The 58,234-nt window shown below is 36.7% G+C and overlaps 1 long non-coding RNA gene across 1 annotated transcript; it reads right to left on the bottom strand.

Annotated features, from left to right (window-relative positions):
* Positions 1–30,497: 30,497 nt before the first annotated feature.
* LOC136719244 (uncharacterized) lies at positions 30,498–55,079 on the bottom strand. Its single transcript, XR_010805390.1, has 4 exons — positions 54,837–55,079; positions 52,016–52,194; positions 35,255–35,327; positions 30,498–34,115 (listed from the first exon to the last, which is right to left on the bottom strand). It is a non-coding gene; the product is annotated as an uncharacterized LOC136719244 (long non-coding RNA).
* Positions 55,080–58,234: the final 3,155 nt, after the last annotated feature.

The raw sequence follows: 58,234 nt of genomic DNA, 5'->3' as shown, positions 1-58,234 counted from the left end.
TGAATTAATAATAATCATAATTCTATCCCAATTCACTGTGGTAGTTAGTTCCATTAATTCACAGGAAAGCACAATTATCTTTTCAAATTTAGGGATATGATATATACATATTGGAATGCAGGGTTAAAGTCTTGTCCTGCACTATTGTTTAGAATCTAAATTTATCTAATTTATTATCAGTTGAAAATCTTACAACGAACCTTGAGTGATCTTAATTGACTTATCTCCCATCCATGGACCACTAAAAATAGAACTTACATATCTTACATCTCTGTGTTGTGGATCATTTTGTTTTCTGTTTCATGTACTGGCAGGTAATAAAACCATTTTACAAGGTGTTTAAAAACTGGCAACTACAACTTGCATAATGTTGCCTCAGCTTTTTTTGTGTGTGTTTGCTGCATTTAGCTATTTTTTTGTTTGTTTTTCATCCATGTGTGTTCTGGTTTAATTCTACCTTTGGTAGTGTATGTTACTTTGTGTTATTTCTGTCATATCTCTGTGTGGCAAACAGCAATTTAATTAGTACTATGAGCTTTCCATATGATGCATGTGTGAAATGAGACTTTAAAATATATATGGTTCTATTTTAGTAATCTGGCTTTATTGGGGGGTAGTTAGGATTTTAATCCACTTTCACAAACATCTGTTTTAACTCCAAAATGATTTTGCTTGGAGTGGCGGTATAGTAATAAAGAAGTTATTGACCAAATTATATTGATTGCCTAGTCCTCGGGCAAAGAACAGTGACCTTGCTCTCCCTTACTGCTTTTCTTTCCTCGGCCTTCCTCATCTATAGCCAGTCAATAACATATTATTTATATATTTAAGCAAGACAACAAATAGCTGCACACTACAAGGTGAGGAATTGCTAGTAAATTTTTCATGGCTATTTGCCTTTAGGTATTTGGCAGCTCCGTGTGAAGAGTGATTAAAATCGGTCTTCAGTCAAGACTTGATTACGGGTTGCCATTCAACTAAAGAAACCTTTGTTTTTTTCAAATCAGATAATGACCTTGAAGGATAAACTAGAGTATAGTTCTATTAACCACTTCAAGCTCAAGTATAATTTATTTACAAGGATAAAAAAAAAAATGGCCATTGATTTTGCACAGTAATCACAATGCATGGATGCTGGATGGAGGACAAATCCCAGGGTAAGAAAGGAAAATAACAATGCAATGCTCGTTGTTACGGTTTAGGGATAGAAATTGTTTAAATAAATGCAAAGCATATTTAAATACTATTGTTAATTTGCTCTGCTGGAAGATCTCAGAAGAGATGCAAAGATATACGAGAACCCTTTTTTCAAAACAACAAAAACAAAGATAGAGGCTCTGCTTCTCAGTTGCTGGAAATTAAACAGAACATCCTCAGTAGTGACTACTGAACTAGTTTGCATGTCAACGATGTTTAAGAAATCATGGTTAAGCTTTGTGAAATATTCATCCAGCTTTGAGTCCAGTCAACTGTAGCCTTTACTTGACAGACATTTAAACAGAAGGAATTTCATTTATTATTAAAACAAGAGCATGTTATCAATTTATACAGGCCAATAAGGAAGATTCAATTATTTCTCTATAAAAGCTTTCTAACAAACTGGATCGCAATAGTGGCTTTCTGTGTTGATGTCCGTAGTAGTAGTTAGTAGTTAGTAGTGTGCTATTGTCATTGTTGTTTAAGTTGTAGTTTTGTACTTTTTATTGACTAATACATGTATGGGGTTTCAACATTTTTCTTTTTACTATTTGTGTTGGCATACTGTTTCTATTGTACTTTTGGTGTAAATTAACAAGCACAATAATCTTATTCATTCTTTAAATCTTAATTATTGAAAATAGCTGCTTTGATTAAATCACTTACAGAAACATTATATTAGTAGATGGGACAAGGTAAAAGAGAAGACTGAAGAGTCAGCACTGGCATAGAGACTGATATCCTCACTGCTCTATATTTTGCTCCTACTGTAGCAGGGAAGTAGTGAAGCGTACAAATTCTGTAAAAACCCTCATTTAAATCAATTATACATGTCCTGTTCCTAGATTCTGGCTGCATTTTTCATACAGAAGATATTTTATGAGTTAATGTGTACAGTTGACACCATCTTTTATAGCATCAGACTTGTCCTTTTGATTGCCTTCAAAGTACAGCTAAAGTGAATAGCTTCCATTAAAAGCAGAACCACGAAAATGTTCTGCTTCAGCCTCCAGAGAACCTCTAAGAACCCTGCCCAATTTAGACAGTAATATACAAATTAGGCCAGAATGAGATTTCAGAGGTCCAATGTTCTCTTCCTGGGACGTTGGAAAAACAACATTTACCGACAATATCTGATGCTTATCTGCCTTTACTAGCAGGATTACTGTCAAACTATACCTACTAATACCTATAATGCCATAAAACCTGATGGCATTTAAGTCAAATTTCCTTCCTTGCACTTGCCACACTGCCGGCTCTGTGTTCCTAGTAGGTGATTTTTTGGCAACTGCAGCATTTATTCAAACCTGTTTAGAATTATTTGAATGGCAAAGAAGCAGATTTCAGAGCATGGGCTCTTGCTGAAAGGTGTGGTTTTATATCTTTGGTTCCTCCTCATTCATACATTAAACATACGCGTGACTCACAGATTGTTAATGATAATGATGCTAATGATATTACTATCATTGTTATTACTAGGTTGAATATTCTGTGTTAATAGAAGTAGTAGGTTAATATATTTTGTACAGAAGTGTTAAGAATGTTACTGAAGAATCCCACTGGTTATAGTTTTATATACAAACACCACTGTAAAAAGACATCAGAAAGACACAGGAGCTACCAGGATGTTGTGGGTTATATCATAATTGATTCCTTTAAACAGAGAGAGGAAAATGTATTCACACTTGAAGGGACTTTTTCTCTTTACTTTTTCTCTCTGTGCAGTGCCAGCATATCCAAGATGTGTTGTAAGTACCTGGGGATATATCATAACAAATTACCGGCACCTATTTCTTTTTTTATAGGTCCTATTTTGCGGGTGTCCAACTGGCTTCGTGAAAATTAATTGAAGACAGTGTAAAGTATAAGATGATGAATTTACACAAACAATTTGAATATGCATACAGTTATACAGTTAGGTCCATAAATATTTGGACAGTGACACAACTGTCATCTTTTTGGCTCTGTACGCCACCACAATGGATGTGAAAGGAAACAATGAATATGTGCTTTAAGTGTAGACTTTCATCTTTAATTTGAAGGTAGTTACATCCAAACTGGGTGAACGGTGTAGGAATTACACCCATTTGTATAGGTGGTCCCCCCAATTTTAGGGGCTCAAAAGTATTTGGACGAACTAGCATAATCATGAATTAAATTGTGAATTTCAATACTTGGTTGCACATCCTTTGCAGTCAATGGCTGCCTGAAGTCTGGAACCCATAGACATCACCAGATGCTGGGTTTCTTCCCTGGTCATGCTCTGCCAGGCCTGCACTGCAGCTGTCTTTAGTTCCTGTTTGTTCTTGGGGCGTTTTGCCTTCAGCAAGTGAAATGCTGCTCAGTTGGATTCAGGTCAGGTGATTGACTTGGCCATTGCAGAACAGTCCACTTCTTCGCATCAAAAAGTCTTGGGTTGCTTTCGCAGTATGCTTCGGGTCATTGTCCATCTGCACTGTGAAGCGCCGTCCAATGAGTTTTTAAGCATTTGGCTGAATCTGAGCAGATAATGTAGCCCTAAACACTTCAAAATTCATTCTGCTGCTTTTGTCAGCAATCGCATCATCAATAAATACAAGGGAACCAGTTCCCTTGGCAGCCATCCATGCCCATGCCATAACATGCTTCATGATGAGGTGGTATGCTTCAGATCATGAGCAGTTCCTTCCCTTCTCCATACTCTTCTCTTACCATCATTCTGATACAAGTTGACCTTTGTCTCATCTGTCCATAGGATGTTGTTCCAGTACTGGGTTCTTTAGATGTTTTTTTGCAAACTTGAATCTGGTCTTCCAGGTCTTTTGGTGTTCCTGAGCTCACCAGTGCATTGATTTGGCCACACCTAATGTTTCTGCTATCTCTCTGATTGGTTTGTTTTGATTTCTAAGGCAAAACTGAAGGCAAAATGCTCAAGGAACAAGCAGGAACTAAAGACAGCTGCAGTACAGGCATCCTATCCTGCCTTTGTCCTTGGTGTGCTGTTACTCCTAACTTGGTTATCAGCAGTTCACATTCCTTTCTTGCAATGTATTATCTGCAAATTACCTTCCAATGCAACTGGAAATTTAGAGGTTAATGATAATTATTCATGAGTAATGATTATAATATTGATGAGATGGGAAGGCTTAGTTTAGAATGCCAATGAAATCACTGCTATAGATATTAAAAATGACCATTCAGACAGATTATAATATGTTAAAGCCCCTTGAGGGTATGTCCCAGAGGGGGTATAAAAGCTTTGTTCTGTCTTAAAACTTTGGGGGAACAGCGTCATTTTAGCCTAAAATCCTTTGAGTTCTGTGTTGCGCTGTTCCTCTTGTGCACGTAATAAATTCTGATTAAAACTCCCGACTCCAAAACTTTTTCCACCACAGGTTCCAGTCTTCAGGCAGTCATTGACTGCAAAAGATTTGCAACCAAGTATTGAAATACAATTAAATTCATGAATATGTTAGTTTGTCCAAATACTTTTGAGCCCCTAAAATTTATGGGACCACATATAAAAATGGGTTTCATTCCTACACCTTTAACCCAATTTGGATGTAACTACCCTCAAATTAAAGATGGAAGTCTACACTTAAAGCACATCTTTTTTCCTTTCAAATCCATTGTGGTGGTGTACAGAGCCAAAAAGATGACGATTGTGTCACTGTCCAAATATTCATGGACCTAACTGTATATTGCAACAGTTGAATAGAGTAATATATAAAGCTGTCTCTTGCAATATTTATTTTCTGCCACCAAGTTTCTTACTGCTAAATACAAAGTTAATCACTGAGGTATTGAAAAATTAAGACTCAAGCCTAAAAATAAATGTGTTGTAGTCATTTAGGCAGAATACACTGTTAAGAACAAATTTCAATGTTGTATTCCTTACATGAAATCATGTATAATGAGTTGCTTAAATTGGGGAGGTGGAATGGGAGGGTTGACCAAACTGGTTTTGTTAATTAGAATGGCTTTCCTTTTCTTTTTTCATATCTACTTATGTTGAACACAAACTCTGCATTTTGCAAACATGTCAAATCAAAAGCATCAGGTCTTGAAGTGGCAGGTTTAGCACAGAAAACGTTTAAGATAGTCCTAAGAACAGCTGTCATTACAGAAAGTATAAAAAGAATGCAATTAGGTACGTCAGATGTGTGATTCATCACCTTCCATTAAGTGCGCTATGGTGTGAAAAAGACATTGGATTGTTTAACATCCACATCTGTCCACAGTACCACATACCAAAGTAGGGCAGATAATGAAATCATAGCTATTCTGTTTAGCTGGCAGAAAGTTGTTTGTTTCTCAAAAGTTCATACTCAGGGGTAGTCCCACAGCTCAGCTAAGGAACCATATAATTTGAGCAGCTTTTAAAGGCCACAGGATAAATAGAGCTTCAGTATATGTAACCACTATGAATGATCCAATTCATAACTAAGGCAAATTTAGACCCTAATACATAGGCATACACCTTATAGTCTATTAAAAACGCTGTGAAATGCACTTGCATCTTCAAAGCACTGAAGCTGATGAGGTCCCAAAAGATGTGTTGAGCTATACTTTAAATTTTCACAACTGTATGTAATTTTAATTGCTCTCTGGTAGCTTGCCCCAAGCCAGTCTCAGTCACTCCTTGTCTTTCCATATCTATCCTTCAAGTGGGTATTACTGGTGTAATCTCAAATACAGACAGGAAATGAACTCTTTCTATGGCAGGAGAGGTCCTTTATTTTATTAATAAAATGTTTGTTTCATTAATTTATTGTCCCCTCTTGCCTATTTTTTCAGGCACTTCTAAGGGAATGCCATAAACAGGCTTTTTCTCTCAGTATTTCCAAAGCCAGAGGATCTCTTACACGATCTTTAGGCAATTAAAAAAAAAAAAATGTGATACTAAAATTATAGTCAATTGTTGTTTCTCTGGCCCTGTATTTACGTTACTGTTACAAGGTGTGCAAGATACGACATTGTAGGTAATGTGTTAATATTGACCACAAGTGTTAACAAAGTATAAATAGCGGAAGGCTCTAGGAATCAACAAACTTTTGTTATATTTACATACATTACATACTGCCATTTTCAAGGTCTGACATATAAACATATTACATAGTACAACACATCCTATTTAGTTAGTGGGAAAAACACATATGTATAGTCCACCTTGCCCTTTGGCTATCATTGTTGGCACTGGCTCTGATATTTATTAACTGTCATCTCTATCACATCATGCATATTCTTGTTTGATTTTAGTACAATATCTTCATCTTTTTCTCCAGTTCAAAGTGCAAAGTGATATTAGAGCTAGTATGAGCTAGTCAGGATTTTTAAATTGGAAATTACAGTTTGAATACTGTTGCTTAAAGATCATAAAATAGTTTACATAGAAATTCAGTAAAAATAATTAAATAATAACTGAACAAAATATAATTCCTGCTATTATTAAACAGTTGTATTTAATTCCTTAAGTGTGAGTTGTGGTCTGCTGTACTTTTCATACAAGGCCCTGACAAGTGAAAATACAGCAGATTGTATTAATTGCTTCACCTCTGGAAGGTACAGATTCCCTCTAAAGTTCAGAAGAGATGGGAAAACAAGAACGTGACAATGCTGAGGATCCAAACTTAATAAACCAAAATAAATAATTATACATAAACAGAGGAGATTAAACTAGATTAATTATTACTCAAAATTCATGTTTACACATACACTATTGAGTTGTGTGTAATACACTTCATTTTGCATGTATTCTATTCAGTTCTCCACTATACACTTTCACGGAGGAGTAATTCCCAATATCTTACCTTGTTATAGGACCCAAAGTACAAAATTATAGAACTGCAACAAAACATAGAACACGATGTGCATATACAATAAATGTCAAAGATGTAGCTACTGAAGCTAATATATGCATTTCAAAGAAATATAAATACCTCTTTAATCTCTTAATACTATTAGTTGTGAAGAATTTTTGTTTTGGTTTTAAGCAGCTTGTGTTTCTACACTTCATATATTAATGATTCTGCTAAATTAAGCAAAATAAAAATAGTAAAACAGTTATGAACGCTCAACATATTTATTAATTTTATTTTCAAGAGCTATTTATTATAAACTAGTAATAAACCAGACAAATTAAAGTATGAATATTCTTGCAAGACCAGGAAGATCTGGTGTTTCATATCACGTAGGCAATAACACAGCGGGCATTTTAGGTCAAAACATTAGCTATAAAATTAATTAATGAATAAACTGTCAAAAACAGCATCTGATATATACCATAATGTACCTTTTTTCCTCAGTACCTGGAATGTAGGTGTTGTTAGTGTGGAGAAAATGTATTAAATAAATCAACAGTGATCTTTTCTGTTGCCATAATCCTATATGTATTCCATGTGTGAAACACTAATATATTCTTACACAGACCAGGTTAATCCCTTCAAGCTATAGGCCTAGTTGTTGTAGGGCTGGAGCTTGTCCATTGAAAGTTGTTAACTAGGACATTTTTGTTTGAGTGATATGTATGTAGCTGAAACGACTGAAACGATCATGGGGCCGTTTCCCAATAATGATAGTACTTAAGGTTTCAAGTTCATTCTCATGATGAACCGCAGCCAACTTCGATCGATCCTCCCATGCATTTCCCAAACCACCTTGAAGGTGCAGAAGGTGCTGTCCTAGTAACGGTGCTGAAAAGGATGGGGAGTCAATCACAAAATAATCGATATGTTCAAAATATTGCCAGTGATTTTAACACATACATTTTAAAATGAGTGGCAGTGGAAGTTCAAATTGTAACTGAGTAAAGCATTTGATTAAAATGTAATCATCCTATAAATCTCTGACAACCAAATGTCGGTATTATTTTATTCTCACCCCAATAATGTAATAATCGACCCTATATATTACACTGGGTGAAGAAAAGAATGAGGGAAAGCAATAGCAGTCATTTAATGATAGAGAAGGACGCCACAGAAAGACACATTCACCAAATCAGAGGTGGACATATGTGTCAACTAAGTAAAGGCCATTCTATCCCATACAGAGAGAGGGAGATTTTCCCACAATGCATTTATGTACTTTCACAACTTAACACATGCATTCAGAAAACATTGAGAAGTTAGGAGAGAAACAAATGGAAGAATGGACATTAAGTCATACATAGACAAATATTCTCATTCAAATACAAAAGGATACACACAGCACATCCAGTTTAAAAAATACAAATAAGGTTCATGGACATCTTGGCTTCATGTGTTTCTTTACCACTATGCAGTTTCAGAAAGGTTACACTGCCTGGGCTAATTGTTTAAATCCTTTTAGTAAGAATTAAACTTTCCACCTGCTGTGACAGTGATAAATTTAATGTACTCCTTTTCCAATACCATCGCCCTCCTTAAGTAAAGATCAAGAGGTGCAACTTGCCATCTTAACCAGCATCCAAGGAGTTTCCACTACACTCAAGTGTGAACTAGCATAATTTGTCACTTGTGCTAGCACCAATTAAATTGATTATGTTGGAAGCAGCTTTAGGACCTCTAATGCAAGAGCTGAGGGAAAATGGGCTTTTTTATTTTTTCTTCCCGCTGCCCATTTCCCCTAGTGGCACTTAGACATAGCAAGCACTGAAAGGCTTTCAAAGTTCAGCAGGGTTTTACTTTCAAAAGACAAGGCCATTGATCAGCAGTATATAGGGGCATAGATAATTCCAAAGCTGGAAGGCTGGATTTGCAGTTAAGGCCTAGATCTCTTTTTAACTCTGGGAAGCCAATAAAGTGCCAGACAACAATGGGATTAAAGATACCAAAGTTATGTAAGTGTTAATGATGCAGCAGGGGCCGCAGTCTCTCTCCTCAAAAATAAAACCACATGTTAGTTCGATAATATTGTTAGCGAGTTTCCCTCATCTTTGGCTGGGTTTAGGGTCATGTCAACCTCAGATTATTGGTGGATTTTACATTTATAAACCTGTCCTGCTTCTAATTTAACTATACCTTCAGGGACCTTAAAGTGTGTATGAATGTGGAAAACAGATGTGCCTACGCATAGGAAATAGTTTGAGCAAGATCACCCATAAACGGTGACATTACTGTTTCCTTCACTTCCAGAAAGAAAGAAAAAGAAAAAGAAAAAAATGACACGGAGCATAAGTTTATGGTTTTGGTTTTAAAAACATGTTAATCTTTATTAAATTACATTGGTACACAGTGACTGTGTGCTCATTAAAAATTATCACTAAGGGTTGTGTGTATTGTGTATCAACATGTACATTATTGTACTGCTTTTTATTTTGGCAAATGTTATTTTTGCATTTATTAGAAATCAGATTCAAAAGAGATTTATCAATACCAGGTCTTTTCTCTGTCATTGTCTTCCTACCATACTGTCAAATTGCAGGTCTTTCAAGATTAATTCATACATTGCTAACCTCATTCTTCTAGTTTTCATGTATATTTCCTGAATTCAGAAGGAAATACTTTAGTTAGTTTCCTTGCTTATCTGGATGCCTTACTTATTGATTAGAAGCAGTCATAGATAAAGGAGCCTAAAATCAGACCATTTAGAATACAATAGTTAATGTTCATATATTCCACCCTTAGGTTAGAAAAATCGACAAACAAAGCACATTTTGAGCAATTAAAACACATTTGTAATTTCACATCTTGAAAATCAGCCTCCTTTTTTAATTGATTTTTTTTGTAAATTATTATTTCATTGGCATTTTGGAATCAGAGATTTTTCAATGACCCACCTTGCCACTGCAATCCTGCACTGTCCCAGATTAACTAGATAGCAGTCCCTTATAAATCACCCCCAGTGACATAGCCTTCCAGTTTTAGGCACAGACAACAGAGTTAAGAGCCAAAAAGGACAGATTAAATGGCCCCTGATAGTGCCCAGTCCTGCAGGTGCTGGTTGCAGAGACAACCTCACCCTGGCAGCCCCTGTGGTTTGAAATGTCTAGGTTTAGACACACCCTATTTCTGGGTGGTATGTTGTTAGTGAAGGCCTGACTCATAGACCTGGCTGGGAAGTCATTTTTTTCATGATTTTGTTATGTTGTTTCATTGCTGGAATTGACGCAGAGATTACCATCACTTGTTTTCTATTAGGAGATGACATTTTGAGGAGTTTTTTTTTCCCTTTTTGGAAATAGGCTGTTGAACGTCATATGTTTAGGTTCATAAAATCGATTTAACTAGTTTTAACCAGTAGCATTATAACCTCCTGTGAAAGTCAGTATCAATTTCAGAATTCGATAACACAGGTAGCACATTTGTCATTATCAAATCTGTGATTTGTCAACATCTGTGTATCAATAAATAAACAAAATACAAACATGGACACAAGTGATGGGGTATTTTGACCACATTTTATCATAATGCTTAGTGATACAGTACTTACAAAATAGTTATTCTAAAAAATAACAAAAAAACCCTGAGAGATTAAAAGATAAATCGATCCAAATTCAGTCCACAATGCACACAGAAAGAGACTCAGCACCCAGTGAGACCAGGTTAGAACTTTAGAATCATCTTTCTTTGCTTATAAATATTGGAAATATTTGCGGTTTATGATTACTAGGAATAAAGAGGCTCTAGAGATATGATGAAGGAACACTTCTCAGTCATCAATCCTTCTCACACGTCTTGTCACAGTGTTTGGGTGGATATGAGCACTGCTGACAGGATTTAAAAAAAATGGACGCAGTGGCAGTATTCAACCACTTCTCCATTTATTCTCTCTCACCAGGTCATAGACCGTAACTTTTAAAAAACAAAATCAGTTAAAGGAGAGGGAAGTCTGACCGAAAATATTTTGTTTGTTTGTTTTCAGTTCGATTTGTTGTCTTCTTTTACACATCTGAAATAAACATACCTTTTTGCAACTAAAAGCTATCTGGTCACTGACCTGACTATAATTGAAATGTATATCTTATAAGATTAAATAACCTCTGTAGAACACACTATATGGGTTGAATGCATGCACCTGCAAGTGAACTTTGATTTTATCTGTCTGCGTAATATCAGGGACTTGTGATCTTTGAGTTATGCTGATGAATATCCACAGCTACAGAACCTGTCCAGTCAGGCCTTGTTGTGGCCTGTCTCAACCACAGCCACAGCCTAGTAACCACCTGTTTCCAAATAGTTATCAAAGCACATAAGGAAACAGGCATTTTTAAACCTCCAGTATCGTAACAGATAACTGCCTTTCTGAAATAGTAGATAGATTCAGAACACTGAGGGTGTTATATTGAGAGATATTGATTCACCTGACAAGGGAGTATCTTTATATTTTTATGTATGTATGTATTTATTTATTTATTTATTAAAACTACAGGAGGAATTAAATTCTACAGTTAAAATGACTAGCCACGACTTTTATCTTAGTACACCCTTTATAGAAATGTTGGTATGTAGAACAGAGAGCAGAGAACAAAATATGTAGCAATCACACACAATGTAGGTAAACTGTAGTTTGTTGTTGGTTTCTTTTGTTGTTTATGAATCTTGTGACATAATGTGAGCAGGCTAGAAAAGCTTGTGCAGGGAAAAAAAGGAAGTAAATAAGAACCTGTTTGAAGAAAAAAATCCAATCTTTTCTAAATATATCATGGAAAACCATAACAATTGAGGTTTAAACTTGACTGCAACTGGTAGTAGAGTTTTTTTTTTTTTTAATAACAAGAAATAATATATTTTTTAATAACATAAGTAAATATGAAATTTAGAAATGAACATGCAAATGGGACAAACATAAGCAACATAGCTGAACGTTATCCTATACAATAGAACCATTTAACCATATCTATATCATCCTGTTTCTTGTTTAGTTTTTTGTTTAAAAAAATTAAAAAGTCAAATTGGCACCTGTTAAACCCACAGTCAATATAGACCATATGCTGTTTCAAAATATTAATATCCAGAGTTGAATTCATTCCCATTAATAAATGATGAGCAACCGCTTAATGTGCAGCAGGCACTGATATGTGAATTAGTCACAATTTTGTGTCTTTAGTCATTCTGGGATGGTGTCGTGCCAGCCCAGTTATGCACCAGACTGCACCTTCACTGGTGGAGTGGGTACTGTGCCAGTCGCCCCTCTCATGATAAGTTCATTTTACCTAAGGCAGAATGACATTGTCTGCTAGGCTTGCCAAAGGATTGGCCAAATCATGCAGCTCGGGGACCTGGGCCTGGCAAGGCAGGATTGTTAACTACTTGGCAGCAGAGCCGCAGAGAAGAAAGTCTTTCCTACATGCACTAAAAACCAATTACCATTACTGTGATTTTCCTTCGATGGTCTAATTTGTCAGCTAAACATCCAAATAAACACATCCTAATGTCTTAAATGGTGTTTTATACTTAAGGTGATGCTTTCAGAATATTCACAACAATTAGGTTAAAGTAACCAGAATGGATTTGGGCTGAACGCACACCAAACCAAGATGTTCCCTGTCTGAGAAAAAACTACAACTACAATGTGTACCTTTGAGTCATCTTTTCAATGAGTACCTGTAGTTAAGTTTAGAGTTGATTATGTAACACATTAAGCATTGCTTTCTTAACTGCTGTTTATGCTTATTTGTTTAAACCACACACAAGCATGAGCCGGCCTAGAGTTCTCTTATTTTTTCAACAGGGTCCCCAGAAACAGAGGCAAATCAATTACAATTTTCTTCCATTAAATATAGGTCATAATTAATATCACCCCCATCCCACAAACACCCCATACAGTAGTTAATACACCAATAATAAACTGAAAATACGACTAATGCAGGATTTAGATACCCAGATACAATTACAATTAAGATAATGTAACAATGTCAACTGGAAACCCTTTGAGACTGAGATTGTGACCAAAAGATGCAGAAACACTAAGACAGGCCAGTAATCCAGTACAAACATCCATTTTGTGGTAACAGGAAAGTTACAAAGAAAAACATTGGGTGCTGTCTGAAACTATGATCCACTTTTTCAAATGGTGCTGCACTACAGGTAATATAAAGATTATGGGGCTGTTTTATTATATTTATGTCCAATGATTATGACCACTGCTCTGTAATTTCAGCATGCAAACAAGTTTTGCAAGTACAACACATAACTAAAACTTAATTATGTGACCCAGAATGAGGATTTATTTTGGCTCACCAATGTTACTCTACCATTTATAATTTTTTAAGGAACATTGCTGGCATTTTTTAATTGCGCCTTCCCATTCGCTAATCAGTTTAATAATCCAATTGATACTGGTATCCAACAAAAAAACATACATGGAAGATTTGTCCATTAGAAGCTCATTGCACATTTTAATGCTTAGTATAATTTGTTCTTATTTGTAAAGGTGGATAGATAGATCGATGCATAGATATACATTCTTGGGATTTTTTTTTTTTTTTTCGTTTTTTGTAAAATGTTTTCTGTAACCTCTTGTGGTTTTTGAAGCCTAATGGTATAAATACATAACCAGCCTGGTCTGAGGTTGTACAAGTATTGATCCTGTTTCTTCTGTGTGTTTCACCAGTGTACTGCATGAGCCCTGTGCTCCGAATGATGCGGCGTGTTAAAATGTTACATAAAAGACCTTGCCATTCCAGTCCTGGGATAAATGGAGCTTTCACCAAGTGAGATTTGATGTTTTTTTGTTTATTTATGTATTTTTAGCTGTGGGTGTTGAAATACATTTAGTGGCACGGAGCATTGTTATTGTTTCTGTTGTTTTGTTTTGTTGTTTTCTTTTCTTTTTTTTTCGTTCCTTGTTGATTGCTGCTAGCCTGAAGCTTCTGTGTGCCGTCTTCACCCAGGAGGACTCGGCTCAGCAGATCACAAACAATTTCATCTGTTTTCCTGGCTGTACCCATTACGAGAACAAAAGCGGCCCTGATCGTTTGTCCCTTTCCCTCAGAGCCCCCCAAGCTCCCCAAACCCCAGCTCGAGTCACGCGGCCCTGAAACTAAGCGAACTTGCCCTTAACTTTGAAAATTAGCCGCTTCCCTCCTTGCTGTGCCATGTCAAAATTAAAGAGTAAACAAAGGTCCCCAATTCCCCTGATTGCATTAATCATTCAAATGACGTATTGGCATTCTTCAGACTCTGCTGTTGTGCTTCCAAATTAACACCTCCAGGTTCAAGGGAATAGAAATTAACTGAATTATCTGGCAGGCCCAGATGTCCTGGCGTGTTCTTCCTTCTCACTGATTTAATATGCCTGAAGAACAGCTATGATGCAGAAAAACTGCTAATGGTCAAGAAATAATTTATGACATTTGTAACAGATAGGCTAAGCATTTCCTGACACAGTGAAAAAAAAATACCTATGGCTTTTTTTTCTGGGGGTTGGATTTTTTAGCACATTTAAAAATGTTCACGTGTGGTTTCTGCCTTTTTTTTTTTTTTTTTTTTTTTTTTTTTTTAAGAGAAATGTGGTTAGGGCAAGTGGGATGTTTCCCTCTGAATGCCTGTAATTGTACCTTGGTGGAGTGCTGTTTCTTACAGTACACTAGTACAGGTATTGCAGGAAATGTGTAGCTTGCTTCCCTTTTGTTTTCGGCTCACTTCCCATGTGCATATGCCTGCCTTACAGCATTTGCAATGCCACTTTTATCTGAACATGCCACTTGATTAAATGTTTAATTGTTCTAATGATAGGCTAGTACTTGATGGTGCTTTAGCAGAGGTCTGTGAAATAAACTACCCAGTAAATCCCTAGTCTGAACTTAAACTGCTGCAGACAGAGAGAGTTTTGTATAATCCGCTGCTATTAAAATGTGCGGCCTTTTAAAATTTCTGTGCCAAAAATGTATAGCATGTCTAATGAATTCAATTACCTCTTGATTGAACAGAAGAGGATATGTGTGTGACTAAAATATATCAATCTTACATTTACTGTATTATATGTTGTATTATTAGTATAGAGTGGCCTGGTGGGACTGTAGGTTACACATTTTAGGGTTCTCCATAGCCAAACCTAAGCTACTTGGCATCCTCAGACACTTGATGGCTCCTGGGAAGCATCAGGCACACGTTATAAATTAGGGGTTATATCACATATGTACAATGCGCTAGATTGACCATGTTTGTTCAAGAGGCCTAAATCCCCAGGCCTAATGTAAGTACAAATACTGAGACTTTCAAATCAACATTAAGAACAAGAGGTAGAGTAAAAAATATTTCATTAATACTAATTCTGGAATATCACTAATCCCCTTTATATAAACAGGGCAGTAGTGTGGAGTAGGATCTGGACTCTGGAGCACAGGGTTGTGGGCTCAATCCCAGGTGGGGCACTGCTGTTATACCCCTGAGCAAGGTAGTTTACCTAGATTGGTCCAGTAAATGCCCAGCTGTATAAATGGTTAAATGTAAAAAATTATGTGATATCTAGTAACAATTGTAAGTCACCCTGGATAAGGGTGTCTGCTAAGAAATTGAGTAATAATAGTAGAATGAAACAGGAACCAGATTCAATATACTGTATGGTACATGAATAGCAAAATGTATGGTTATTTTTTTAATCTCATAATGGGAGCAAAAATAAAAGGAAATACAGCTGAATCATTTAAATTATATTGTGATGCAAAACGCCTAAAAAAAAGAAAATCCATCCCATGGTATATCAAATAATATATCTTCTCTATGAAAGAAAAAGAGATTTTCACTTTATACTGCCAAGAGACCCAAGACTGACCGTAAAAAGACATTCTCTGCTTGACAGCTAATAATCTGATCAAAAGAAGGGGAAAAAATGGCACCGTACAATGCATTTTCAGACTGGAACACAAGTTGAAGTGGTTCCTTTGAGCTTTTAACCTGAACTGGGTCAATGTTAAAAGGGTTTCACTTTCCATTTGAAGATCTGCAGCACTGCTTGGTAATACTAAAGTTTAGCCATGGACTTGCCAGAGTTTTCAAAGTATGCCATTAGATTTGCCACAACTGCTATGGTTTGTAGACAGTGTCTCACCATGGGAATCTGAGCAACATAAACAGTTACTACAGAAACTTTTTTTTGCCATTTCAAACAAAATCTTATTAGCCTATGAAAAATAATGTTTTGATATTTTCCTCACAAAAACAGGAAAAGGAACAGGATTATTTATTCCTTTTTTCCAACTGCTTTTTTTACTGTACTCTCTCTGAGCCAAGAAAGCAGGCACTGTCACTTTAAAAAAAATCTTGAGGCGATGCCAAGCTAGTCACCGTAACACTCCCCTGGCAGGAGGAGATGCATGCCCAGGGTTCTATTTGCATATGATATTCAGGGCATGGTTTTTTATTGTTTTTAATCAGAGCAGAATGTCAACAAAATAAATGAAGTTGCGAGTAGAAGTGAAATTTTTATCACATCGGGGATGTGCTTTTTCTCCCATTTATCACAGCCCATATTGAGAGAGTGAAATTTTTGAAAATGTGGTAATCAATGGAAGAGCTCCATATGGCAGGGATCAAAGGTGTTACATAGTGTGTGGTTCTGCTTTATTGCCAGCCAGTACTGTTAATTGGACAACAAGATCAGAGGCAATATTAAAATCCAATTAAATTGATATGAACAGATTGCCAAGTGATGTACACTAATGTATAATTGAGTATCAAGCAAATGCAAGTCCCCGTCTTCTGCTCCTACCTTCTGAATAAATGATGGAGCCGTAGAGGACAGAAACAAGTTTGCACATTAGCTCCACTGCTCTGGGCTTTCATTTGTTACTTTCTTAGCTGTTGATTTTAGTTTTTCCACAGATGCTCTTAAAGGTGTATTTCCATTTTTTTTTCCTCAGATTTTTTTTTTTTCCTCTTTTCCCCCAAGGGCAGAGGGGACAGCTGCAAAGAACCTTTTATATGTATAATTATATTTTGCATATGTGGCTTTAATATTTGCTTCAATAATATATAGTATGATTTTTCTGGAAATAATATGCATTATGAAGGTCATCTTATTTAACACAACATTTTCATTTTTTGGATATTGTTAAAATTGGAGTATAGTATTATTATTTATTTGTTTGTGTGTTTAATTATTTATTAGCAGATGCCCTCATCCAGGGCGGCTTAGTTTAAAAAACATATGCAAACTACCGCTTATCGTAAATGTCTGGGTACTATGTCTTTTTGAAATAAAATTTAAATCATCTATCAGATTAGCCAGGACTGTATAAAGGTGACATGGTACAACTAGGATTTTATGGAATATTACATGGGGTGATTTTAGGATTAATACCTTTATTATATGCAGTTTTTATTATTTTGATATCTCTGCACTAATTGATAGGATCATTATAAAATGGCTACCTAATGGTGTTCTATAAAATTTTAAAAATACTGGCATTACAATATGAGAAAATGCTTTGCTGTTTTCAAAGTTTTGGTATTAAAGTTTTTTGATGTTATAGCGAAAACTTACAATAAATATAGAATACAAATCTAGACATTTGTTACTGTAATGTAATGTAATAATAACTACTGAACACTTTTATTTATGTACTTACTTATTGTTTTAATAGATTTTAAACTAAGGTGGTTTCTTAATTATACAAAAATAAAATATAATTACATGTTTTTCACTTGAATCTGAACAAGTCCTTACCACATGATGATGCACAAAAAGCAGACATATTAAAAGGTTATTATGCCTGTTAAACAAAGTCATTCGTGCATTTGGCAGTATGTTGCCAGAAACCCCACTTTTGTATTTGCTTTATTAATTTACATTAATCGGTTTAACGTTTCAGTATTCAGAAATATATTTTTTATAATTTAAAATGCACAGGGTTCATTTATTAGTAGTGGCCTTTACTATGTTAGATAAGTAGGGATAACATTGCTTAATTATTTGTTAAATAAACAGGAAAGAGTTAATAGGTGACAAATCAAGAACCCTATCAATATTGCAACAAGCAAGTCTCAATGGCATATATGAAATTATTTATGAACTGAACAGGCTCCTGTGTTAAGATATAATGTCAATTGTAGGTACCATTTTAATCATTGCTTCTACCAATTGAAATATTCAATTATACATTTTTAAATAAAAGCCTAATTGCGTTTCCATCAATAGATATTTTTTATTTTAATACTGGATTATACATCTGAATTTTGTTTTTTAAACACAAAAAAAGTTAGTTGTATTAATATGGCCCCATGTCACCAAGCTGAGAGTGTAACGTAGATTTTGGCCTACTCAAAATCCAGATCTCAATCCCATAATGCACCTCTGTGATGAAGTGGTATGATGAATCAAGAACAGATTGCAGAGCCCGTTTTCTCCAGCAGCCATAGAAACTTTGTTGTGGGTGGAATTGTACAGCATTGTGTACTGTATAGCACCCAACATACATTTGTATATATACAATATATAAATGTCTAGTCACCAGAACTGTTTACAAAGTGACAGCTATATAAATTAAAGAGCCCTGTATTCTGAGCAGCAAGAGCAGATATGTACATGTCTCACTCATGACATCTCTTTTTACCTATTAGCATTTCCATTAAGCTGTTTTAAAAAGAACAGTCATTCTGTTTCCTGTGAAGAGCTATCCAGGCTATTGTGACTTCAGTTTGCAAAGAGGAGGCATTCTGCATATGTGAAAGCTTCGTCCCTCACCCCCTTTTTAAAGCCTCACAACCTTTATACATTTCATAGCCGGTAAGGAAAAATAAATAGGTATTGCATTGTCATTAAGTGCCCATTACTTAAGCACTGGGTATAGAACTGCATTTTTGAATTCTGAAGTTTTATTTATTTCATTCTGCCTATTTATCTGTCATGCACAGGTGAATATGAAAAGTGTCTGTTTTTATTTATACATATACGAGTGCTCTACATATTCTAATTTATAATGTATGGATTATTATTGAATAGTCATGGGCTATTCAATAAAACTGGAATACAACATCCACTTAAACTTACAAGAAATAGTGGAAACCATGTAGTCTTTGTAGTAGGAATTTCTCGGATTAAGATTTCTACTCAGAATAAGTAAGTGATAATCAAAGAATTATATTCTATAGGAACGGTTTTATTTGTTGATGTTCGTTTGTTTTGGAACCAGAAAATATCCTAAAGTGGTCAAATTGTGTGTAACTACCAACCAGTCAAGATAGGGTGCTGTGTTTTATTTGAAAAAATGTAAAAAGCACTTGTCATGAGGTAATGATCAGAGTAAATTTGGTAATTGGAGGTTTAAAAATCTGGAGAAAGTTGCATGTGATGAACAAGGACAGCACTTGATCTTAAATTTAATAACCAGACGTCAAGTTTCATTGCCCTGCATTTTTTGGACCAATTGTAAAAACAACAGGTAGTTTATACATTTTGTGATTAAATTATATAATGCAACAAGTCTGACCCTGTCATTTGAAAATAACTTCATACTGAGGTTTGATTATAGCCAGCACTTGGCGTAGCTGAAATCCCTATATTTCTTTTTTTTTTTTTTTTTTTTTTCAGACATGCTGTGGTTTTCTTTGAAATCATGCTGCTATTATTATGTGGTCATCTGGTTTGGTTTTCATACATTTTCCTTCTGATTTTCCACATTTTTAAATTAAAATTAAGGTATATAAAAAGTGGTGTAATCAGTTATCCAAAACTATAGGCTATTAAGGTCTTTAACTTCTGCAGAATCGTAGTGCTGTGTTTTGAATCCAAAACCATTTCAAAGTGAAATGTTACATTGCAATCTTTGTTTATTTTAAAGATTTGGGAGTTCTGTTGTGTGGTTAACCGTGTGGTTAGAGGACAAACATGAAAGAAAATAATTTCATTCATAAAGAAATGTGAGCTACCTTATTATCAACAAGCCTTTATAGGGTAGTTCAAATCGTTCGAGTCTAGTACAGATGGAAACAAGAGAGACTATTGTTGTTGCCTCGATGTATAATCTGTGTTCAGTATACCTTTCACAGCCATGCCACAATAATAGGCAATGGCTTTTATTTCCTTATTTATTCTAAGACTTCTGCAGGTGGATCCTAATAGATGCTGAACATCTAAAATCAAACAGCATACTGTCACCTGATTCTTTGATGTCTGAGAACACTGAACCAAAGGAAATGTACAAAAGTGAATACTGTTTAAAGTGTGTTCTACTGTTAAAACTTTAATGACAGCACAGTGTTTGATTAATTTGCTTCTTTATTAATTTATTTAAATACTCTACCTATGTCCTACCTAAAAACTGTGGTGCCCAACTATATGGAAAATTATGTAAACTAGAAAATTATGTTTCAGGGAACAACAGACTGGGTGGGAAATACATCAGAACCAAAAAATCCCAACATTTTGGATCCTTTGCAATATTTATATAAATACATAAACAAACATGTAGATACATACTATATACATCACAATATGCAATCAACAAAGCACTTAAACACTTCAGTTTATGCACTGTGTCCCATGCATTTGTTTTCTGACCAGGGTCTCTGGAGCTACATATGCCATGTTTAGATAACTGTCTGATTTAAAGTATTGGTTTAAATCAGTAAGATCTGATTACCTCCTCATATACCAGTCACAATTTTCAAGTAAGAGGGTGGGGGCAGGAGTTGGGACACTATCGAGCTTTGGAGAATTATCTCTAAATTGATAGGCTGCAAGACAATTGGTATTGTTGAGGCTATTTATATTATATTTGCACTTCCCATAAATCTGTAACTTTTAGCCAAGTAAGCATGTAGCACTGTGCAGTGATATTAATTACCGGTACTGGTTTAGGGGCTTAGGAGAAAGTAATTTTCAGCGTGCTATTGAAAAAATGCCTTCACAAAAATAATCTTTTAAAAACTTCTCATTTCCGTTGTTTGCTGGCTTCAATCGTCTCCCACCTCTTTAGGTGATTGCTCTCGTTAACAAGATCAGGGTTATTTAAAGTACCTCTGGTGTATTTTTTAAAAACCTGTGAAGACAGCTTGCAGCTTCTTTCTTTTATTCACATTCATTTTTGTTAATCCTTTTGTCACTTGTTTTATAGACTTATATTTCTTACATTGATTCACATCTGTGATCTATATATATATATATATGTTTCTTACGTGGACTACTTTGTGGTTCGTCTTCTCCTTAAGTATTAATTGTGTTTTCCCCAGTTCACTGTAGTACAGAGGTGTATTTGTTTGCACCTGGAAAAACTGGAAGGGTTAAACAAGGCTTCACTTCCCCTCTTCTCCAGGGTTCATTGGTGAACTTGCCAGCTACCTTTTCCAGTGAGTTGACATTATTCCATATTTCCATTAAGTATTTATTTTGTAAATGGCAAACATTCATTAAAGCATATGTAATCATTTTCTACTAATGTTCTGTTTGTTGGAAATCTATATCTATCTATGTATTACACACCATTACCTTGTTTATCTCACAATTAGCACTTTTTAAATGGGACAGGACCAGAATCAACTGATAAGACCTTTCACCAACAGTTCACTGTCCCCTCCTCCTCAGTGTCCCAGATATAGTGGTTTTAGCAGTCCACATAAACAAAATGTACCATGAAGAGCTGACCTCAATATTATGGTAAATTAGCAGAAGGATAGTGAAATTGCTGAATACTGCAATCTGAAATGAGATTACTAAAACATGTTATTAATTTGTTTTAGGGTGTAAACATTATAGGGGAAAAAACAAGTATGTTGGTATTTGTATGTTACATTATATTAAAAGCAAATCTCACAAAATTGTAAGTTTTCAAACTATGTATAACAAGTTTGTAGCAGCACTAAACCTAGACCAGACACTCTGCTGTTTACAAACATTTTAGGACTGTAGTGCATCTAGACTTTAAAATATTGACAGCTTCTTAAATTATTGAACCACAGTTGTACAAACACAGTATAGACTGTCTAATTTGAAGACCTTTGTCTTTCCTGTATTGTGACTTCCACTGGTAAAGAATACACTTAAACTTGTTGTAATCTCCCTGGAGAGCCAAGCATTGTAGCAAACACTGCAATGGGGAGCAAAGGACATTGTGCCTGAAGTGAATCTTGCTTTTGGACACATACCAACAGCTGCAGCAGTGTCTAAAGGTTTTCTTGAGGACCCTAATTTAATCCCCAGACCCTAATCTAGTGTGTAACCCTAATCCAGTACACACACAAAGGCAGTGATCCTAATCCCTTGTGTAGTGAAGCCATTTATTTATTTGATACCGTCTTGAACTCCCGCGCTATACTATACCACATTCCTACATCATTTAAAAAGGATGCTCTGATCCCTTCTCCCCCCACCCTCCCTCTCTTCATCCCCCTTGCCATCTTCTTCTATTAAAAATGTACAGCTAAAAGTCACTCACCCTGTGAAAACTCAGTCAGGATTATTAATTTAAGTGGGGGGGGGGATTTTGTAGGGTAACTGTAAATATGTTTTCGTATTAGTGACCCAACTGCTGAAAAAAAAAAAGAAAGCCTTACTTGACTAGACTTGAATGACAATTAGCCTGAAAAGGTTAACTGAATGTCTTTCTCACAGGAATCCTCCCCGTATAAAATAACAGCATTAGCTAAAGAAAATCCCAGATTAAGCGAACAGGTAGGAGCGTGGTGGAGCCCTGGGAGACAGTGTTGGGAGTGGGGAGATTGGGAGATTCATCCCAGCGGGAGACTAATGCTCATCATCCAAAGCTACAGCTGAGGCCCACTTGACTGACAGGCAGGCAGGAGCTAAAAGAGCCGCCCGTATATCCCACAACTGCTGGCATGCAGACTTGAAAGAGATTTATTGCGGGATAATTATCTGGGAGTATTAAGGGCAGAAGGAAAGAGACAATTAATGTTTGGCAAACAGAAAGAAGGATAAAAAAATGGCCAAAAAAATACATATGCAAAAAAGGCCCAAGGAAGAAGAATAGCAGGAGCCATGGAAGTCAAGGAAGCTCGCACCGATTTCCCATATGTTTCTCGTTTTTCTGGTGTGTAGGGATACGTCGAAGGTTGGGTTTGTGCCCGTTGCACACCGACACTTTGCTTCTTTGTTTTATTTTAACAGTTACGGTGCGGCTGATTTTAAATATCACTAGATCCAGGAACCGAAGCAGGGTAACCTTATATCAAAGACAAAGTGCCTTACATGGAAGGTGAAGAGCATTAATAATTAAATTGCCTTTGGTTACAAGCTGTAAGGTCTGAATGCCTGTTGTAAAGATGTTTGGCATGGACCAAAGACTTCCACTCGTTATTCCCTCCCATACAGAGTGCCCTTTGCAACAAGAGCAACAAACATTTGAGGTAGCACCGTTTCTGCCAGGGAGGAGGGTGAAAACGCGTGCTGATGAAGGCACTCATATATCTTCATTTTAAAAGGACACTGAAGCTCACCAAATATGTTAAAATGTTAAGGTGCGAGTACATAACTTACATCTGGAACAGCAACTCATGCATGTTAACTGTATATCAAAGACAAAGTGTCTAACATGGATGGAAAGAGCATTAATAATTGAATGGCTTTTTGTAACAAGCTCCAAGGTCTGAATTACTCCTGTTTTCATTTAGTTACTTCTAACCTGTAATGTCTGCTTTTCTGAGACCTAAAAATAAGGCCTATACATTAAAAATATAATGTACAATTAAAATTATATAATGGAGGTTAGGGTGGGAAGGCAATCTTTACTGTAAAAGGTTCAATTTGCAAATTACAACCATTACAATCAAGTACAGATCAATTACATTTCCAAAAGAAAAGCAAAATCCTCCGAGGTCTATAGGCAGCCCTCTCTCATACTTGAAATCAGCATGGCTGCGTGATTATTATTTTCTTGCGTTCGTGGAATACTGTAACGGGAAATTCAAAACCGTTTACATTTCAAATTGTTTTAATTATTTCACCTTGGGGAATGAAATTCACTTTACAGCTCAGCCGATAACATAATCTGCTTTGAAAGGTCACATTTCAGAGCATTTCAGGTACTTTGGTTATTTACTGATTACAAAAGGAGTCAATGCTTCAGAAAACATTCTTTTTGCAGAATAAATCCTTGCTTTATCACTTTGTTCATTTAAAAATAATCTTGCGTTGGTGGGGTATGCTGCTCTGTCACCGCAGCCAAAACAGCAGATGATTTTGAAGAGAATCACAGTATGGCTTTATAGAAACCGTCAAATCCATGTATTTGTCTTTTTCATTTTTTCATTTAAAGCAAAGTAACCACATGGTCATCCTCATATGGTGAAGTTTCCTGAAACCTGTATAAGATTGTTTTCTCTGGAGGGTGCAGGGGGTCAGGATGGCCGTGGTAAATTCCGAGTCTCTAATCCCTGTGTCCTCATTTACCAGACATCAGGTAAAACAGAACATTTAAGCTTGCAGTTTATCATCTCTTTGTTTTTAAATTTGCATTTTCCGAGCTAAAGTGGGCCTTTGCCAGGTGGTGATGCCTCATTAGATAATGGATGCAGATTGATATACGATGAAGGTAGAGGTCATTAGCATCTCCAACCTTTTCACAGGCGCAGACTGCTAGAGCTCTTATAGCCGTACTGGACGGCCAGGCAGGTGCTCCTGAATGCTAAACAAAAATAAATAAGATGCTGAATGGGTCACATAAAGCAGGCTGCTGGCACTGTTGATTTATCGGGCCAGCTGATGGTACCATGGGCTCCCTTCTATTCATTTGCACAAGGTACATCTTTCTCCAAAGTGAATTGTCTTTGATTCAAAACAGTTTTCTCCATGAAATTGAATCCAGCTTTTGCACAGCTGTTAGCCTGCTCATGCTCTCCTACCCACTGAGACTGGCTTTAGTGTTGCATAAATGAAAAGACAAGAACACGGCTGCGTACAGGAGTTTTGATCATCCCTGGTTAAATATGCCACATGTCAATCACTGGCTTCTAAGAATATTGTAATTATCAAATGTACCCTGACTGTAAAATCAGCTCATAGTTTATCCCCACTAGAGTGAAATGCTTTAACCGTTTTGTTTGCTCAAGAACTCAAAACTGTTCGGAAACGAGACGAGGGAGAGATCCTTTTACACACGAGTAAATTATTTCATAAAAAATAAGATAAACTGCATTACCAAAAGACGCACAGGCACACACCAGTCCATATACCCATACTTCAATACTGATCACCGCAGATTCAATTCATAAGTTTTAGAAATTAAATTGAATGTTCTGTTTTTCTCTTCTGTCATTCTAGCCTTGCCACTATTTATGAAAGGTAGAGTGTTATTCTATGTACACAGCTCAAACACTGTAAGTCATCCAGATGGCTATATACAGCTCTGGAAAAAATTAAGAGACCACTCCAAGTTCAGAAATCAATGTTAAGTGGTCTCTTAATTTTTTCCAGAGATATATATATATATAATATACACACATATACATACATTTATACATCTATAGTTTAGTGTTAATTGTTAATTAATTATAATAAATCAATTAATTAAACCAGAGAAGCTGGTGTGACTGAAAATAAATCACTCCTAAATTCCTATAAAACTCCAATCAAATGAATTTAAAAAATGCAAAAATATGTATGTGGTATTTAATAAATATACATAAACAATACAAACATCTAAAATCTCTCACTAAACCTGCATGATCATATGTAGATAAATTGCATTTAAAAATTGCAGAACAATTTATTTTATACATATTTATTTGTAAAATGTTTTTATTTAAAGAAAGTGATTCCTAGGAGTGCCTAGTTACTTGAACTCAAATCAAACCTAATCTAATCTAATTTACATTAAATAATAGCATTCCACAAACTGCAGGCAACAGGGATAGTCATATATATGGATTAAAACTGTAACAAACAAACAAAAGAAAGTAAAAACTTTCCTCACGGATCCTCAGTGCAAACGCTTTTAACAGCATTTCATTAAGTGAAAAGATCCTGACCTTGAATGTGTTGGTGCTTGTTCTGCATTACCACTGCTTTGACAAAGCCTGACAACTGAGACTTGTAAAACACTCTGCAATGGACTTCCCTTGTTGATTGTAACTTCTGTTTGATTACCATGTGATTTGTTTGTCCCGGTGATGGCCTTTCCCCTGTGAGGTGCAGACTGTCACACACTCCTCACTAGTTTAAATGAGCCGTTTTATTTCTTCCTACAAGCAAGTCAACATGGCTCTGCCCCACCCTTCTTCTGTTATTTTTATTGTTACCAATAAAAGCAGTGTTCTTGTGGCCCACAGCTAATAGGCTATATTAACTCAGGTCAATGTTCCTGAACCCTGAGAGAGATGCACTGAAACACTTCTGAGGCTTGAGTGCAGCATTATTGTATATTTTTAAATAATTATTTATTTTTCATATATATGGCTGCAGAAGCATTTCATTTTGTGAAATTAACAGACAAGGTGCATTGATTAGTGCATGTCCTAAATGCATTTTTCATGTGATTGATTTTGTTTTACAAGTTTGATCAAAAAACATTATTTTAAATACTGTAGTGCTACAAAGCCCAACTTTCACAAAGCATAAAAATAAGTATTATTTTCAGATACAACGGAAAATTCAATTACTGGGCTCTATTTAAAAACTAAAAGTGTAGGCCTCAAATGTAAAGACAATCAAATAGTCTTTTGTGAACATTTGCTTTAAAATTATTCATGTTTAGCAGCAGCAGCAACAACAACAGCAGCAGCACAATCTGTGTGAAATGAGTGTGAACCATAAAGATTAAATGTTTTCAAATATGACCTCTTCAACCATCTTTAAGGAAGAGAACTTGAACCTTTGTTTTCTTTCATAACTCACATGGCTTGAACCTTCGCCTTTTCATATGCTGGTTGAGGATTACATGCTCTTTTGGTACTGTTTGATAGTAAGAGCACTTTTTTCTAATTTATTATTCATTTTTTCCCCTAATTTATTATTCATTTGATCTAAAATTTCATTAATTTTCTAAAATGTTTCAATTGTGTTTTTCTAGCTTAGGCAAGGATTTTTTTTAACTATTATTCTTTTATGTTTCAGTGTTGGAGAGGTTATCATATTCTCAGGGCAAACAGCATTTTTAAAAAGTTTTAATCAGATTTTAATGAAAAGGGTCAATGTCACCCTCTGTAATGTTCATAATATGCGCCTCTTTGTGGTCTGTGGAGCCAAGCATTATTCCTTGAGTCTCCTGGCTCGTTTTCCATCAAACACTTTGACTAATTACAGAGTCCACTACAAACTAAACAAGGGGTCCTGTTTCTGCAGGAGATAGAAGTATCAGCCACAGAACGATCAGGGTGTTTCTGTTTTTTTTTTTTTTTTTAATGTGCTTGATCTATTCCATAGAAAATGCATGAGGAGAAAGAATAGTTTCTTTATTAATTATTCTAAGTGATATGCTTTTTCTTGGTTTTTAAATGCACTTTGAATTGTGAGAATGGTACTACACACAGCAAAGCAAAGTGATTCATTTTCTGTTTTATGATTATGATTATGATTATGATTATTATTATTATTAATAATAATAATAATAATAACAACAACAACAACAACAACAACAACAACAACAACAACAACAACAGGAAGAGCAGTGGTAGCAGCATTGTTGTTGATGATGTTGTTGTGGTTGCTTGTTAACCCAGTAACTCTTGATCTTTGCTGCATAAATAACCTCTTTTAAATAGACGATTCAATAGCAGAAAACATATGTTTTTGGTATTTTGTTGTTCTCTGATAAAAATAAAAATAAAGATATTCCTACCTTAAGGTCTGAACTTAAACTCAAATTGCATTAAGTTGTATTAGTCCTGCTCACAGGGCCAAGTTTTTAAAAAGTAACCAGGATAACATCATCTATCTTTTTAGTATTTTAGAAACTTCAGCAAGATATCCCTACCTTACCTGTTCCCTTTTCTCTGAAGAGGTTTAATACCTTCAGTAACTTCACTTCTGAGCTTAATCTACTATAGCAGCAAAGTCTAATCCCAGATACAATTAGCATTTTAGAGAAAGACTGGCCTTTTATCACCTGCTACAAACAGTACAAGTGAGGTAGAAGAGATGCACAACCAACGTAGGCTAGGGAGCCAATTGAACAACATAAAAAAAAAACTTTGAATGGGCCATGAAATGTGTGGAGTGAGGTTTAGTGCATTTAGTGGTGGCAAGTAATTAAGTCTCTCGGGGCAAGGCTCCTGTGACTAGAATCTGGCAGGAGTATTTGTCGAGGAATCCATCTGACTACCATGCTAGCCAACAGTAACACCTGAGAGCCTCTGGGCCTGTAGGTTTTCATAACCATTGATTTATGCTTATTGGTCAATTTACCCAAAGGACTGGGCCATAATGATCAAAGCACAAAGCAGCAGGCTTTCCAGAAACAAAGGTTCAAGATCTTTGCACAAAACATTTATATTTGCACCACACTCTGTGAAACAGAAAAACAAAATGAACACAACAGCCAGGCAACACTGGTCACAATGCAATTTCATTACTGATATTACAATACAAAGAAGTGACAAAGTAAAACATTAAGAGAATTATACCTTCACTCAGAAAGAGAAGACAAGGGAAAAAATGGGTTAATCTCTTCGGTTGATTTTCAATTTGCAGCACCTTGTGGAAGGAATAGCAGATCTGTGAATATTTCTGTTTGTCAAGTTAGCACTTCTTAAATAAATAAATAAATTACATGACACGTGTTGTAAACACAGGCACTGACACTGACCTTGTGTACTTGTCATTAGGAAATTAGTCTGATACATTTCCAGACACTACTTATGTGATATGTGTACGTGTGAGAAGATGTGAAATATATGAGTGTGTGTGGGGGAGAGGCTGGGGATGTTTCATTATTCATTTTTTCTTTCTATTGTTTGAATGTGCCACACCAAGAAAAATGCACCGTTTGGAATAATGTGCATTGGCTACTGAATTAAAAAGAGTGTGATCACACTACAGCCAAAGCAGCGGTGCCGTGGGTAAGATGTACTAAGAAGATACTGTACAAAAATGCTGTTTGCTGTGTCAAAGCCAAACTCCAGTCTCTGGCTAAGCAGTCCTATCCTTGGCTCAAAGGGAAACTTGATGATTTATTGGAAGCGTTTAAAAGTAGGTGGTGGGGGGGGGGAAGGAAAGCAAAAGAAAAGAAGGCTACCAGGTCTGTTTACAACATGCATGTGGTTACGCAGCAGAATGACAGTTTAAGGAAATTGTGAAGCTGTTATTAGTGCCGCATAGAGTACAACTGTCACTACGGCCAGATTCATCACCTCCACCACCCCAACAAAACACAAGCTGAAAAAAAAAAAAAAAAAAAAAACACAAAATTATAAAAAATATGAACTTCTTGACAAAATACATGTGAGCGGTCATGAATACGACACTCTTTGTTTTAAGTATAGTGGTCAGGCCTGTGGGCTTCCAAGGGCATAATTACCATAATTAGAAGGCTAGTATATTGAGAATGAGCCCATTGTACTCTGTCAGCATGGGGTCAAACAAACTGAGAGGCTGAAGGACTGAATTGCTTCGCCACAGAGATTGGGTTATTAGTGACCCTTATAATAGGATACTGTACTCTGGGATACCACAGTTAAAGTCTATTAAAAATTAGGTGGGCACTGTACAAACATTACAGAATAAGGTGAAGGGAAACAATTAATCTTTATAGCACAGTTAACGAATAGTCCAGGGATGATGGGGAGAGTGACAGAAAAAGTGTACCTTCCTAACATCGCAGTTGTAATAGTAACTGAACAAAATGCACAAATACTAACATGTAATTTTTGATGAGAACTAAAACTACTATAAACTAGCAAGTTTCCAATGCATGTATATTGGTGTCTGTTTAATATAAACATGACTTCAGAGTCTATTCTCTAGCACCTGCATGCCTGAAACAAAAACGCATGATTGGATGATTATGGACTGGTCACGCCATGCCTTTATTGTGTCGCAATGGAAAGTATCTGACTTTGGGGAACATTAAATCTGAGCCCAGCAGTCGCAAACATGAGAGGGGACGCTTGAAAATAGTGTATTTTTCCATTTTGCAATTTTTGTTATGTGGCATGAAATGGGGAATTAAGGCACTTCACAATGGTAGGGCATGCAAGGCAATGAGTGATTTCAATACTGTTTTTGTTAGGTCACCCAAGTTACAGTTTAATGGATTCCAAAAGACTGTTACTGAAATAAAATAGGGAACTGTGTTCATGCTAAAATTACATTGTAAACTAGATTATGTGTGCCAAAAAAATAAATAAATCTGTAAGCAATGGCTTTGGTTGTAATAGGGAACGATATATATATATATATATATATATATATATATATATATATATATATATATATATATTTTGCACATGGCAAATGTAGATTGGGTACATTTAAAATTCATACAACATTAAAGATCCAATCCTTTGCCCAAAGCTGTATTTCCAACCAATGCAGAAATGAATAAAGTTAATCAGATCCAATGACTGATTACCAATACTGTGTCTCGGGAATGGAAAATCATAGAATGAGATGGGATTTGGAAGGACTGTATGTTGTGCCAACATTTGCCCAGTGTAATGGCAACTGTACCATCTCTTTTTACGGCAGTGTTATCATCCCAGGCAAGTAAAAGACTACAAGGCAGAAGTATTGGGTGAATAAAAAGTGTCAAATGTGTACTAGTTGCAAGCAGATATTTCTAAGGTATTCTAAGGTAAGGCATTTTTTTATAGTTTTTTATATTTATATTTGTTATCAAATTAATGACTTGGGTTTTGTATAATTGTACAAACACATAGTCCATCATGACCTTAGTTTTCATTTAAAAGCAGAATCCTAGCACCGTTTCCTATTTTAATATCATATTTAGCCTATTCCCTTTGCTGAACAGTCCCAGATTTAAGGTATTGTGTACCAAGAACTGAGCAAATCATATTCATCATTACATTACAAAACATATCCTACTATATATACTTGCCCAGAGAAATATCCTATTGTTTAGGAGTGCATAAGAAAACAGCAGTTCAAGTTTTAACAACTGCTTTATAGTATAGCCTTTTGCATAGAAAGATTACATTGTGTTTGTAAGATTTAACCATGGTTTTTAACTAGAAATCAGTGCATCAAACTCTAAACGCACAATCCCTCAAAACCCTTTCTTCTGTAATTATTAATTTGTGTTCCTGAACAACAACTGATTCCCAGAATGCTCTTGAGCATTTTTGTTGTTGTTGTTGTTATGAAGTAGACAGGAAATAATTACAGGATAAATCAAGTAAGAAGACCAACTGATTAATATTAAATAATGCAGAAAGCATTCTGTTACCTAAAGCCATTTTGTTTCTTCCTTCCATTTTTTCTTTTTTTTTTGGATTGGGAAAGTTACTTTTAAAAGCCCTCACACTGATTTGAAGGCATCCATTGCTTGCTAAGTTTGCTTCATGCTCCGGCTATTTATTGTAGAGTGTCAGCCGACTGGGTCACTTAGAAAAATAACGTGTCATTACGTTAAGTTCCTTTGGTGACCAAATCATTTGCAATATGCAGTGAGTTTAAATTATTTCTGTTCCCTCTGGCTGACGGGGAACTGCGGAAAAGTAAAGAGAGAGGACACACTGTACAGTTTGTACATGATCCTTAGGGAAGCATTAGCAAACCTTTGAAAAAAGGAGCAGCACTGGAACTGGAACTAACAAACTGAGTGAGGTTGTAGGTTCGCAGTCCATTCTGTAATAGGCCCATGCAGTGGTTGGAGGGGGGGGTGCAGTGTGGTTGGATAAATAGAACCATATCCTAGAAGTCTTTGTCATCTAGTAACTATTCTGTTGGCTAGTAACATAGGCTTTCAGACTGTCAGCTTTGTATCCCTTGTTTGGATTGCAGTTAAGGGCAGACATGAAATAATCCTTGGTGGTCTCAGCCTAACCCTCACTCAACATGGCCCACAGTTAAAAATAAAAATAAAAAAGCACCACACAACACACTGTAGTCTCTCATTCACCACTGGCCCAGGCCCAGTCTATGTTATAATGTTTTGTTGTTGTTGTTTATCATTTATTTAAATTCAATATATATGTAACATTTTACATTGTATCCTAAAACCAAATACTTTATCTGTCTGCCTACATCCGAAAACTGTATAATGAATTGACAAAAGAATCACAAAGGGATATCATTTCCATTGCAGGCAGAATACCTCTCTCGAATTCATATTTTCTGGGGGTAAACTGTCCCTGAAAATATGAATCATAATACTATTATAGAATTATTATGGTCTCAAACCCCTGCAAATGTCAGTGCAAGGGTTGTGTTGGTGTGAAAAACTCGTTATTAAAAAAATCTAATGCGACATGCACTTATCATGTGCAAAGTTTCATCATCTAAAAAAACAAACAACATAGTAATGCTATGTCCCTGACTTTCAACACCCAATTCACAACTGTGCCAATGAGCCACTGAAATGAAAATGAGAGGATCATACTAACAGATATGAATGCTCCATATGGATTTATATGCCTGTTTGGGTATGTATTTGAGACGATATGGTGGAACAAGCAAGGCATTTGGACTTTTTACTGAAGACACAGAATGCTAAGCTAAGCTTTACTGAGAGACTGACAGCACGACGGAGCATCCTCAGTCTGATAAGCTGAATCCTAGACAGACTGGGTGGAGGCAGTGGGATGATGTTGGGAGTGTGTGTCATAGCATCATCAGAGACTTCTTCACAACTTTGGATGTTTCAGGCATCTGCTAAACTTGTAAGAAGACCAGCAGGACTCATAGTATATCAAGACACCTGAAAATCCCTCCACATCATTCCTGAGTCTTTGTATCCCATACAGCACCAATGGAATATCTCCAGGATAAACTTGGGCAAACCATGTACTGTGGTGCCACAAAATCTGTAGTAACTCAATGATTCTTGTCCGGAGGTGGATCAGAATACCGCATATTCTTTTGGAATCTAATTCGGACCTGCGTTGCCACAAACATAATTCCGATATCTGGCTATTACGGTGTGTATTTCTTGTGCCCAGCACCGGCTGTGTCATGAATTATCTGAATGGTATTTCGTTTATTGCCAACAGTTCCACAAATGCATAATGTATTTGTACAGGATTAAAAAAAAAAAAAAAAAAACACGTGTTGTGGTGTTAAAGCTTGTTAATATATATCAGGAAAAAAAAATACACAAACCCAGAAAAACAAAACAAAAAACAGAGCAGAACACAGAAATTGCTAATGCTACCCCTTGGAAAGCCCCTGTTTCCCCTTTGGTTGATAAGCAGATTGACAGGTTGTGGGAAGTGGTAGCTCATACTTTCACCCTGAGGGAAATAAGAACAGGGGGAGTTGGGTTTCAATACGCCTCCAATGTTGTGAAATCTAAGAATAAACATGATAAGACTTAAATCTCTCTGTCTCTTTTTTATCTTTCTTCTCATAAGCCCCTTTTGCCTGCCATATAATTAATAAATTAAGAGGGGTTTATAACTGCAATACCTGAAGTGAAAAAATAAAGGGTTTCTGCAAGTAAACTGAATCATAAGCTAAATCAATTTAACAAAAGCTTAAGATGAACAAATTTTCCCCACCGTGTTTTTTTAATGATTTGTCCCTGCATTAGGCATTTATATGCTTAATATTTGTTTCAAATTGTATTAAATTAAGTATGATGAAAAACATTTGACGTGTAAAGTTTTAGTTTTTTTGTTTGTTAATCATATTTTTTGACAAAAAAAAAAAAAAATGTACTGCAGTAGTACTAAGAACACTAGAAAAGTTATATACCTTATACATAAGACATTACAAAACTTTTCTTTAAATGCGAGAGCCACATGTTCAGATGTGTTGCAAAGAACAAAAAGGTCAGCTGTTACGTGAATTTGTACAGCCAAGATTGGTAGCTGTGTAGAATAAGTCTTCCTCTGTTTTGTCTGTGTTCTTCTGATAGTGTATGATGGTCCCCTATTGCCGTGCTAAAGGGTGACCAGGTGACTATAGCAGCAGGGTTGTTATCACACCAGTCCTGCGCCACCCATGGAGAACTAAGGAGGTGGAAAAAAAAAAAAAGGACCAAGGAGCATTAAAGTTGGCGGTTGTGCTGGCGATATGTCAGCTGACAGATATAATTACAGGAATGGTTCTCTCTACCCAAACCATTATTTATTTTAGCAGCTCTGACCCTTCACAGCGGCTTCACCACCCCCACTCCCGCCAAAAGTGGCTTTTTAACTGAAAGCTTTCCAAACAAGTTCCACTGGTACACTGGGCTACGTTCCAAGAGCTGCGCGTTTTCGTGAGCTCGGGCTATTTTACAAGAAGTCTGTGATGTGTCTGAACTTGAGTGGTTCCTTTTTGTGAGCTCTTGGCCTGACCAAGAAGCAGAGAAGTAAAATGAAATCTAATTTGGGAATCCACACAATAATTAAATAAAAAGCAGACCTTTTTTTTCCACTATTTCAAAGCGACGATAAACTTTTAAACATAGTCACAGAGCAAAGTTTAAAAATAATGATAATATATATATATATATATATACACACACACATATATTTATATATATATATATATATATATATATATATATATATATAAATATATATTCTTGTTAATGTCAAATAAATACATGTTAAAGGTTCAAACCATTAAAATATTTATAAGTATTTGAAGAGACTCTTGTAATAAGTGCATAAGGTGTCACACATGAGCTATTTAAGGTAAATTGTATTTCGAGAGCAAAATTGCAGGAGTTTGATTTTCTTTCGTGTCCAATGGAAAAAGGGTGCAACAGTCTGTGAACTTTTCATAAGTAGGTGTGATTCCTGGTGTGCCCACAAAAGGCTTCAACAGTGTGTAAGTGTTGTCAAGCAAAAGTCAGAGTTCATTGTAAAATGCGAGCTTATTAACAAGGGGTTATTTTGTAAAATTAATCTACTTCACTAGTCCCTTCCCTAAATTGTTCTGTCATTTAATTGAGCATAACAAGCTAAAAAAAATTGATTATTTACCAAGGTTAATTTCAAACACAAACAAAACAATCACGTGATAGTTATCCAAGTGCCTGGAATTTCAAAAAAAATGTAACGGCACTGATTAGAATCATGTGTAGCCGCCCGTGCTCCACTATGGTGTTTAATAAAAAGAAAAATCAATTGTAAAGAAGCAGATACACTGAGCTTCTTACCTTCCAAATATTCAACAAATAAGTTCTTCTATTTGCAGAGTTGTCGCACCTTGACAAAGCTACGAATGCCCTCCTTAACAGAGAGGAAGAAAAAGAAAAAAAAAAGTTTACAAAAGTACAAAATACCTTTAAAAAAAATTAAGAAACAAAAACTAGATTGCTTTTCAATTTGGATGTAAGATCCAACATTATGCTTGGTTGTTCAGTGCCTAGACAAGATCGTTATTATATTTCTTAGCCAATAACCCTTATACGGGGCAATTTACAATTGAAACAATATATCAGATTAAACTTTACATACAATTACATATTTGCACAGGTGGCTTTTACGGGAGCAATGTATGTAAAGCATCTTGCCCAAGGGTACAACAGCACTGGCCACCATCTGGGTTTGAACCCAAAACCCTGCACTTAAAAACCCCTGAGTCCAGAGCCCTAACCACTTAGAAAAGGTACAGAAAAGTGTTGAATACACATCCACTGAGAAATGTCTGAATTGGTAAATTTTGTCTTTTAATATTAGCCCATTAAAAAATAACTCAGTTTCTACTGAGTGGATTAAAGGCAGCAATATATTGAATTAATGTTGGTATTGAGGAGAGATTTGTATTAAGACTCACACTGCACAGTGCAGGACGACTCCATTACCAGCTGAGCCACAAAGTTTCAGAACAGCATTACACTGCAGTCTGTGGAGTTTGTTGTATCTGTTGTCTACAGAAGGGCATTGAATGAGGACACAAGGTACCCTTTGCCATTATCTTTGCAGGTCTCGACGTGTAAAGGAGATAAAGCATATAACAGCATAACAAGAAAAAGCACTTGCTTCCCTTGGTATAATCAAGGTTCTGTATATTTGGCGATTTTTTGTATCTTTATTATAATACTACAGAGCAAAGAAGTAACTGATATTATATTATTAATAATAAAAATAATAACATATTGCACTCTTAAAAGCACCATGAAAAGGAGATGTTAAACAATATTTGGTAAGCTGACACTGGAAGCTAGTGGAAATAACTTCACACTAAAGTTTCATTTGCATTATTATGTAAATATACCACATACAGTACATTTTGTTTTTTAAAATCAACAACTTCATCATTAGATATTAACCTTCTCTCGTGGAACAATTACATGTGTAAACATTTCTTGTTTGTTTGACAGTCTGTGGTTATCACACATTACCTAAAGGAATAGATAACTTGCACAATAAAACGGTCCACAAATGTATTTATTTAGCTCAGCCTTTTCGATCCATCAAGGATCCCCTAATGAATTTCTGATGAAGATTCTTGATAGATCAAAACACTGACCTGGACTTGTTTTGGATACATATATGTGTGGAGCATAATAATAAGCATACAAGGTATCTATTTCTTTACACTTAATTTTGTACTCTGCAACTTACATGTATATTCTTGTTATATTGCAAATTGTGTGCCTGTAACATTCAGTCATGTGCATTAGATATCAATAAAAAGTCAAGCCTGGTGAAATTGAATACGTGAGATGACTGAAGGAAATGTAAACATGAAGTGCTATTATTTCATATTTTACCAGCACTGTATTTGGCAAATGTATAATGGTTTGAACAGAACCCAAAATAATAAATTATTGGTGATTCATTGACAATTTAACAAATAATATCATTAGCAAAAAGAAGCATCATCCTAACTGGTACATTTCAAATATTTTAATCAAAACGGCAAACAAATTTAGATTTTTTTGTTTAATTCTCACAAGCACAATGTACAGTGTAAGCTCACTTCAAACTCATAAGCTTTCCCTCAGCCTCTAGAAGAATTTCACAGCAGCAAGTGTAGACCCACACACATCTTTTGAACTTACAGCCCTGAATGCATTCACTTGACTTTTAAAATAAGAGATTTTGGGGAGAAGGATTTCTTCTTATGGCATAGAAGTATATTATTTTCTAATACGTAGCCCAATAATTATAATACTCAAGGCTAAAAATATTTTATGGCATGCAAATGTTTTATTTGTTTTGTCTGTTGTTTTAGTTTTTTCTACATACATCTATTGCTTTTGAGCAAGTGCTACAGTACTAACTTTATTTAAGCCTCTATGGCCTTAGACTCTTTACATATATATATACATAGAGAGAGATAGAGAGAAGGAGAGCGAGATAGATAGATAGAAAGATAGATAGGAAAATAGATAGATAGATGTGGGTTTTAACAGATGTTTGCCTTTTTCAGATTGAGGAACCTGTGCATGGGCAAGGTTAAGCTTTAATGATCACAGTACTCAGTGATGCATATATATGGCAAATAAATGCTACAATTGTTCTCAGACCTTAAAAATAATACTCATAAAACAACAGCACATGTATCTTTTAAAGGAAGGAAGGAAGTATGGACCAATGGTTTGGATAAAAATAAAATGTAACATGAGAATGGTCTGTTATATATCACAGATTTAAAATCATAAACATTTATACCAGGTATGCATGCACGTTCTAATTAAAAGTGCCAGATGCAAATTATAAATAAGTACCTATGATAACCAAATAGTGAATACATTGTTAATGGTCTGATGTTTGCCTTTATTCTGTTGTTGCCTTTTCAGGTCTGTGTTGTTTGCAAATTATTTTGTATTTGTTATCAAAATGTGTTTTCACCAAAAGACAGTTATATGAAAGCATTCCAGATTTTTGGTGACATATTTAAAAAAACCTCAACAACATAATCAGATGTATGAAAATATACTCCCTTCATAAAACCCCAACTTTGAAGAAATCCAAGCAAACCCTTGTCAACAGTAATAAATATAAAACTTATACAATCATTCCTTCTTCAACTGCCAGAATACCTTTTAAAACAGGGCCCACAATTATCTTATCTGAAATAGTGAGGTTGCCAGGAATTTCCTTATCACCTTAACATTGTTGACCACGGACTCTTGAGTAACTAATGGGGAAAAAAAAAAAAAAATGAAAAAAAAAAAAAACGAAAAAAAAAAAAAACGGCCAACCCGCACTTCCATGAATTTCTTTATCGCTTCAACACTGCTGACCCTCAACACTCGCATAACCAGTGAAAAATGACCAAACCCGCTACTTTATCACCTCTGACTTTCTGACTTCTCCTCACAGCTATTGCACCAAAGCTCTAAAAACAAAATCTGTTACCCCAAGATAACCAATCATGTCCTACATGGTGGAAGTCTTCAGCAGTTGCATCATTCTTTTCACTTTGAAAAAAACACAAGAGCGTGTGCTCCAGCAGCATTCTGTGAACTTTCTGTATAATCCACTTCATATTGTTTATTGTTTTTCTGGGATTATCTTTTTTGAACTGCTGATTAATTGATTAGTCAAACTTTTCTTTGAAATTAACTGTAAATATTAGAATAACCTACATTTGTAAAAGGTGGCCATTATTTTCCAATTGTCAATATAACTACGATTGTTGTTGGTTTAAAAAGAGCATTTTGGAAAAGGGATTGTTAATGTCAAACATATGCAGATTTAATTCATAGCTTGTGTTACAGATTAACAAACTAAATTATGTGCAATATACAGTAAATGAAAGTAATTAAAACTAGATAGTTTTTTCCTTACAGAACAAAAGTCTGTAGTATTCCAGTTGTTGTGTTTTTGTTTGTTTATTTATTGCATTTCCAATTTTACTGGTACAAAATATGAGGCAGTACTAGAAAAATAAAGTATTGTTACTAAGGAAAGTGAACCTGAAGTGAGATTATATGATATCCATAACCCCTTAAATTGCAAACTTATATTTCTGTTCAGTTTTATAGGACTGCTAATAAATTCATACTTGGGATGCTTAAGCAGGAAAAAAACTAAACGAAGGGTAATATGAAGGTAAACTAGTACCTTACAAGATGCACTGCCAAATTAGACCAGGGCAAAGCGGATAAAGGGAGAAAATAAAGGGTGGGTACTCATGTGTCCAAAATAATTATTTTTTTATTTTTAATTAAAAAAAAAAAATCTAATAAAAAAAAAGGTATACATGCTGCAACAAAGCTCTCTAGGCCTGAATACTCACCTTGCCCACAACAAACAGGCCCAAGCTACAGCTGTGCCATTGTGGGACTGGCAGCTCTAATAAAGTGTGGCCTGAAATTCGTTCCACCTCGGTTTAAGATACGCTGCCCCAGTTTTGCCAGCCTGCTTTTTCTACATCAGTCTTGTAACGCAAAGTCGAAAGGCTTCGTCTCGGGAGCCTCATACTTTTGTATTCCATTTTTAAATTTAACTTAAATTAACTTCTTAAAAGTGATAATTAATTACACGATTAAACTTACTTTAGACTCTGTACAGGTCACAGGCCTCTGTGTCTAATATAAAACCTAAAGGACTGCTGTTCTTGAGCTGTGTACCTCTTGTTTGATTGCTCTTCAAGGAGCAACATTCACTTTTCTTTAGATCTTTCATTGCAACTTTTTATGTTTTTATAGCAAAAAGTAGTGTTGCTTTATTATCACATAAAAACAGAAACAAAATGTTTTTATCTCAAAATTTATACCAAACTTGGACAGGAACTCATTGTGAAATTCATTAATCTGACAGACATAGACACTTTAGCCCATCTTGCTGAAGAGGAGATTATAATGTGTGTTTGTATTGCCAGTTAAACTGATTAACCCCACATACAGTACACATACATTCCAGTGTTTCAACTTCAGTTGTGCTTTTAAGAGGATAATAAACACTTTTGTCTAATTCAAACCTTTATCAAATTATGAGAACATGCAATAATTTTTGTGAATCGCATTGGTGTCTTTCTGCACAGAATAATTGTAATAGATATATATATATATATTTATATATATATATATATATATATATATATATATAAAAAAGTTCATGCAAAATACACTATAACATTTGCCACTTGCGTTTCGATCATCTGACCTGTATGTTGACACCAAGCACATGAATGTGGATGTAGTGTATAAGCTTTTGACAACACAGCCAAATCATACTTACATAGCATGCCGTGGAACCTGGTGTCAAGCAGTCATCCAAGAAGGCCAGATCACCTGCCATCTGCACCAGGCCAGCCATTACCTCTACTCCTATATGCTAAGCACTGAGCAGTGAGGCTGTAGTTCCCATTTTGTCTTTAGACTCTGGATTCAAACCCTAGATTCTTTAATATAGCACCACTCTAGGCCACCACATTGGTATGTCAACCATAAAAGTTTTAAATCCTTATTCTGCTAACATCTGTAGACAAATTGCATAATTTGATTGGACATATATTTTTCCCCAAAGCGATGCAGTTTTGTATTATGGTTCCAAGCAGAGAAAAGGTAATGAAAGTGGTTCAACTCCAACACAGGGCCAGCCCTGTTCGGACTGACCTCTTCATACATGGCTCCTCGGGACCCAGTTGCCAGGTCACATCCTGTTGTCCCCGGCTAAAGTATCGCTACTATGATTTGACAGAGCAGCTAAAACTCCTATGAGAGCGATACCAGCTACTAAGACTACTGGTGATAAAGATAAAAATAAGACAAAATGTGCAAGATCTTTGTGAAGCAATACATCATTTGAAACAATAACAATACAGATTGCCAGTCTGGATCTGTTGCAAACACTTCAGTGGCAGCAGATCGTAATACCACTGGCCTCAAGTTATATAGTCCCTAGTAATTAAACGGCTGTGCTCACACCATGGCAAAGCAATCCCTTATTAATATGACATATACAATGCAGACTGCAGATTTGTTCTGTTAACAGTGACAGCAACCTTTTACATTTATGTTTTTATAAGTTTAAGGACACTTATTGAGACAATCACTTAGGTCATTAATCTGGCTAAAAGTTTAAATGTCTCCTGTATCTAAAAATATATATATTTTTGCCCTTGTCTAGGATGAGCATATCTTTCTTTCACCTAAATAAATTATACGTATGAAAGGGTTCAATTTACTTGAATCCAGATGCAATCAAATTAATTAGTATATTTTCTATCTGTTTAAATTAGTAGAAAACATACGTACATTCCCACCTTTCATTTCAGAACCTTTACTAAAATTCGTAGGAGGGCTAAATAGGAGGCCCGCATTTTAAGTGAGTGAATGAATTACATCTATAATGAAAGTTGACAAAATATTTGGCTTTCTTGCCATACCCATAACCCTCTCCCTTTTTCCTTTAGTATACAAATTACTAGAAAAATGCATTCCTGACGGCAGAAACATACTACCAATGGGGATTTCTTTAAACGTTTTCAATTAAAAAGATTTTGGTCTGCGAGATTTACTATAGCATATTCATTTTGTTTAAATGCACTTTGTCTGCTACATGAATGCATCCCAGAGGGTTTGGAAGTCTTTTCACTTTCTAGCCAGCGCAACCCAGGTGAAATCCATCAACGTCCTTCATTCGCATTGATCGCTAAAGCTGGGTGAGGTCCAAAAATTCAGTTACTGCCAGGAAATTTTAGCCAATTACTACTTAATACTCAGTAATAGGTCTCGCAGTGACTCACCTCACTGAAACGGCGCACTTGTGAAGGGTGAATCAGGCCTTCACAAAATCATCGGCTTGCATCCCAGCTACACTGAGTTTCCGGTCAGAGTAAGGGATCCACCGTGAACACTATGCAGGCCTTCGAGTGAAGGGCTGAGAGGAAATTTACTGAGATTGATTGACCCTTCATTGTAGAAAAGCCTTGGCCCATTAGCTTCACCCAAACAACCAGACAGCCAGATAGGCCAGGCTGAAACACCAACCTGGGGTCAGTCCTCCTGGGAATGCTCCATGGCCAAATACTCTGATTATGTTCACGGGTTAAGAAAAGGATTTGGCTAACCTTGGACACTAGAAGCTATGTATTGATCATGCTCCCTGCTTCCTTGGTGAGATCTGAATTAGAGAGAATGATAAGGGATATCAGAGTCTGACCATTTCAAATAAAACTTGATGAAAGAATAAACACAGTAACATTTTGGTCTAAGTAACCAAATTATTATTATTTTAAATTCACTTTTTTCCAACTGTACTTTTTCCCACTGAAGTACAGATTGAAAGCAAAATGGCAAAACATACTATCAATGTACAAAAAGTTCAAAAGAAGGGGAAAAAGTATATTCAAGACACCTGGGAGTACTATTTTCCAGAAAATACTGTTGAACTGTAACCTTTTTCATTAAGGGCAACACGATATGCTTGAGAGCCAGAAGACGTTATTAAAGTATGGGAGAAGTGAGTTGGGCGCAAAACTCATGTCTTTGTAAGCTGGAAACTGATTTTTAAATGCACATATAGTTTCCTTGCCCTCTTATTTAACATGACTTGAGTATACTATAAATGCTACTAATGTAAAAAGCTGGAAGGCAATTCTGATAGAATGTGTATGAGGGTAAAATGAGCACAATTTGCATTCGCCTGCATTATTTCAGAAGTAGGGGTTTACAGTCTGTTTAGTTTCAGACCACGCTTTTTTTAAAGAAATTCATCTAAACTGCACACTGACTTTTGACCTCGACCTCAATTCCTGAAACGTCATGTAATTAGATTCCCAGCCCACTCAGATTTGTATCATATTGTTCCTGAGGACAGATATTTCAAAAACAACGCAAACACACTTTTTCGTGACCTTCAGCGTCTGAACCGGCTCAAACAATTTTTTTCCTTCCAATGTCAGAAGCAAGACCCTTATCTTCTATTCAGAATTTCACGGGCCTGTGAAATCTTGTTTTTCCTTTTTTTCAGCTGGAGTACGTAAACAATAGGTATTCATTACGGACCTGTACAGTACAGTGTGTGTGCTGTTTTGTCTGGATTTAAAGAGTTTAAAAAATATATATGGGGAAAAAAAAAACATTATAATGAATGACAGTACTTTGGACTAATAAGGGCTCAGTCACACCTTTTGTTCCTCCTTCCAATTTTCAATCAAAATACAGTAGGGAAAGGGTTAATACTCTGCCTTTTTTCGATAATCCATTAGTGTTGTTATAACTGACATGAGTGCCAAAGCCAATGATGTCACAAAGAGAGGTGCAGTTTGTCCTGCTATACCATCTTTCACTCCAGTGGACTCGCCTTCACAGACAAATTGATTTGCAAAGGTTCAGCCTGGCAGCTCAGCCTGCTTTGCATACAGAACGCTCCCTGTGACACAATAAAAAAGTAGCCTGGCAAACAGAGGAACACAGCGGGAACTGCCCGGTTCAAAGTCCACAATCCACACCCCCTCACCCCAGTCTGGTTTGAAAGGTCACTGCGTGTCTGGGAAAATAGTCTCAGGATCCCATCCTTTATTAAAGGTCACTATTATTCAACAGCACTTAACACACACTCGCACACAGAATGAGACTGAGGCAGAGAGAGAAAGGAAGGGGGGTTGAAGTGGGCTGGCTGAGGTGGGGGGGATGGGGGGTCTGCTAACATTGTACGTTGCTTCGCAAAAGATTTATGTGTTGTGGTCATCTGAAATCCCCACACATAGTATTTCAATCCTGAGGTCCATTTAAAGTGAAAGAAAACTGTTTCTATTTGGAAAAGAAAGGATGCAGCCTTTATCCTGAAGTGAAAGCATGGTCATTTGTATTTCGCCCAGATGAGGTGTTATTTATAAAATCTGTAAAGAGTGCACCAGTCTTTAAGCAGTAATTGTTTATTATTATCATCATCATCAATATTTTATATAAAAATTGTATTCTTATTTTTTTTTTTTTTTTCACCAGAAAAGGATTTCATTATACAGGCAAGTACTTTTTTTTTTTTTTAGTTTAAGAAAATTAAGGCATAACTATTGGGTGTTTCATGAGTCTTGTTTGGAGGATACCACTTTCACTTTTAAGAGTAATTATTGCTCCAAACCATATCTAATGGATAACCCTGAAATATTCACTTCACTGTCACACTACTAGTAATGGCGATGTGCACATTTCATGGGAAGGGGAAATGATGGCTTTCAGGATGTTTCAAATCCCAGGCAACTTATCCAAAAGAAAAGACACTGCTAAATCTCCATATGTATATATAGTTTCAAAGCTTTTTGCCTATAACAGTACGACATGGTAGCAGATGATTAGGTTCATAAACTTATAAACCTATTAGTTTAATTAGTTGTTTTAGAAGTATAGTTGAGCCAGAGTTATAGTGGAGTTATTCCAGTATTATGCCTAAATGAAATTATGTTTTAAAGCAAAAAGAAAACAAAATGTGAAGAATGCACACAATGATAGTGATACCAGAGAAGGGAATAGATGAAGAAAGGAGAGCTTTTATAAAACATATGCAAATTAGTTGGAAAAAACTATTAAAAGTAGCTAGAACCATAATAGAGACATTCAGGATAAAACAAACATGTTTTCTTAAATATTTCCAATATTTAGGATATGTACAATATAAAATAATTCCCATGCACATTAACAATGCTAAACAGAGGCCTGTGTTGCCAGTGAATCTTGATTCTGAGCTTTTGATCAGCTGTTCTTCATTATGTTAATGCAGATCGCTATGATGTGGTGGCTTTCTTTGGGCCATAAAACGAAGGGCACGATATCAAAATATATCTCATAAGCTAAAAACTATTAATATGTCTGCAGGATTGTAAAATTTATATGTTTTGGCCTCTCTGTGTTAGGAACTGTGGGGATAAAAATGATACTGCTCATAAAGCTAATGTGTGCTCCTTTTTTCTTTTGTTTAATCTTTGACCAAGGGCACCGTGATTTATAAATGTGTGTGTATTTAGGTGTTTTACATTGCTTTTTTCTCTCTACTCTGTGCATTTTCCTAACAAAGGGCCAGCCTTCAAAGACTATTTGAAATTCTAATTCTGTCTCTTCTTAATGTGATCGGAAGACTCGAATGCTCTGTACTACAACATTATAGGCTGAGACAGAGGGTAGAGCAACACAAGGGCCAAATAGCCACGGTTTACTTCCGTGAATGAAAGAAAGCCAATGAACTAAATATTCTGACCCTTAAAGTTTTCCACCTTAATAAAACAGGAGATTCCACCTTAAACATATGCTTAAAGCTCTTTTAATGAGTGACCTCACCTACCCTGTCTTTACATCAGGTGGACTATAGCTCACATGCCAGGGTATAAAAGTATTTTAGTAGCCTTTCCTTTTTAGTCTTAATAACGTCTTTAATCCCATTCAATAAGAAACAGATTCTTCACGCCCTTTGCACCTTGACCAGGTGAACTGACTGCAAAAATCCCTCAAGGTTTCCTTGTCTTGACTTGCCTGCTGTTGTTCAAGACACAGCTAACTTGTGAAATGTGGGACGCTCTGAGCCTTGAATAACATGTTTACAGTAAAAAGGTATCTTTTGAATGAGGTAATAATTGAGATGTCTGCATTTTCAGGTAGGGGAAAACCACAAACCACCTAACTTTTACTTCTCTTATTTAGAGATCCTGTTTTGCTAAGGTTATTGCACAATGTGACATGAACCTCCTTTTCTGTGCTCAAGTCTCAAGACAGGGCCTCTGCTGCTTATCAATTTCCCAACTGGCTACAGCAATGCCCCTTTCTCCACTGATATGACAGAAAGCAGAAAGATACGGGATTACCCTGAGATGACAGCTTTTTAGACAGATTACAGTTTTGTCTACCTTGGTGGGGTCAGTTATCTACCCTCTGAGGCCCCCAGTTCCAGGAATTATTCCTCTCAGAAAGCAACTGTCGGAGCCTTGGAAGCCTAAGAACACTGTTTAAATGTTCATAGACTCCTTAACCCTTCTAAATGTTCATTAATATAACACAACATATATAACACAATGTATGGGAACTAAGCCTTTTTCTTACGATGGGTGGAGTGGAAAAAACAGGTTTGTTCTGTTAAATTTGTAGAAAAATGTGACTGAAACAAACACGTGTACGTTTAATCATTGGGCACATTTGACCATGATAATGTGATTCTGCAACATTAACATGCTCTGTGGCTAGCTGGCTGGCTGCTGAGGTCATCTCGGCCGTCTAGGCTATATGAGACAATGACAATGCGCCAAGCGGGCCTAACACATAGTTCGCTATAGTGCCAGCTGGAGACAGACTTGGTCAGGGTCAATGTGTCCTGCAAGGCCACGGTCGCTGTTTGGTTGTAAACCTTCGTTCAGCTATGTGAGGCCACTGTATCTCCTTTTTGAATTCTTGTACTTATATCCCTTTTTTCCTTAGCAGTTTTAGAAAGGTTTAAGAGCTGATGAACACTGAACGGTATAAAAAAAAAAGCATATTTATGTTTAATCCGCAACACCACCCCCCACCTCACCCCGCCCCCCTCACCCCCCTTCCCAATCCAACTAAGGATTATTTTGTATAATGATGAATAATTTATGAAAATCTACCCCCCGGCTTTCAACGGTGGCTTTCAATTGGCCTTGGCAATAAGCCATTCACTCTAGTATCCATGGTGGGAGTCACTTATAAGCAACCGCATAATAAAGTCTAATTTTTTCTTCTAACAGTAAATGATTCGATGAAAAACACGCCTTATGAATAATTTTGAAATCTAGAAACATTTTTTGTTTTTTTGTCAGCATTTAAGGCTTGCAGCAGTAGCTAATTTCCAACAACCTTTTAAACTTGCTGCAGATTTTCACCATGGGGTGGTTGAAATCAGACCTTCCAGAAACATGATAAAGAATATGGAATATATAATGTAATCTGTTATAACAAGGTTTATCTGCTTGTTATACAGGTATACTGCACTATACATGGTTACTCTCGTACGTGTTGTATGTGAGGCAAGAGATAACAGAATATCTTCATATCGAAGAGCACAAGGTCTTCAAAGCTGTTTATACAACCCTTAGTAATTTACTAGAAACATTAGAAAATATTGATGTATATGTACCATTTTGTCACATGCTAGGATAACATTTTTTAAATATCAGTGTAGTTTATGTAAATATATTCTTAAGTCATTTATTCATTACTTGCAGAAGAACAGTGATGAAAAAATCCTGCAAAAAATGTTGTTTTATTATTATTGAATGCATTTTTTGTTCAATTTTTTTTTTCCCCAGAAAGGAAGATAAAAAAAAGGGGGGGGCAATTGTGAAATTGCAGGACTAATGAAAGACAAATGGATATAAAACAGTAAGTGGTAATGGCAGTGAAATGGAAGCCAGGCAAAGGACACGGGTCAGGAAGAGTTAAAGAATAAAGACAGGGTGTTATCTGAAGCAGCAAATCCCTAACTGACTGCAGGGATCTTTGATGGTGGAAATCAATAGATACTCAGAACACACTGGCATAACCTTGTCAAGCCTCTGCAAGGGTATAGTGGCTAAAAAGGCACAGTGGAAAAATAAGGTATCATGTGGCCGCCCTCAGCAGCTTATAGTGAGTGACCGGTAATCGTGCCTTGGCCTTGTACCGCTTTTAAAAGCCATCAGCTCAAACAGCTCAGCTCCGATTGCCAGCAAAGCCTGAGCACCCTTGAGACCCTGGTATAGATAATCATCAGCCACTCTGTGACATGCAGCAGGGTTTTGCTTCAGCACCAAGGAGACAGAGTGGAGCAGGGCATCGCAGTGCCAGCACAGAGACCAGGAGTCACTCACCCAGGCCGAGCTGCCTCTCTACCACCCACCTCCGCTTTGAGGTTAGCAACTGGCTGGATCTGTCCAGACAGGTCGGGGCAGTGCCGTATGCAAATCACCAGTGTTCAATCAAGCACCTCGACTGTTCATACCTACCGTGTTTTTCACTTCTGAGTCAGGCACTTCTCAGTCACTGAGCACACACCAGGGTCTGGGAAGGGTTAATTGCATTTGAAAGCTCCAAGCACAACCTGTGGTCATTGCTTCCTGTGTACTTTGATTATTTTTCTTTTTCAGTTATTATGGTTAAGGGGCAAGGCAGTGAGTGAATAATGGCCCTTTTTATCTTGTTTGCTCTTAGCCCTGCAATTAAGCAGTCCATGTCACACACTGCATATTGTGCACACCCTAATATTTAACTTGCATAATGTTTGCCTTACTGGCATGAATTTGACTCCAGGGCCAAACGGCTCACAGGGCAGGGTGCTGTTGCAACTCGCTGCTGCCAACCGCTGGGGATTTCTTCCAAAAATACTGCAGCTCCCCTTCACAGAATGTCTATATAGTGATGCCATCTCCCGGTTTAGACGAAGCGCTCGGAGACCAGGATTGTGTCCAAGGCCCACACTTCAGAACCTCCCTGCCCACTGCAGCTAAATTTATTACAGGTCAGAACAAGAGCTTCCCTAAGGCCAGGCATGTGAGGAAACGCTTCCTCCTTTCACATCTGAAACAAACCTTTTCACCATGGCCCCCGTCGGCTGACCTGCAGCTGCTTGTACTTTGGCTTAATGTATTTAACAGTTCTTGCTTGTGCAAATGTACAAGTAACAACATTGTCCATAAAACACACACAGGAGTTTCTACAACAGCACTAATTGTTGGACTTTTGTACCCATTGTGCGAAGACATGGACTGTGCTTTATGTAAAGCTTTTCACAAGGCAGGACGACTTACACAAAAGCATGTGTCAGCTCCCCATTGGCTGAAAACAGCACACCTGTGCGAAAGCTACTAAATGGCCGGAGTCCAGCCTGGCCAGGGGGCACCGCTATTGTTGCAATATGCAAAGAAGCATTCAGGTGCATTATAAAGAGCATTATGTATCAATTAAAGAAGCCCAGTTTCAGCAGAGCATAGGTCTGCTTTGCCTTCAGGAAATAGCTGGCTGTCTGAAGCAGCTGTGTTGCGAGTAATACAACAAATTCACTTACTGAATGACAACGGCTTTGTTGACAAGCCAATTCAATTAGCCACTGCAACCGACAAAGTAGCAGGCAGCGTTCTCTGCATAAAGAATATGGAATCATGCCTACATTTTCCTGAGTGCCCTCAGACCTAGCTGTCCCTCTGCATGAGAGAGAAAGGGATGAATGAATTAGGCTTGGATAATGGTAATTAATGGCCGGCTGTCACAGAGTCATTTCACAGGCTCAGCGGCAGCAGCAGCCTCCGTATTAAAGAGAGGGGCTGACCTGAGCCCAGACAGGGCAACATGGCAGACCTCTCTCTCCTAATGGCGGAAGCAAAGAAAGGGATATTATTATACATTGATCAATCATAGTCTACAGTAACATGTAAAATTTATTGCGGTTGTCTTTTCTAATATATTAATATCAGACTAGATGGAGCTGCCCCGATCTGGGACACATTAGTTCGAATGCTGTTTCTTTTGCTTTTTATTTTTTTTCCTTCTTTTGTTTTGTTAATATTTTGCCTGGCTGACAGTTGTGTTTTCTTGTTTTGTTTTATTTATTGATTGATGTATGTATGTGTGTATAAGTGCGTTTGTGTGGAGGGGGGTGTCATCAGTTATTGTGAAAGATAGTCCAAGAGGAAGGAAGGTGTTGTGCAGTTTCAGGAGTTACCGGTACTGAAGGTCATCATTAAAATAACAGCTGCATAGCGGGCATGTTTGGAGTCAATTCTGTTTCCATAAACTACTGGCCAAATAAATGATCTTTGCTTTCACCAAGCTATTTATCAATCCAAGCATTTATATGTAAGAAAACTCTAATGGAAAATACTACATATAAGGAAATAAAAACATGTTTGGCACTGCTAAATAACCAATTACATTACCATATTTAATTAAACTGTTTTGCATTCACTTATTTTCTCAGTCATGATTATATGCCTGTTCTTATTTAACAGTCGAACAATGAACTATAGTACTGCATGTATAAAACAAATGTATCTGTACAGTCATAAATCTGAAAGCATCAACATTAGTTCTTCTAAAAGCAATCTATCAAATCACTGGCAACTGCATTTGGTTCACAGCCCAAAAGTAGCCAGTACATCCATACTATTTCTATAATTGTCCATGAGAAGTTAATCAGAAATGCATTTGAAATTATTAAGATTTTCTTTTATCCCTTAAACTGTACTAACAAACAAAATTAACATTAAAAAAACTTTAAATAAGTGTAGGTGACAGTCTTTGTAAGGCTAACCAATCTGAATCAGTGGGTTATTCCAGGGACTGGTTGCTTTTTTACAGCTAAATCCATTTGCAAGGCTGTCATCTTTTATGTTTTTTCCCCTTGCTATACATCTGTCCCTTGTTTATTGCCTATTAAAGCACATATAATAATCACTTAATGGTGACACAGATTAAACATTTAATGAAAGGTTAGAGCAGAGATGCTGAGAGGGAGACAGCAGTAATACAGCACTGGCTCTAAAATCCTGGCTCAGCTGGTGTCACACTGCATGACCTTGGACAAATCACTTGACCTCCTTGCGCCATCCGTCCCCATCGACTGCAACCCAATCCGGAGGTATTAAAAAATGTGTCCTTTGTTTATTTTACTCCATTTGATCGCAGAACGGATACTAGCATCCAGTCACCCCAAGATGCCTTTCAAGGAAGAAGTAGCAAAGGACAGTTAGATTTTTCTGTCCTAAGTTCAAAAGCTAATGTACTTTTTTTCTTTCCACGTGCTTTTATATGTTGGCATGATTTCTAAAATTGAGCTGAAATCTAGTTTCTTACAAAGCATGATTTACCCCTGAGCCTTTCATTTAAGTTATTTTTTTTCCCTTTTTCTTTGTTTTTTTTTTTAATTTCTTTAAAATAAAAAGAAACACACAGGATGAAACCTCTGAGCCAGATCCCAAAGCAGTCATCCCTGCACTTTCAGAGGAAGGCATGTGTGAAATCTGGCAAGATTGTCAGCTCTGAAGGGTGAAGTCCAGCCCTGCATGTCAAAGGGTATCAGATGACAAAGTGCAAGTTTTTTCTTTTTTTCTTTTTGCAAATAGCAACAGTAGAATCTCCCAGACTCCAACTTTCGCACATCTTTATCATTAAAGGATGAATACAACAAGGGTTAAAACGGCATACATCTGTCACTGGAAAATTTCAGTTTTACAGTGATGAAGAAGAATTATTAACATTTAAAAACCTTCCTTCTTCATTTCAGATGACTAATGTAAATCTCTTTTTTTCCCACCACATTTTTCATTTGATCTTTTTTAATTTATTTGCTTATTTTTACATGTCCTGAATCACAATTAATTTGGTAGTAGGGAATAATTGATTGTGTCAGTACTTTACCATCTGAGAAGAGGAACTAGGCTACATCTTGATAATGCCTCCCACGTTTGAGTCTCCCAACAATTTGGATTCTTTTACATGTTTTCTTCATCATTCAATCCTAAAACGATATCAGGAGGGCGCTATTTTTTAAGTGTATTAAAAAATGTTCTGTGGCAGTGCAAAGAAAGCATTTACCCCAAGTCTATGAGTATATCTTTCTCTATCTACAGTATCTATCTATCTATCTATCTATGTTGCTGGTGATGGTTTTGTCTTGTATTGGTAAGGAGGAGGGAAATGCAGTCAGTAATTATTGAAATCTAGACAAAAATACGCAGATAATGTATAAAAGGTTTTAATTCCGAATGCTCCAGGAGTAACTCTTAGTGAATCTATGGAAAATCATTATGATGTAGTAAATATATACGCTTTACATACACACACACAAAGAGAGGGGAATCAGATTTTAAAAGAAGCCTCTTTCAGAATGGTTACACATTTTACCAAACATGTATTTCTACGAAGGGGGGGCATATCATTTTCCCCATGCTTTTCCCCATGCTCACCTTTTTTCCCCTCCCTCCTCTAGACAATCAATTTCACCCCAAGGCTCAGCTTTCTTTCACCATCTTACATTCGACTCATGACCAGACACTGCGGCTGACCTTTTCACCAGTTCAGATTATTAGAGAAACTGACATTCAAACCTGGAACCCTCAGGACACAGCGCGTCAGCCTGTGAACTCGGCGAACTCTCTCTGCAAACTTCAGGCCAGTGTCAATCACGAGCCCGGCTGACGGTCTGCTGTTGCAGTGGCCGCCTCACGCACTCACAGCCCACAGCCTCTGAAGAAATCAGCGGCCTGTCATCATCCAGACTGCGGAGCACAACACAGGAGAACTGATCAGAAACACGGTTTTGTTGTGCAAAACACAAATACACACAAGCATATTCGTACATAGTAAACTATCTACAATAAGAAGAGGAGCCCATGCAAGGACAGTGTCCTGTAACATGGACATAACTAAAGACTTGCATCATGTCATGTTGGATAACATTATAGTATTTGTTTTGGCAGAAAAGGCTACAGTTGTGTTTTTTTTTTGTGTTTTTTCATTAATTTCATTTTATCATGCTCATTAAAAAATAACAAAAGAACTAAACCCTTGCTTTGTATTTTTAGATGTAATGAAATGAGCACAGTAAATTGGTATCGACCCCCAAAAGGGGTCCAGAAATCCAGTATGGCCTGCTCTTCAGTAGCCAGTTCTCCAGGCACTGGCTGATTACCATCAAGCAAGTGGTCTGGAAGCAGTGTGGGTTAGACAGGTCAAGCCATGATGATCATAGGATGTGATGGATACAAAGCAAATGAAGGTATTCCTTCTTTAACTCTCAGTTAAACATATCTGGTGGGTGTAACCGGGATATCTTTAAGAAAGGAATATAAGACATTGGTGCCTGTTGATTATGAACTGATCCAAAGAGTTATAGAAAAACAAGTGAGCAGGGGAAAAAATCTATTTTGTTTAGTGTTTTCTCATTAGAGGATTGTTACATCTTTATTTTAATGAGCTTTCAAAAAAAATGTGAGTGAGAAAGAAAAAAGAATTTCCTGAAAATTTTCACAGCTTTTTACATAGAACTACAAGCTCCTGTTTACAGACTGAGCCCAGATGAGTAACATAAAGGTAATTTAAACAATCTGCTCATGCATTTTCACACAATGAAAACAGAGTTTCTGAAACTAATTATTTGGCCTTTGCCTTGGCAGGCTCCGTTTCAGTTATGATAATTTTGTTATTTTTAGGTAATTGTTTCCAGTGTGCAAGTTCAGCGACTTAAAAGGCTTACCGCTTTTTAATCTAAAAGATGAATGTTTAATAGCAATGATGATGCACTCTAATGACAGGACTCCCAATGAGCTCTATCCCTTTACGCTGGAGGCAATGCAAATAAATAGTACTACTTTTTCTATATACAAAACAAATTCAAGTTAGTTCTGTGCAGGAACATGCAAGAGGCTATATTTACTTATTCCAACGGGCTGACATGCACCCCTCTTCGACTTCAGTCAGCACAAAATACTGAGATAAGTTGAATAAAAGGCATTTCAAGGTGTGGCATGGCCAGTAAAGCAGGTGAAGCATTTGCTTGTCCATAGGTGTGTATCCCAGGTTTTGAGTAATTGCCAGAGAAATGATGCCCCAAGCCTGGCCAACTCAAACAAAAAAGGTCTGCGTACAGGAACAATAGAGGAAGAAGGAGATAGTGTGAGCTTGGCCAGTACCTTGTGGGTATGTTCCGATTATTTCAATTGTAAAGATTCCCTTTTTGGAGTTCTATTTTAACCTGTATGTGATAGATAGATATTAAATATATTTCAAAATATAATAAGAGTAGTATTGGAAGAGAGGTGGGGGGAAATAAGTCCTAATTTAAAGCTACAATTTGGAAAAAACTGTTCTGACTTCCCTGGCTCTGCCCCTATTTTCAGATTCCCAAGGCAGCTTCACAAATACATCCAACATTGATTGTGGAGATGGTGTACCTTTTTTTTTTTTTCAATTACCACCTAACTTTCCCGTGCATTTTCTCTACCAATCAGGTCTGAAGAGGAGCCATCATTATCCAGACAATTCTGCAGCAGGTAATTCTCCCCACCTTCAGATGTAATGGTTCTCATGTTATTCAAAACTTATTTAAGGACTGCAGTGTGCACAAAGGTGCAGCTACTTCTATCACATCACCTCCATTTGCCCCAGCCATATTTTTATGACTAGGCCCCAATTTCTCATGCCTAATGTGAAAACAGAAAGATAAAAGAAACTTGTGCACTACGCTATCTGGAAATAATATGAACATATAGGCATTGATTTCATAAAACCACACTGAAAATAGGTTACAAATTATATGCAAGGAAGGATTACCTGAGTTTAACAAGCTTCTCTAGAACAGCTCTAGGAAATTATATATGATTCAATATGTAACCCAGAAAAAAGTCCCCTAGTTTTGTTTTTTACCCAATTACCCAAAGCAAGATTGCACGTTAAAGATAGGCATAAGTCTTTCGTCAAACCAGCAGCCGTTTAGAGAGGATGCACAGGATGGAGAATAACACATACACATTGAATTTCCCTGCGTTAAAATGCAGATGTGACGTGTTCTCATAAGGGAAATAGACAAAGTATAAGGTGGTAGGTGCCCTGTGAACTAATCCTGATGTTAAAAATATGTATATTTACTCATACTAGACGTGGGAAGTTGTTTTAAGCAGGGGGTGCTGCCGACTGGAAATCAAACCATGACGTCATTGCCATTTTTAGTTGCTTTATCGAGGCGTTTATGTATTTTGCAGGGAGGAGCTTAAGAATAGACAGAAACCAACCACACACACGAGTCATAGTCACATAACGATGAGCAAAATCAGAGTACAGCTACTACTACTGCACTACACCAACATGGTTAAACAAACCCAGACGCGCACAGTTACAATAAACTACGACAAACATGTCTTACCTACAACAGTACTGCTCTCTGAAAAAGGCTCGGCACTTGCTTCTGCGATGTTATTTTTGTTATCGATGTTGTTGATGCTCTCCTCACAATTAGTAGTGGTTTTTTGTCTTTTTTAGTAGAACTGTTGTCTTTTTCCATTTGCCATTTTGCAGCCAACTGTGTGTCAGCTTAGCTCTTGCCCCGTCTCAGCAACAACAAAGGCGCTGATTGGCTGTTGTTCAAAGAATCGGCTACTACTGTCTTCCCTCAACAAATCACGATACGCTATTATTCGCCCTGCAATTTCAACCAATCACAGCAGTCTTAGGGTTAGCAATGTATTTATAAAAATCGTATATATTGCGATCGTTATCACTGCATTAAACACCAGCAGGGGGTGCTGCATCAACCTCAACCCCCCCCACTTCTCTGGCCTATGTATTTCTTTCACCTTAAGGAGCTTCAGTTAGTAATAGAGGTCTTTCTGAGTGCCTGACACAGGCCACCAGATAAGATCCCAGTGGGCAGAAGGCCTGGATTCTCTCAGTTTCCTGACATCCAGCTCAGCAAGGATCCAAACCGCTGACCTCTGTGAACCTGCTCCCCCCACACAGCGTGCTGTCTGGACAGTGCACATCACAGGACTCTGGAGGCAAAGGAGTTCTCCCCCAAAAGCCACTCATCGCCCTCAGCGGGCCCGGCATGAAAGACAGAGCCTCTTTGTGAGGAAGCGCAGAATAGGTGCCTCAAAGGGCCGAGATAAATATCTTCACCTGTCATCCGCAGCCCTAGCAGTCCAGCGTCGACCTTGGCCATGTCACCTAAAAGCAGAAAGAATGGATTAAGCTGTAAAACACACATGTTTAGAGAACTGTGCAACATGTCTCATTAAGATGAAGAAAGGCCTCTGTAGGCCACATTTTGCTTATATATATATATATATATATATATATATATATATATATATACACACAAATTGGTAGATAGATAGACAGAAAGACATATGCATTAAATTAAATGGGACCAAAAATATATGAGCAGTGTTCCATGGGTTTGGGGTTTGGACTCAAGCAACAGGACATGTTTCAGTGTTATTCTCTTTGCACCACTGTGTTACACTCCAGCTTTGTCATAAGTTGTTACCACATTGGGAGATGTAAGGGACCCTCACCGTATCATCAATACTGTTGTCCCAAATATCACGATACATGCTGATGGTCGTTATACCCTTCAGATAAAGCGTCAGAGCCCATGACCTCTGGTACACTGCTGAGAAGGAGCTTGATTAATTGTTTTTGGCAGGATGTAGACAACTATAATCTATGAAAGGGGTGCCGACCGAATATATTCGAATAGGGGGAACACTGCAGTTATTCTAATTCACACAACGTGAATATATTTATAAAAAATAAAATAAAAATCATGTTTATTTTTTTAAACTGATTGAACAGTATTCCCAATTATAAACGGACATGCAAAAAAACATAGAAAGTGTTGAAACCCTTTTCCCCATTTCCAGCTGGAATAGACTATATTTTGTTAATCTTCAAACCAGGCACCCTCTATCATTGTGCCTGGAAAGCAACAGACATGAAATGAACTGTCTCTGATGCCGCTTAATTACTAAGATATAAAGTAGCCTAGGAGGTAAAAGAGTTTCCTTTTAAAAAGAACTGGAATATTAAGGGTCAATTATTATTTGCCAAATTGAGAAACAAGTCTGTGTGTTTTCCTTAAATAGGGTTTTGTTTGACCTCCACTGCTGCACAACACTCTTTCGGGCGCCTGCTCTTGGTAATGATCTGACCTGACTGTCCCTGAAATCAGCACAGCCTTGCCGTGATGTGTTGAGTTTGACATAATCCGATGAAATCAACTTCCTGTACTTTTGTGGATCCCAAAAACATGTCAGAGTCTGGTGGTGTTTTTACACTACACTGACCCATAACCTGGTTAATCACTCTGCGTTACATCTATCATAGGGACCCCGTGCCTCCACTGGTTTCCTTGTTTTGTTGGCGTTTGTTTTCTTCTTTTTACAGCCTGCGGTTCCTGTAGTCTCAATCCTGGCAGTTCTGCCACTTAAAAATGAAAAAGAAAATGTACTTTGCCTTTTATTGGCAGGGCAGTAAAGTTTATGCACTTTCGTTATAAAAACTGAAATGTGAACAGAGGTCATTGATAAGCTGACCATTTTACAGAGCAAATAAAACTCTCAGGTAGCATACCTCTTGTTTGTATCCTTTACAATCATTACAACCAGGGGAGAAGGCTAATGGACAAGATGTGAAGATAAGTAAAAAATATATATATTACAATTGTGAAATATCTTTTTAAAAATCAGCCTGCAATGATAAGTATATAGGTGGCATAACTCCTGTATTAAAGATACCGAGATTTACCTGAAGTAACAAATTCATATTATCCACTGTTGAAATGTATGATATTTATAATTTGTCCACAAAACTGACATTCTAGGAAACAGCAGGCCATATAATGATAAGGATAAGAATGTTTTTGTTAAAAAAAAAAAATCTGGTGGTCAGTCTGACATACCACACTTGGACAACAGGATCAAGGCTGCTGAGGACAAATGGCCTGATCCTGGACTTTAAACTTCAACTCCCACAGCTGGTAAACAACAGTGCTGGACTAGCAATGGCCCCGGGAAGTGGGTCCTCATTGATTACTAAAGCACACAGAAGATTTTTTTGGCTTCATGATCCTTCCCCTAGACGTGCCAACCTAGACGTTTCCTTTGCATTGGTCCTCTCTCAACAAAGGTGTTCAGTCATGTGAAACTCGAGCTGCAGTTTTTAAAAAGTGACCTTTCACCTTCCGCCTGAACATTAGAGGGCCAGGTCTGGTGAGTTTGCAGCAGCCTCTGTCCCCTAAGACGGTATTGGCAATGTGTATGTAGAGGGGGCGGGGGGGTTGTATGTCTGTGAGTGTCAAAGCACAGAAAGGCTATGTAGTGCAAGGGTCACCTTAACACAAAATATTGAGACCACTAGACATAACAAAGACTCTTTCTGTTTCTAGTACTTCTATCGTGTCTGGCAGTCCCGGCCTCCTCCCTCTCCTCCTCCCCCCCATCCAGAAATATATCTCAGGCTCAACTTCAGCTGTCCTCTATGATTACCTTTTTCTCCAAAGGTGGCTTGGCCTTTTCGTCATTGCGGCTGCAATTAACCTCCGTAGACCTATCCAGCTCCCAAAGTTAAGATAGAAAAGCGGAGCAACTCACTCACAGAAACAGGCTTACCTAAAAGCAGATTAGTTATACTCTTCAAGACTCGCTCTTTTTATCGTGGATTCAATTCAGGGATTTTCTACATCACAGGATTTAAGAGCTCTTGTGCCATGACAATGAAACAAGTAAATTAATATACAGATAAACAGATTCATAAGTAGTTTGA

This window comes from Amia ocellicauda, chromosome 23 (genome assembly GCF_036373705.1).
Source record: "Amia ocellicauda isolate fAmiCal2 chromosome 23, fAmiCal2.hap1, whole genome shotgun sequence".
Taxonomy (NCBI): Eukaryota; Metazoa; Chordata; class Actinopteri; order Amiiformes; family Amiidae; genus Amia; species Amia ocellicauda.
The sequence above is the reverse complement of the archived record's forward strand: the minus strand, read 5'-3'. Positions and strand labels throughout refer to the sequence as shown.